Source organism: Pinus tabuliformis, chromosome Q (assembly GCF_031772625.1).
Source record: "Pinus tabuliformis cultivar Carrire ecotype Pingquan chromosome Q, CPIR1, whole genome shotgun sequence".
In the NCBI taxonomy this organism is placed as follows: domain Eukaryota; kingdom Viridiplantae; phylum Streptophyta; class Pinopsida; order Pinales; family Pinaceae; genus Pinus; species Pinus tabuliformis.
The window spans coordinates 541,476,693-541,548,781 of record NC_142296.1 but is presented as its reverse complement, the minus strand read 5'-3'; the positions used below and the strand labels follow the sequence as shown (position 1 = coordinate 541,548,781).

General features: G+C 36.7%; 2 protein-coding genes and 1 pseudogene across 3 annotated transcripts; all 3 read right to left on the bottom strand.

Moving 5' to 3' along the window:
* Positions 1-19,996: 19,996 nt before the first annotated feature.
* On the bottom strand, positions 19,997-22,074 carry LOC149220584 (uncharacterized). Its single transcript, XM_089387142.1, has 3 exons — positions 20,852-22,074; positions 20,518-20,786; positions 19,997-20,436 (listed from the first exon to the last, which is right to left on the bottom strand). Exons 1-3 carry the CDS (start codon positions 22,072-22,074, stop codon positions 19,997-19,999), a joined length of 1,932 nt encoding a protein of 643 aa, XP_089243268.1.
* A 6,882-nt stretch (positions 22,075-28,956) lies between these two features.
* Positions 28,957-30,098, bottom strand: LOC149220583 (G-type lectin S-receptor-like serine/threonine-protein kinase SD2-2 pseudogene; annotated as a pseudogene). The gene is made up of 2 exons (XR_016248755.1): positions 29,215-30,098; positions 28,957-29,062 (listed from the first exon to the last, which is right to left on the bottom strand). The product of XR_016248755.1 is annotated as a G-type lectin S-receptor-like serine/threonine-protein kinase SD2-2 pseudogene (transcript).
* Positions 30,099-54,844: 24,746 nt separating this feature from the next.
* LOC149220582 (uncharacterized) lies at positions 54,845-56,524 on the bottom strand. Its single transcript, XM_089387140.1, has 5 exons — positions 56,515-56,524; positions 55,760-56,071; positions 55,583-55,645; positions 55,411-55,445; positions 54,845-55,318 (listed from the first exon to the last, which is right to left on the bottom strand). Exons 1-5 carry the CDS (start codon positions 56,522-56,524, stop codon positions 55,235-55,237), a joined length of 504 nt encoding a protein of 167 aa, XP_089243266.1. The 3' UTR covers positions 54,845-55,234.
* Between the last annotated feature and the right edge of the window lie 15,565 nt (positions 56,525-72,089).

Here is a 72,089-nt window from a genome sequence, read left to right as displayed (position 1 = left end):
GGCCCATTTTAGACCTCAAAATTCCCCTAATGAACTCTCTTTCTAGATCACAACAATGAGGCAAATCAACAAGAGGCATTAGAATCCAAGAAAGACTCCAACCAAGTTCATGGAAAGTTAGCAACAAGCCAAGTTGAGGTGGAATGTATAAAAGAGACCTATGAAAATCCTGAGAACTTTGGTTCCCCAAATGTTTCTCTTGAAAATAATAATGAAAGATACTCCTTGGGCTAATCTTCCAAAAGTGGCCAAGGATAAGACAAATATTTTTGGTGATTCCTCTCTCTCTTCATAAAATAAGACAAATAAACTAACTTCTTGGGAAGATCAGACAAAAGAGGAATAACCGCATAGGAATCATGAAGGTGTAGTCAGAACTCGAGATAACAAATAGAAGAATGTTCCTCTAGTTATAGTAGATAACATAGGTTGGATCCAAGTGAGGAAAAAGGAAGATATACTTCAACAAGGAAAAAAATTGTAACACCTTCCTCCCACATTTACCCAAGCTAATCGGTCCACTGGGGTAAAAATGTGACGAGAGGCCATTATGATGTGATTCAACTCCCCATGTATAGTTAAGGAAGTGGAACTGACAGAACTAAAATAAATTGACCTTCCACACATGCTACAAAACTTCGAGGAGCCAACCAACCCTTCCAGGTGCTTAACCCCTAAGGCAACTTTCCTTTTCATTAACCTAACACCCAGTCACTCCCATGACAAGGAAACGAGGCAACTGAGACCCTTTTGTTGCTCCCACAACAAGGCCTCCCAATGATTGTAGACTTTTTCAAGTAGTTTAGTGCCATTGAACCTAGACTCTGTGCCACGTTTTTAGGGCCACGACTCAGGCCAATGCCCAGAACTCCATGAGAGTTATAGAAATGATAAATAACACTGAAAAAAATGTACCAATGCAAACGTTTTATCAGTGACTTAACTGGACCCCCATGACAGACATTTCGTCGAATATGTCACAAATATGCATTCTACAGGTCATAACAAAAGATCGGAGCATATGGTCTCATACTTATCTGAGAATCATTAAGAAACATTGGTGCCTTATCACAATAGTTGTATTATCAACTATTAGGTGATATATTCATTTCTCATTCATTTACTAATCAAAACATGATGAGAGCCATACATCAAGTCTATCATAAAACATATTCATAACCAACATATAACCAATAGAAATAACAAGGATATAACAACCTTTTAAGCCACATAAATACAAGTACATTTACCCATCAAATATAAGAGGAAAATAGCTCTTATTGACAAATGCAAAATACAACCAGGTCTAGGACTTCCACGTACCACCCGACCATAGACTAAGTTGAACCAAAACTCTCTTTCAGGCAGTCACCTCTATGCCATATTCCAAGCATGAATGTGAGATCTCATGGAATAATCCAAACAAAATTGAATGAGGGATTCAAGAGGCTAAACCACCTCAACGTTCAACCAGTGATTCCACCTCATGGTTGGACATCACTAACCATCACCAGATTGGTCTCTACCCAAGTTGTCTAGGGCACCAGAGCGCTTGTTCCAACCAAGGCTTCGAAGACTAGTAACTCAACCCAGATCTGTTGTTAGGCTTCCAGAGCGTTTGTCCAACTAAGGCTTTTAGGGCTAGTAACTCAACCCACCAAGGGCTTCTAGAGAATTTTTCCAACCAAACTCTAGGACTAGTAACTCAACCCAAGTTGTTACCCGGCTTCCAGAGCATTTGTCCAACCAAGGCTTCCAGGAACTAGTAACTCAACCCATAGCCAAAGGAATATGAGAACCAACTAGAAAACAAAAGGAATAAACCCACAACACCATGGTTATCCAGGAAATGGAAAGGTTAAGAAAATCCACCATCAATCCATGCAATCCTCCAGGCTAATGACATATCATAACCAAGAGACCACATGCATGTTCCATGCATGCAAAAACTAGAAGAGAAATCATACATTTAACTCTGTACCTGCAAGAAAAACCTGTTGTAGCTGTTGATCTCTAGGTCCTCTTGCGCTTTCCTGCTCTTCTCTTTCCTTTTTTCTCCAAATCCCAAGTATGTCACACTCCTCCATGAGTGCTCCAAGAAAACTCTAAGTGTCCAAGAGTATGAGAGAGAGAGAGAATAGAATGAGAGCTCCAAAACTGAACTAACAAAAGGTACCAACTAATCCTTAGAAGCCTTTTTATTAATAAGGCCTCTATTTTATGCATTTTTCATTATTTTCCTTCATTTTCCTCCTCACATGCAACCTGCGACCTTTCACCTTCATTTTCTCCTATTTTCCATTATTTTCATAAATAAATGCCACTTTTCCTTTCCAAAGCCTTTGTCATTGCCTTTGTCAATTTCCATAGCCATTTATTTACCACAAGTCATCCCCATCACTATGTTTTTTCCCAACATTCAACTTGGAATATGTGTCCCATGACCTTGGTTATTATTTTTCCTTTATTAATTTTATTACATGGATTTTTTACCAGAGCTATTATATAACCCTCCCCCTTGGGGAAACATCATCCTCGGTGTTTAATGACACCTACAACCAACAAGACTGCTGAAAAGCAGAACATACTGCCCATGGAACTTTATAACTTAGCTTGTTGTAGTATTTACAATGATCATCCTACTGAGAAGCAAACCAACATGAGAAACATACTAACATGACAATGATAACGACATGACACCCATACCGCTTATTAGAGCTTTATAGCACATCTCATGGCGGTATTTACATCCATATACACATATACACATTTACCAAAACATCACACCAAACATATTCCAAAAACATTCGCTAAATCAATGAATAGAGTAGGATACATAGCCAACATTTGATCAACCATCTCCCATGTAGCTTCCTCAGGCTCAAAGTGCTTCCATTGCACTTTAACCTACTCGACTTCTTGGTTCGTAGCATGAGCATCTTTGTTTGCAAAATGCACTGAGGTTCAAGCTGGAATTCTCCTTTTGGCTCCACCTACAATACAGACTAGTTAATCACATGATCAACATATTTAACATACTTCTTACATGAAATTTCACTATCGGGGGCAATGTAATTCGTTAGGCTACTGGTCTAATCCTTTCAATAATCTTGAAAGGTCCACAAAACTGAGTTTCCAGCTTGGCACATGATCCAATCCTCAAGGAGCTCTTCTTGGGTTTGATGTGAAAATACACATGTTCCCCAATCTGAAACTCCTTAAACAACGTGTTATGATATGCATAGATTTTATTCTTGTCTTATGATGCCTTTAGATTCTTCTTGATTACTTGCATTTCCTATTCTATCTCTGCTAACATGTCTGGCCCTATAAACACTATATTCACTGGATCACTCCAACTGATGGGAGTATTATAACTTCGTCCATACAGTGCCTCGAATGGACTCATCCTGAGAGACTCTTGATACCCATTGTTGTAAGTGAACTCAACTAGTGGAAGATACTCTTCTCACCTCCGCTACTAATGCATCACATAGATCCTCAATATGTCCTCCAATATCCTGTTGACCCTCTCTATCTGTGCATATGTCTGTGGATGACAAGTTGTATTGAAGGCCAACTTTATACCCACACCTGCAAATAATTCTTTCCTAAATCTAGAAATGAGCTTGGCGTCCCTTTCTGACATAATCTTCTTCGAAACACCATGTAACCTCATTACATCCCTGATGAAGACCTATGCTACATCATTAGCTAAGTATGTAGACTTCACTGGAATGAAGTGCACTACTTTTGTCAACTTATCCACCACAACCACGATGGAATCATGTTGTCTAGATGTCCTCAGAAAACATGTGATAAAGTCCATGGAAATGACCTCCCATTTCCACTTTGGAATCGGAATAGGTTGAAGTAATCCACCTGGATGCTTACACTCTACTTTCACCTACTGACAGTCCAAGAACCTAGCCACAAACTCTGCCACTTCCCTCTTCAGATTTAGCCTATAATAAAAATTGTTCACTACTGTCTTTTGATATCTCGGGTGACTTTAATATGGTTTTGCATGAAACTCTCTCAAGATAGTCTTCTTGAGCTGACTATTGTCTGGAACATATATATTGTCTTTGAATCTGACAAAACCACTTACCATGAGACAATAGTCCACATCCTAATCACCTATGCCCCGTTGGAACTTGTGCATAAGCTCCATGTACCTGTCATCTTGCTAACCTGCCTACAAGATACGGTCCTGTAAATCTTTCCCATAAGAGATCATAGCTGCTATATGATTCACATGTATCCTCCTTCTAAGAGCATCTCCAACCCCATTCTCTTTACCTTTAATGTACTTGATCTCAAATTTGAATTCACTGATCATGGCCAACCATCTAACTTGTCTGACATTCAAATTCGGTTGGTCAAATAGATACCTCAATCCAGTGTGATCACTCATTAGTACAAACCGACTTCCAAGAAAATAGTGTCTCCACATCTTCAATGCATGAATGATCGCTGCCAACTCAAGATCATGTGTTAGATAATTTTGATCATCCTCAGTTAGTTTCCTTGATTCATAGCATACCACCTGTCCTTCTTGCATAAGGAATCCACCAAGTCCTCTCTTGCAAGCATCTGTGCATACCACAAACTCTTTGTCCAGATCCGCAATATTTAGAATTGGATTATTTGTGAATAATTTCTTTAACTGCTCAAAACTAGCTACACATTCCTCTGTCCATTCAAACTTATTACTTTTCCTTTGCAATGACGTAATACGATAAGCAATATGTGAGAAGTTCCCTATGAACCTCCTATAATAACCTACTAACCCCCTGAATGATCTTACCTCATCCAAATTCCTAAGGGTTGCCCACTCCATGATAGCCCTTATCTTCTCTGGATCCACTGCTATGCCTTCCTTGGAAACCACATGCCCCAAGTAGTGTACCTTTGTCCAAAAGAAACTGCATTTTCTAAGCTTGGCATACAATTGATGCTCTCTTAGCAATTTCAATACCGTTGCTAAGTGTTCGACGTGATCTTCCTCATTTTTAGAATATACCAATATATCATCAATGAATATAATAACAAAGTTGTCCAAATAAGGATGCAACACACTATTCATCAAGAACATAAAAATAGTTGGAGCATTAGTCAATCCAAATGGAAATACAACAAACTCATAATTCCGATACCTAGTTCAGAAAGCAGTCTTGTAGATTTATTCTTCCTTAATGTGTACTTAATGATATCTTGATATCAGATGAATCTTTGGAAACATTGTTGCTCCCTTCAACTGATCAAACAAGTCATAAATCCTCGACAATGGATGCTCGTTCTTGATGGTCACCTTGTTCAACTACTTGTAATCAATGCATAACCTGAGAGTACCATCATTCTTCTTCACAAACAACACTTTTTGCACCCCAAGGTGACACGCTTGGCCTAATATATCCCTTGTCAAACATCTCCTTCAACTGCAACTTCAACTCCACCAACTCTAGTGTGCTCATCCTGTAAGGTGCCTTTGATGTTGGTGCTTCCCCTGGTACCAACTCAATAGAAAAGTGAGAAATATATGCTGGAAACACATCCTGAAAGTGTTGTAGAACTGGGTACCTACTCAAGACTCTTTGTTCTCCATTGTCATCCAAGCACTCAATGGCATTTTCATAACAATCCACTTTGGTCCATTGAAGATACAACTTGTCACTACCCAAAAGCATACTATATTATCCCAATGGAAATACATTCAAATGTGTTGATGTAGGCATACCATTTATATCAAATGCACAAGATCTTACCCAATGATGAACTCTTTTCTTCATACCTATAGCCAAATTCACTAACTAAGAATCTGCATGCAGTTTTTTTATTTAAATGACACTTATTCACCAGGTCAGGATTAACATAACTATAATTAGTTCCAGGGTAAATCAAAATAGAAACAAATTGATCACAAAACTTACCATCCATCTTGATAATAAACGCTTGGTGATTTTTTTGCCTATTATCCAAAGTTGCATAGATCCTAGGAATACCTACCATGTCCAACATCCCCAATGTCTATGCCTCATGAGTGTTAGTATCATATAGTCATAGTAGTCAAAAATAAATTTTGTCTTTCAAATTTTGTCAAAAGTATAAAAGTATGGTTATGATCTTGTGGAAGATCAAGCTCTAGGTCTTAGGATGGAAACAAAATTGTTATTATTCATTGTAAATATTTCAAATTGTGTCAAGAGTTACAAAGATGATCTTTTATATCCCAAGGGGTCAAGTTAAGTAGGTCTAGGGTCAAGTTGCATCAAGAAATCATGAGAAAGTTTGTGTTTCCGTGCTTTATCATCATGGGCACAAAATTGCGTTGGGTGTGGAGCTTGATTATCTTCTTTATTCATAGGTATCACCACGTTGGACCCTAGTTTGTAATGGGGTGGAAACATAGCCCATTTAGTCATCAGTAGGTGGGGCAACGATGATTTTATGAACCTCCCCGAGGAAGGGTTCGGGGGCAGTGCTCCTGAAGTTAAAAATAGATGTAAAATTGCATTGTAAAATATTGTAATTTCATAGTCAATCTGAGTCGTTCATTAGGCAGGTGACCTGACGGTAGAATTTATGTTTAATTTAGGATTTTTTCCCTAAAAGGAAACCTCTTGCTATATATGAGGGAATTGTATTGCGACTATGCATATGTGTATTCTGAGCAAGAAAGAGAGAGGATATTGTGTGAGAGGGAAGAGGAAATTACAACAAATTTATTATAGGTTGTATCTCTTCATTTTGCCGGATAATATAAAGGAAGGATTGGTTGTTTCTCTGTGGACGTAGCCCAAATTGGGTGAACCACATATATTTATGTCTCTCTTATTTTATGTGTTTTCTTTGTTTGTATTTCTGTAATATTTTATGTGTTCCATTGCTCTGTAATATATAATTTTCTAACAACTGGTATCAGAGCCGAAGGTCTATGTGGATGATAAATTTGCAGGAGAGAAGGGTTCCTGGTTCGAGTGGGAGAAATGGCGGAAGATGGTAGGTTTAGATTCAAGAAATTTAACAACCAAAACTAACAGTTGTGGAAGATGCAAATGGAAGATTATTTGTATCAGAAAGATCTATACCTACCATCAAGCGGAAAAACAAAGAAGCCGACAAGTATGACAGACACAAAATGAGAGATTCTCGACAGAAAGGCACTTGGAACAATACGGTTGTGCCTAGTGATATCGATAGCCTTTAATATTTCAAAGGAAACAACAACATAGGGTTTAATGTCAGCATTGGACAAACTATACGAAAAACCCTCAACATCAAATAAGGTTTTTCTTATGAATAGTTTATTTAATATGAAGATGTTAGAAGGTGGATCTATTGCTGATCATTTAAATGAATTTAATATGGTTACAAGTTAGTTAAGTTTTGTAGGGGTAAATTTTGATGATGAAGTTAGGGCTCTATTATTTCTGTGCTCATTGCTAGAAAGATGGAATGGTTTAGTTATGGTAATTAGTAACTCTATCTCTAAATCTAGTACTTTAAAGTTTGATGATGTTGTCGGTGCAATCCTTAGCGAGGAAATGTGGCAGAAAAGCTCCGGTGAGACATCAGGTAATGCTTTGACAGCAGAGCCTAGGGGAAGAAAAATGGAAAGAGGAAAGAGCCCAAGATATCGCAATAAGTCAAGGAAAGGAAAATCCAAGTCCATATCAGGGATAGTGTGTTAGAAATGTGGGAAGAAATGAAACCTGAAGAAAGATTGTAAGTCTCAGAGGGGAAAAGAAGGAGACACACAATAAGAAAACAATCATGAAGCAAATGTGACAGGTGATATGTTGCAAGATGATTTAATTCTTTCATTAGAAAATATTATTGATGCTTGGATGGTGGATTCAGGGGCATCATTCCATGCCACACCTGATAGGAAACATTTTCATGATTATGTTCAAGAAGATTTTCGACAGGTTCATTTAGGTGATGATAAATTTTGTAAAATCATTGGAACGAATAAAGTTTTCATAAAACAGCATAATGGAAACCAATGGATATTGAAGGAGGTAAGACATGTTCTAGATCTAAAGAAAAATCTAACTTCAACAGGGCAGGTGGGAGGTGAAGGTTGTGTAACTACTTTCACAGATAAAACCTGGAAAGTCACTAAAGGAAGCCTTGATAATAGAAAAAAGGAAAAAAGGTTGGTACATTGTATTTATGCAATGGTTTTTTTAATTTTTTTAATGCTTTAACCTCCACAGGAGCAGATACACCACTATGGCATCATAGGTTTGGGTACATGATTGAGAAGGGAGAATTGTGTTTATGAAAAACAAAAGAGAGTCAGATTCCTTAGAGCTGGGAAAGAAAAGAAGAGCGAAAAATTAGAGTTTGTGCATAGATATGTATGGGGACCAACTAAGTTATCATATCTCAGTGGCTCTCGTTATTATGTTACTTTTATTGATGATGCAACTAGAAAAACCTAGATTTATTGTATTTGAAATAAATATAATGTATTTGATACTTTCAAGAAATGGAAAGCTTTGGTTGAGAATGAGATAGAAAAGAAGTTGAAGTGTCTCAAATCAGAAAATGGAGGTGGATATTACAACAAAGAGTTTGATAAGTACATTTCAAAGCACAAAATTCGTAGCGAGAAAACAATTCCAAAAACACCAAAGGAAAATGGTGTGTCAAAAAGGATGAACATGACAAACATGGAGCATGCAAGGTGCATGAGATTGCATGAAGGATTGCCTTTAAAATTCTGGGCAGATGTTGTAGATACTGTTGTTTATCTAATAAACAAAGGGCCTTCAAGTTCCTTGGATGGTGGTATTCTAGAGGAGGCATGGACAGGTAAAAGGGTAAACTAATTTTTAAATACTTTCGGTTATGAAGCCTTTGTCCACATTAATAAAGAAAATAGAACGAATCTTGAGGCAAAATCAAAGAAATGTATCTTTATTGGATATGGTGTTAATGATTTTGGTTATATCTTTTATGATTATGAAAATCAAATCATTAGGAGTAGAGATGTCATATTCAATGAAAGGATCTTGTATAAGGATCAAATGCAGGAAAATGAATAGGAAAAGGAAAATAGAGAATACACAGTGCTTTATGAGACCATAGAAAAAGTAAAAGTGTTTGAAAATAATAATGATAAACAACCACAACAACAACATGCACCTCAAACACCTAAAAGTGGTGTTAGAATATCTACCAGGATAAGTAGACCCCCTGAACGATACTCTCCTTCATTATATTATGTATTGTTGACCAATTTTGGTGAACCAGAATGTTATGAAGAAGCAATGAAGGTAGAAATGAGGAAGAAGTGGTAGCTGACCATGCAAGAAGAGATGGACTTGTTGGTACATAACCAGACTTGGGACTTAGTCAGGTTGCCTGCAGGTAAAACAACATTATAGAATAAATGGGTTTACAGGTTGAAGGAAGAAGATGGAGGTAGAAAAAGGTATAAAGCTAGACTTGTGGTGAAGTGGGTTGCACAGAAGAAAGGTATAGAATTTGATGAAATATTTTATCCTCTTGTTAACATGACTTCAATCGGAACTATTTTAAGCCTAGTAGTAGTAGAAGATTTGCATCTTGAGAAGTTAAATGTAAAGACGACTTTTCTCCATGGGGATTTGGAGGAAGGGATCTATATGCAGTAACCACAAGGATATGAGGTCAAAGGGAAGGAGAAACTAGTGTGCAGGTTGAAGAAAACTTTGTATGGCTTAAAACAGGCTCCAAGGTAGTGGTATCTAAAATTTGACAGGGTTATGTCTGAACAAGGTTATACAAGATGTCACTCTAATCATTATTTTTATCTCAAAAGGAAAAATGATGGAAACTATATTATATTGTTATTATACGTAGATGACATGCTTGTTGCAGGGTCTAACATGTAGGAAATAAATGTGCTCAAAAGAAAATTGGCAAATTCATTTGCAATGAAGGATTTGGGTGTTGCGAAACAAATCCTTGGTATGAGAGTAACTAGAGATGAAAAAAATAGCACATTAACATTGTCTCAAAGTGAGTACATACAAAAGGCGCTGGAAATATTTAATATGCAGAATGAAAAACCATTTAGTACACTTTTTGCTAGCCATTTCAAACTATGTAAGGAGATGTGTCCCAAGACTCAGGAAAAGATAGATTATATGTCTAAAGTTCCATATGCATCAGCAGTTGGAAGCTTAATGTATGCAATGGTATACACAAGGCCTGATATTGCACATGCAGTGGGAGTTGTAATAAGGTACACGAACAATCCAAGAAAAGAACATTGGATGGTTCAAGCATTATGCTTTGGTGGTTCAAACATTGCTTTATAGGTATTTGAGAGGTGTAACCACAAATCATTGTTTTTTCAAAGATATTTGTAGAGTCCCTCTAGAATCATCATAGAACGCATCACTCACACTTTTAGGAACGCTTTTTAATTTTAATTAAATGATTGCTTTTTCAAAGATATCTTTTACGGATCCATAATTTGTAGAGTCCCTCTAGAATCATCCTAGAACACATTACTCACGCTTTTAGGAATGCTTTTGAATTTTAATTAAATCATTGCTTTTTCAAAGATATCTCTTGAAGTATTTTTTATTTCAAATTAATATATGCCTTCACTCGTGGCAGAGGCTCTAAGTCTCTTTTATATATTTTTTAAATATTTTTTATTATCAAAATATATTTTAATTTAATGTTTTATCTAGTAATTTGTATTAACATAAATAATGTTTTTTTATGTTTGTTTTTTCTTTTATTTATATGTGAATTTTTATTTTTTTTTAAAATATTTTTTATTATCAAAATGTATTTTAATTTAATGTTTTATCCAGTAATTTGTATAAACACTATTATTTTTGTATGTTTGTTTTTTCTTTTCTTTATATTTATATGTGAAAAAAGTTAAATTTTCAAGTAAGTATTTCATTTTAATTAAAAGTTGTATGTGTAAATATATTTTGTAGTTAAGAATATGGAAAAAAAATAGTTTATATAAACCATAAATAAAATATTTGGAAAAAATAAGTTAATTAATAATGTCATAATTTTAGTGAAACATATTTAATTTTTTTTTGAAAAACACACACATATTTCTCATAGCTTTTTACTCACAATGCTACTAAAATCTTAAACCAATCTTTTAATTGTCATTCCTTAAACCAATATTTTAATTACCATTTAACATGAGCCAATGATTTGAAAGAAACACTTCGGCGTAAATCACATGTAGACATACATTTGTCGACGCGTTTCGAACCAACTAGTGTGGTTCATCGTCAGGACAAGTTGAAGAAACAGATACAACTTAGCATGTTAAATAGTCCGAGCAGAGTCTCCAACGGCTAAATGGCAGTTATAAAAAACTGGCCAAGAACCCTCTGAAGAAGATTTCTAGGACTGTGGCTCTCGCCATTAAATCTAATAATTCAGTGAGTTCCCTGTGCCACAAGCTCATTGAAAGTAATCCCATTACTCCTAGGATCTATGGGTTACCGAAGATTCACAAGGAAGGGGCCCCTCTGAGGCCTATCGTCAACACCATTGGCAGTCCGACCTATCTTCTGGCTAAGTTCCTTGCCCTTAAGCTTAAGCCCTTGGTTGGCCGCACTGAGTCCTTCGTGAAAGACTCTGCTTCCTTCATTAATGAGCTGAAGGATATTAAGCTTAGCCCTGAGGACATTCTCGTCAGCTTTGATGTGGTCTCCCTTTATACTTGCATCCCTATTAAGGAGGCCTTGGAAGTGATCTATCGCCTAACAGATCCTGACACCGCACATTTGGTGGAGATCTGTCTCACTTCCACGTTCTTCTGTTTCGAAGGTGAATTCTTTGAGCAGACTTGTGGTGTTGCCATGGGTTCCCCTCTTTCCCCTATTGTGGCAAATCTTTTTATGGAAGATTTCGAAGCCAAAGCTTTATCCTCAGCTCGTCTTCTTCCTAAGCTTTGGAAAAGGTATGTGGATGACACTAATGTCATCTGGCCCCATGGCCCTGAGGAGCTGGATCGTTTCTTTAATCACCTCAACAGCCGATCCTCGGCCATCAAGTTCACCATGGAAAAAGAGGTCAATGGTTGCCTCCCTTTCCTGGATATTCTTTTATCTCGGAATAAGGATGGCTTTCTCTCCCATTCTGTGTTCTGTAAGAAAACACATACTGAGCAGTATCTTCATGTCGATTCCCATCATTTCCCTGCTCAAAAGATGGGTGTTCTTAACACCCTCGCTACTCGTGCCCTTAGGATCTCCGATTGTGAGAGCTTTGATAAGGAGAGATCCCATCTCCTTAATGTCTTTGTGGAGAATGGATATAGCAGGCGCCTGGGTCAGAAGGCTTTCCAGAGAGCCTCAAAAAACGCATTAATTAAGAAGGAGCCAAAAGAGCGTCGTCCAGGTGTCCATCTTCCCTATGTTCAAGGAACCACGGACAAGATTGCTCGGATCCTTAAAAGGTATGATATTCCCTCAACCTTTAGGCCCCTCAACACCATTCGCAATTCCCTTCGATCGGTGAAAGATCCCGTTAACCCTAAGGACATGAAGGGTGTCTACTTGATCCCTTGTTCTTGTGGGACCCCCTATATTGGGGAAACAAGATGCTCCATCCATCAAAGGATCTGCGAGCATGCAGCCGACCTAAGACATGGGAGATCCAGGTCTTCAGTGTTAGCAGAGCATGTGGAAAAGACCAAGCATCAGGTGTGTATTGAGGAGGCCAAGGTTGTTGCCAAAGTCGCTCAGTTTCACCATCGTAAATTGAGGTAAGCTATTGAGATTGAGAAGAGGCTGAGCAATCTCAATAGAGATGATGGTTGGAAAATCAGTAGGTGCTGGATTCCAGCACTCTCTTCTTAGTTGTTTTTTTTGCCCCCTCCAATTTTATTTTTATTATTTATTTATTATTATTCTTATTCTTATTATTATTATTATTTTTTATTTTTATTATTATTATTATTATTATTATTTTTTTTAAGCATCCTAATATTTTAATATATATAATATTAGCAATAAATAATTAAATAAATTACCTTTTTAAACTAACCTTATTTTATTTATTTTAACTTAAGTTATTAATTAATTAATTAATATATTATTTATTTATTTATTTATTTTTATTTTTTTTTAACTGTAACGGATATGGTTTTTTTTATTGATTCCAGAGAAAAAAGAGTGGGGCTTTGCCGAAGCAGCCCTGATTACATCCTGCTTGTGCTTCTAAAACAGCAGCTATATCTAAACATTTATGGAGGAGTTTCTACAAATCTGTCCTCATTGATGAACAACCACCCTCTGTCCAGAGCGCTCCCTTTGTTAGCCATCAAGTCCGCTTCGGTGTTTGAAGTTCTGAGTATATGATAGAATTTGTAAGATGCAAAGGATGAGAGCACTCTTTTCAGTCTTTCCAGTGTTCTATTGAGACCTGCATTTCTGAATAACTCTCCAGCGTTCAGCTTCTTTATGAGGATCTCCGAATCTCCAAAAATCTGAATGTCCCTGATCCCTTTTTCTCTGGCAATTTGACAAGCTTTAAGAAGGCTGAGCAGTTCTGCTTGATTGTTAGTCTTCAAACCAAGACCCCAGTAGAAAGAATCGCTGGAGCGCCCTTCAGGGGAGAAGATGATCCCACCGGCGCCCGAGGGACCGGGGTTTCCTTTAGAAGCCCCGTCAAAGAAGATTGTATGAGAGTTTTGAGCTCTCCACCAGATCTGGAATGTTTCATCTGCGTCTCTCTTCTTCCAGGATGGGAGCTCTAGATTAGGAGAAAAGAGGATTTTTCTGTTTTGTAATTCAAGCTTTCCAATCCACCGCTTCTCTATCTGCTGAAGAGATGCATCCTCTTTATAATACTGTTGCTGCACCGTTTCTAGAAGAAGGGATCTAGCCTTAGCTGCTACTTGCAAGGGAGTTAGATGGTAATCTTTAAAGACCTTCTGGTTACGGGCCAACCAGATCTTCCAGCAGACAAATTTGGGCAAAGCGTTTCAGATTTTATACCAAATCGATTTTTGAGGGATATGCCGAGTGTAACGGTGGCTCCATTCGGCAAAGAGGTCTAGAACTGATATCTGAGCGGGAGAGCTTATAAGCAAATCTTGGAGCGTAAAATTCCATACTTCCTTTGCGTATTGGCAGTCGATGAAGAGGTGTTGAGCTGTCTCGGCGTTGCTTCTACAAAGGGTGCACCAGTGAGGGCCAGCGAAGCTTCTTTTTACTAGATTGTCACCTGTTAGAATCTTATTGTGTATCAGTGTCCAGACAAAGAAGTTGACTTTCGGGAGAGCTGTGGGATCCCAAACGTATTTCCAGAACGCCGGACTGTGTTTGCTATTTCCCGATGTCTGAAATGCTTTATAGCCTTCAGCTGCTGTGTAATCTCCAGAATGGCCCCAGCCCCATCGGTCTTGCATCGATCTATGTATCGGTGCGGCCTCTTCGATCAGGTCCAGAAATAAATTCAGTTGCTGTTGCAGATGTGCTGGTGGAGCAGGGATTGCCCAACCTGCCCAATCGCCTCTCTGATCCCAATCGGATATGTCAAACAGACTTAACTTCCCACCTGTAATTAACCAGTCCCTTAGTCCTGCGATTTCCTCATTTTCGCTTAGAGGATTTCGCCCCATTATCCTGTCCTGCCAGAGTCGAATTTTCTTGCCATTCCCTGGGATTCTGTAGATGTTTCGATTGAAGATTTTGCTGCTTTTGTAACAGAGCTTCCACAGCAGAGTACTGTTTGCTGTGTAGTCCAGATGGAGGTTTCTCAAATCAGTTCTGTTTGTATACTTTGATCGCAGAATGACACTTACAGGAAGACTTGGCTCTTTAAACATTTTCCACAGGATTTTGCTGCCTAAGGCGAGATTGACCAGAGAAGGATCTCGGATTTGCAATCCTCCTTCCTCGATGGGTTTCTTGACTGTTTCCCAATTTACAAGATGGAGTTTCTTATCATTGCCCCTGCCTCCTTGCCAGAGGAAATTTCTAAGGAGAGAGGAGATTTGGTCCATGATATTTCTGGGGGCGAGCAGAAAGGCTGCTTGATAAATTATTAAAGAAGAGAGCTGAGATTTGATTAAAATGACCTTACCTCCTTTTGTCAACCAGTATCCTCCCCATTTCAAGATCTTGGATTTGAATTTGCAGATTATGTCGCTCCAAAGCGATCTCTTATTCACTCCTGAGATTATGGGTAGGCCGAGATATCTGATTCTCTCCCATTGTGAATGCCCTTTGAATCCAAGAGAGTTAGCTATGTTGTTGAGCTCCTGTTGATCTGTATTCCAGCTGTAGACTTCGCTTTTGCTTTCGTTTACCAGTGCTCCTGAGACTTTGCAGTAGTTCCTAATGACCGTGCCGAAGGCCTTTGCAATTCTGATTGAGGCGCCCCCCAGAAGGATCGAGTCATCTGCAAATAATGCATGGTTCAGGGAGCTTGCTCTGTTGGAGGGTTTGAGGCCCGGAATGGATCCTGACAGTCTTTCAGCTTCAAGTTTTCGACTTAATGCTTCAGCCAATATGATGTAAAGATAGGGAGAGAGCGGGCATCCCTGCCTGATGCCTCTCTTGGCTTTAAAGAAGTTTGCAGGTCTGCCGTTTATGAGGGGAGCTATCCATGGGTTGTTCATGCAGGCTTTTAGAAGGTTGACAAACTGAATGGAGAAGCCAAAGGAGAGCAAGACTTTACTTAGAAATGTTCTATTGACTCTGTCGAACGCATTCGCCATATCTAACTTTATGAGCATACCTTTCTCTTTTCTCTGCTTGCTTGAGTGTATGGTCTCCTGAACTTGAATGACGTTGTCCAGGATGTGTCTACCTTTCACAAAGCCTCCTTGAGATTTAGAGATGATTCTAGGGAGCAAGGGCTTCATTCTGTTGGCCAACAACTTTGCCAAGATCTTATAGGAAGCATTACATAATGAAATTGGCCTGAATCTGGCAAAAGTTTCCGGATTAGAGTCTTTGGGAATCAGAGCTAAGTAGGTTGAGTTAGTGCTGCCGCCTACTTTGGCTTTAGACATGAATCCCCTTATCATCTTTTGTAGATCATTTTTTATGATGTCCCAGCATACTTTGTAGAAGTGAATGGTAAATCCGTCCGGCCCGGGGGCCTTGTCGGAATCCATGGACCAGATAGTTTTGATTATTTCTTCCTCTGTAACAGGTTTGCATAAATCTGCGTTGTCCTCCAGAGAGATTAAGGAGGGGATATGGTTGAGAAATTCTGTTTCCTCCATTTCTTCACCTTGGTCATCCGAGCTGTAGAGATTCTGAAAGTGTAGTTCTGCAGCTTCTTTGACTTGCTGATTGCCCTTGCAGATTTGGCCCGCCATAGTCTTTATTTCTGCTATATGGTTCCTTGACAATCTAGCTCTGTACTGCCGGTGGAAGAAAGAGGTATTGCGGTCCCCTCCTTTCAGCCACAGGCTCCTAGACTTTAATCTCCAGTATTCTTCCTCATTTCTAAAAGATTGGTAGGCTGCTCTCTGCGCTTTTATTTCCTTGTCCAAGAGGTTTTCATTAATGTTTTTACATTCCATGTCATTTTGAAGGGAATGCAAAGCCTGGACTGCTGCAACTCTAAGAGAGGTGGGGTTGGGAGTTGGTTTCTTGATCCACTCCTTCAATGCTTTTTTGGTGAGTTTCAATTTTTGCTCCCAAACAAAGCTTGGGGAACCTGAAATGGAGATGTGATCCAGGTGGATGTTGGTGGCCACCCACCAGCCCATTTGGACCCCCACAACTGTCTCTTTCAGTCTTTTCAGTTTCCTAAATTGTAGCACAGTTTACTATTTTTAGCAGTTTTTTCGGGTCCCGAACTTCCGGAGCCGTTTTGAGGCCCTAAACGACGTTTTTTTGGGATTCTGGGGCAACATGGGTCGTAGACCAATGTTGCCTCCCAAAGTGGTAGTACTCGGATAGATCTTTCTAACGAGCTATCGTACGCGTCAAACGGAGATCGTATGCCAAAGTTACGACCCCGGGAAATTGATGTACCAATTTACCCAAACGGGGCCCACAATTTGGCGTTTCATCTTCTAGGGTTAGGTTTCGGGATGTGAAGGGTTTTCCATTGTTTCTCAACAATAAATAGGCCTTCGAGCCTCATTGTAATACAGTTCGGAACAGTTCAGAGGCATGTAGCCGCCACATCTCTTCTCAGAGATAAGCTACCATCGCCCTAGCTGGTTTCTTTCCATTTCTGTTTGTAAACATATTTCAGTATTTTACAGTAATGAAATGAAGTATTATTTCCGCTGCATCTCTGTTTTTATGGTTATCTCTGTAATCTATTGCGTTCCTGTTTAAATCCGGATCAGTGGTATCAGAGCGGTCTGCTTTTTTCTCTGTTTTTCTTTGCATGTCCCCAACGAGGTCGGGATATAAGGAGTTAGGGCTTGAACTGGTCGAACCTTTGCAAGACCAGCCTCGAAAATCCCGACGGCCTCCCATGGCGGATGAGAAGAAAGACGAGGGGGCAGGAGATCCTATCAAAATCTTGCTCGAAGAAGCGCTCGAGCGGCAAAGGAACGCGATGATGGATAGCTTTGCGCAGATCCTTCAGCGGCTACCCAGAGGCGACGCATCGGCTTCCAACAGCGACTCTGGAAATGCCACACCCTTCAAGGTACAAGTTAATTTTGAAATCCCCATCTTCGAGGGTAAAATAAACGCAGATGCCGTAGATAAATGGTTAAATCTGCTAGATGGGTATTTTTCTGTTCATGAATTTTCAAGTCGGGAAAAGATTGTTTTCGCTCTTCTCAAAGCAGCCCCCCACGTCAAGGACTGGTGGGAAACCTACTGCGAGCAGAAGGATGAAAGTACAGGCTCACTATTTTCAGCCGCACCCACTTGGAATGACTTCCGGGATGCCATCAAGGAGCAGTATTACCCTGTCGGAAGCTATGAGGACAAATACATCAAATGGACCACATTGCGGCAGGGACGAGACCAAGATGTGCCGGAGTTCACAAACATTTTTCATACCCTTCGCACACAGTTGGGTATCAAAGATTCTGAGCTGCATCTGGTACTCAAATACCGTGGCTGCCTGCACAGATACATCCAGGAAGAGATGGTGTTCTTGAACATCTCCTCACTCGGCACAGCATACCGATACGCTGTCAAAATCGAGCAAAAGTTCAAACAGAAGAAGCGAGACTTTGGATCTGCAAATCCGAAGCCCAAAGGACAAAGCCAAGGCGGGGCAGCCCAAGACAACCTGCCGAAGTTGCAAGAAAAGAACAATACCACAAAGCCGAAGAAGGACACAGGAAAGTGGTGTGAGTTCCACAAGAGTCCCACTCATAACACAAGTGAGTGTCGAACCAAGCAGTCGCTGGTGGCTGAGTTGAAGGCTTCCGAATCAGATGCATGTTCTGATCCTGAGCCAGAACCCGACAAGGGGAATGGCAAAGGGAAGCAGATCATTGATGCGGATCCCAGCGCCACTGTTGCCACCGCCAAGATCAAGAAAAATGAGCCCGAAGATCCAGAGGAGGGGGAGCGTCTTTTCCACTCACAGATGTGGGTGAAGGGTTCACCACTACGATTCATTGTCGACAGTGGTAGCCAAAAGAACCTCATTTCAGCAGAGGTCGTGAAGCGGTTGGGCCTACCGACTACACCACACCCACAGCCGTACAGTATCGGGTGGCTTCACGAAGGACGAGATCTGAAAGTTCGCCAGCAGTGCCGCCTTCCCTACAGCATCAAACCCTTCACAGACGAGGTATTGTGTGATGTTACACCTCTGGATGTTTGCGATGTATTATTAGGCCAACCATACTTGTGGAGGCGACATGCTATGTATGAGTCAAGGCCTCGTGCTGTCATTATTTCTTTGAATGATTCATTATACAGGATACCGGAGGTAGCCCCACCTACCGCCACATCTTTGATCACTACCAAAAAAGGCAGCAAGCTCATATCACAGACCAGGAAATTCATCTGTCTGGTTCACTCCCAAAATAAGGGGAAGATCGTTGCTACATCCATGACCCCTGCAAAGGGTTCCTACACGCAGCAGCAGCAGCAAAGGGATACGGTCATGACAAAACACAGGAACAACTTCTCCTCACCCACATGGGTACCACACAAGTTTCAGGTGGGCAACAAAGTTTGGTTACATCTGCAGAAAGAACGCCTTACAAGAACCCATCAGAAGCTCAGACCACTCCGACATGGTCCTTACAGCAGTACCAAGGCTGTGGGGAACAATGCTTTGGAGCACAGCATTCCTCCATTCCTTCTCTTGCACCGAGTATTCAATGTGGACCATCATCGACCATGCTTCCCACCATCACTGGACACATCACAGATTGCAGGACAAGTTCAGCAGATGGAGGAACTCAACGCAATGGGGACCATTGCTTCCTAAGGGGGGAGGAATGATCCAGGTGGATGTTGGTGGCCACCCACCAGCCCATTTGGACCCCCACAACTGTCTCTTTCAGTCTTTTCAGTTTCCTAAATTGTAGCACAGTTTACTATTTTTAGCAGTTTTTTCGGGTCCCGAACTTCCGGAGCCGTTTTGAGGCCCTAAACGACGTTTTTTTGGGATTCTGGGGCAACATGGGTCGTAGACCAATGTTGCCTCCCAAAGTGGTAGTACTCGGATAGATCTTTCTAACGAGCTATCGTACGCGTCAAACGGAGATCGTATGCCAAAGTTACGACCCCGGGAAATTGATGTACCAATTTACCCAAACGGGGCCCACAATTTGGCGTTTCATCTTCTAGGGTTAGGTTTCGGGATGTGAAGGGTTTTCCATTGTTTCTCAACAATAAATAGGCCTTCGAGCCTCATTGTAATACAGTTCGGAACAGTTCAGAGGCATGTAGCCGCCACATCTCTTCTCAGAGATAAGCTACCATCGCCCTAGCTGGTTTCTTTCCATTTCTGTTTGTAAACATATTTCAGTATTTTACAGTAATGAAATGAAGTATTATTTCCGCTGCATCTCTGTTTTTATGGTTATCTCTGTAATCTATTGCGTTCCTGTTTAAATCCGGATCAAGATGTTCCAAGATGCTTTCACCGTGTCCATAAAGCCTTCTCTTTCAATCCATTGAGGAGAAAAACGAAATGGGATGGGACCCAAATCCTCTTCGTCTTCTAAACAGAGCTGTATTGGCTTGTGATCCGAGGACAACTTGGGCAGAATTTTTGTTGTTATGATTTTCTTATTCATGAGGAGGGATTGCACTAGAAAACGATCAAGCCGAGCAGAGATATGATCTGTTCCATTTCTGTTATTTGACCAGGTGAATAAGCCTTGGATTGGATTAAAATCTTGGAGATCCCAGAGCTGAGCAAGTTCCTCCACTACACCCACCATAGGGTCCTTGGAGTCAGAACCAACTCTTTTTTCTTTTGCTTTCAAAACAATATTAAGATCTCCAGCGAGAATGATGTTGTTAGGGGTTTCCTGTTCAAGAAATTCTGCCAAAGATTTCCAGCAGTCTCTTTTTTCTGAATAATTGACAGGTACATATAGATTGACTAGAGAGATAGATAACTTACTTGAAATGTGGGTTATTTCTGTATATATCCAGTGCAAGGTCTCATGAGTGCTGATGAGTTGGAATTGTTCTTCGTTCCAGAGCGTTGCCAGACCTCCCGAGGATCCCCGAGCGCTGACAGCTATGCCTGAGTTTTTCTTCCATTTTGATTTGCTGGTTTCTAGCAGGGCTTGTCCTGCTATCTTAGTCTCTTGGAGCATGAGGATATCAGTAGGTTCCGATTTTAAGAGGTCCTTAACTGCTTCTATTTTGGCGGGGTTCCCCAGTCCTCTGCAATTCCAAGAGACTAACTTCATTATTTACCTATGCTTGGGGTGGAGCCGCCCTTGGATGACCTGGGCCTGTTACTTCTTCCGATTGTCATTTCTATCGTGGATTGGCTCCCTTGTGTTTTGAGCCTTTCTGCTTCTTCTTCTCTTTTTTCCTTGCGGGATTTCCTTCCGGGTCTTTTTAAAGGTCTCTCAAAGAGTTCTTCCTCTGAGGACTCAGAGCTTTCAGCTGGCTTTTTCTTCGTGATTTCTGCATAAGTGGGGCTTGAGGGGCTGCCTTGGGTGACTTCGATGTGAATGTCTCCCCCTCCCTCATTGCTTTCAGGAGGGGTTTCCTCATGGTTCTCTTTTGCCTGGTCTTTGATCGGTGGATCTGGTTGCGCCTCCTCGGTTCCTTTTACATTTTCTCCTGTCTCCTGAGTTGGGATGACATTGTTCCTGTCTCTTGTTGCTGCGCTTTTTCCTATGACCTTCTTTGCTTGGGTTGTTCTCTGGACTAGGGTCCATTTCTCTCCATTCTGCTTTTCAGCCTGGTCCTCTGCTTTCTTCTTACAATTCTTGGCGAAGTGGCCGTAGCTGTGACAGTGTCTGCATTTAAAGGGGAGCTGCTCATAATCGAGCTCTTGGATGTGCGTCCATCCTGCCACCGTAAGCTTTTTCGCTTCAGGCAATCCTTCTTCAAGGTCCACTTCGACGCAGATACGCGCACAAGAATATTGGTCTCTTCTTACAGCCTGGTCTATATACTTGCCTAATGCGTTCCCAATAGTCTGAAACGATTTTTGGTTCCAGCAGTGAAGGGGCAGATGGGGGAGTCTTACCCACACCGGCACAGCAGATGGGACGTCTTGAGAGGGATCAAAGTCTGGGTTCCATTGATTTAAATACAGTCCCTGCGGCCCCATGAAATAGGGGCCATTTCTGAAGATTAAGCTTCTGTCTTCCGAGCTTTCAAAAACAAAAACGAAGTACCCTTTGCCCACGAAGTAACTCTTCACTCCGTTTTTTATCAGAGGTTGCCAGTTTCTTTGGGTCCAATCCTCCACGGATTTGGGGGAGGGCCATAGGCCTGTAAACTGGCCTATGAGGCCTTTTTCTGCCAAGTTCAGAGCAGCTTTGCAGGTGTCCTCCTCTGGCAGGGCAACAGAGGGTATCGAATCCATCCTTTTGATGAATTTTTGCTGAGTCGCAGAAGGAGACCGATTTGTTCCATTCGCTATCAAGTTTCTGAACGCTTTAACTTCGGGGGGCGGATCCGCAGGGGGGGCAGAGCTCTCAGGAGCCTCCATCTGGCTGCAGAGGGAGGGGCGAGGCTGTGCGCAGAGGCGCAGCAGCCTGAGCGACGCCGCAGACACTCAGAACCCTAGCTTGAGAGCGAAGGGTCGGGCCGCGCACAAAAAAACTTCTTTTATTTTTATTTATTATTATTATTATTATTAATTTTTTTTTTTTAAATAAATATATTATTAAATTACTTTTTAAAATTATATATATATATATATATATATATTTTATTATTAATAAATAAATTATTTAATTACTTTCTCAACCTATGATTAGTTTATATATATATATATATATATATAGATAGTTTTAATAATAATTATTAACTAATTTAAATAAATAAATAAATTATCTTTTTAATCTAACCATTAATCCTAACTTTTACCTTAATAACCTAATATTATATATATATATATATATATATATATATTAATAAATAAATATATTCCCTTTTAAACCAACCATTTTACCTAATTTAACTTATTTCCTTAAGAAAAATAATAATAATTATAATTATAATAATATTAAATTAATAAATAAGAATTTGACCTGGGTCCTAAGGTCTAAATGAGCCGTTAGTCCATTTAGCCGTTGGAGACTCTGCTCGGACTATTTAACATGCTAAGCTGGATCTGTTTCTTCAACTTGTCCTGACGATGAACCACACTAGTTGGTTCGAAACGCGTCGACAAATGTATGTCTACATGTGATTTACGCCGAAGTTTTTCTTTCAAATATTATGGATCACAGAAGCCTCAATTCAACTATGAGCCAATGATATTAGAAATTGCACTTCCATGTGTTTTTAAGTTTATTTGTTTGTTTTTTTCATAAATGAAAAGCATTCTTTCAAATTTGTAGATATAGGATAAATATATCAAATATCAAATATTTTTTTCATTTTAAAATAATAATTATAAAATCTAGAATATAATGATAAATTAATAAAAACAATGATAATGGTAGCCTACATAACAAAAATAATGAAGATTTGTAATAATGATACTAAGAATATAATAATGATAATTATTATATTAAATAATAATAATTAAAATAAGAATATAATAATGATAATAAAATAGTTATTATTCTAATTATTGTATTTTACTATTTTTATTTTTATTATTATTTAGAATATAATAATAAATTTATAAAAATAATGATAATTGTAGTTTATATGGAAAATTATCTAATACTATACAACTATAGTAATAACATAAAAATTTCCAAATAATTTTAATTTTTCCAATAGATTTAAAAGAGTGTGTATGCTTAAGATGTTGAATGCCTTAGAAGACAATAGTAGTGACCTTGTTCTTTATGGAGATTGAAAACACATATGGGGTTGGGATGGATTAGAATAGGAGGTATTAGAAAAATCTCTCATTCCAAACTAATCAATTTCTAAAACCAAAGTGATTGTACATAAATTCTAGCAATAACAATGTTATACACTTATATTATTCATGTAGTTCTCCTTCATCTCACATTTGTACATGTATGAACACGCTCACACCATAATCTTCTCCAAACCATTCTTGCCTACAAGTAAGGTTGAAATAATATCCATTTCATCAAGTAAATATAACCCACCTTTCCATGTGTATCTTGCTAGCTTGCTTGATTACATTGTAAACCATCTTCCCTAAGCAAAGTGTATGTCTTGATGTGAGTGGTCATAAGCAAGATAGCTAATTTGTATTGGATGAATTCCACTTCGTACTTGGTTACCCATCCATTCTTGGTAGCTATAATCTTGCCTCATGCATTAGTTTGTGATGGTTTACAACTACCTATCCATTTTTACTAGTTGTCATCGTGGCCCATGCGTTAGCGTAGGATTGTTTTGTAACTATTGATACTTATAAATGTCACCGTGAAACTAGCTTGCTTAAAACAAACACTTTATTTCCAACCAACCAAGTTCATTTTCACTCGACAAATATGCAAGGTAACACCAACTACCCTTATATTGCTAGAAACACAACAATCCACGTTGCACATAGAGTTAAAAGCACAAAATCATAAGTCTCTTCATAACCACTTAATGCTAAGAGTTTTTAAAAATGATGAGAGAAGTAGGATTCACTATACATACCGAAGTGGGGGTTTCTTATATTGGATAAAAAAAACCATATTCTCCTATTATATATCCCTATAGTGTATCTCTTTAGAGACAATTCATTCTTTGTTGTGGCACATTATGGATGCATCTGCATTGTAGAAATAGCATGATGAAAATAGAGTGCAATCCTCCATCACTAGAAGTAAGTTGGATAGTCACTTGCGAGGAAGGATGTTTCTCTATTTTTGTACCATGTCTACTATATGAAATTTCTCTGACTCAAATGAAGTCTATGCAATAGAGATATCCAATGTAAAAAATTATCTCTTAACCCGAATGATGGATTTTGAATCTATTGAAAAATACAAATAAATACATATTGGCACTCAAGTTTAAATGTTGTTTTACATGAAAGGCATTGTGGGCCATTTTGAAGAAATGTGATCAGTTTAAGAATATAGGATCCCAAGGTCAAGTGGCATGGGAAAGAAATATAGTGAAAAGCTTAAGTAAAATATGTAATTGTAGTGGTGCATATAGGTCACCCTAATTAGTCAACATTTTCTTAAATAATTGGTGTTGAATTGGCATTGGTAATGGAACATGTGCCATATTGACAAACTATTAAAACAATGATATGGGCAATGGGCATGCTAGCCATATTGATTGAACATTATTTAGTGATATGTGACCTATGTAATGGAGGGTCTCAAACATTGGAACAAGTATTCAATTGGCCAAAATTATGAGGGGGTATGGCCCGAGGTAGATGCACATGAATCCCAAAACAAACAAAAAGAAATTTTACACACTTTACATCACATAGCATAAATTTTATGAGGAGTGAAAAAATAATGTGCTAATGGTGGAGAGGGGCTTCTTTATTGCAGAAGATAGGGTTCACCCTCGTCAGCCACTTCTCATCCTTCTCTCTTAGAGATTTGTGGATGGTGGAAACCTCTTCTGTTATTGTATCGTCTCATAACTCTTTATCCGTCAAAGAGGCTGGTCTACACACAGATTTTCTGCTTCCATGGAAACTAGAAACTTGAACTCTTCTACTATAGCTCGATTATGAAAATATTTCTTTCCATTGTAGAGCTTGTTACAAAACAAGGAATTCCTTTAAAAATTGTCCCATATCTTGGAAGATCAAAGCTAGGAAAAATAGTTGCAAACCAAAATAGTGGGAAGGCGTCAAGTCAAAACATTATATGATATTTAAAGTTGAACTTCCTTTCTAGATCACAACAATGAGACAAATGAGAAAGAGACATTAGAATCCAAGAAAGACTCTAACTAAGTTCATGGAAACTCAGCAACAAGCCAAGTTGAGGTGGAATGTATAAAGGAGACCTATGACAATCCTAAGAAATTTGGTGCCCCAAATGTTTTTCTTAAAAATAATTATGAAAAAATACTCCTTGGGCTAATCTTCCAAAAGTGGCCAAGGGTAAGACATATATTTTTGGTGATTCCTCTGTCTCTTCATAAAATAAGACAAATAAACTAACTTCTTGGGGAGATCAGACAAAAGAGGAAGAACGACATAGGAATCCTAAAGGTGCAGACAAATTATGAGATTACAAATAGAAGAATGTTTCTCTAGTTACCACAAGGTCAAGAAGGAATTTTAGAAAACATAGGAGGACACTGAGGATTTTTAAAAACTTACCACAGGGTCAAGAAGGAATTTTTTTGGAATGGACTTAAATATGATATTCAGAAGTCTATGGAAAAATGTTTGGTTTTCCAACAAAATAAAGTTGAGCCAATTAAGACCCAGGTTTTGTTACAACCTTTAGCCATTTCAAGTCATCGTTGGGAGGAGGTCTCAATAGATTTTATCATAGGTCTACCCATGTCTGAAGGAAAGAGTGTCATAATGGTGGTAGTTGATAGACTTACCAAGTATGCACACTTTTGTGCATTATCTCATCCTTTTAAATCCAATACAATTGTTACTGCATTTATGGAAATAATTCAAAAGCTACATGGAAACCAAAAAATTATTGTAAGTGACAGAGATCCCATTTTCATTGGAAATTTTTGGATGGAATTATTTTCTTGTCTTGGTATGAAATTAACACATATCTCATCTTATCATCGTCAATCTGACGGGAAAAATGAGATAGTGAACAAATGTTTGAAATGATATCTTCATTTCTTTGTATCTGATAAACAAATGCAATGGGTCAAGTGGTTACCTCCAGCAGAATGATGGTATAACACTTCCTTCCATACTGCAGCAAAAATGACCCCATTTATGGCACTTTATGGATATCATCCACCATCCATCACATCATATTTAAGAGAAAATTCTAAGGTTCAAGCAGTGGAAGATCACGTTGAGAAACAACAACATGTTCTCCAACTCTTAAAGGATAACCTCACTTTGGTGCAGAATTGAATGAAACAATAGGAAAATCAACATCATAGTGAAAGAAGTTTTGATGTGGGTGACTGGGTATTTTTATGGCTACAACCATACAAACAAATGTCCCTCAAGAAAGCTAAGAAGGATAATAAATTATCGCCCAAGTACTATGGTCCTTACAAGGTGTTGCAAAAGATTCGTACTATGGCATACAAATTGGAGTTGTCTGTATCTTCCTGAGTACACCCAGTTTTCCATTTTTCATTTAAAGAATGTTATCAGTGACAAGATCTCAACTCAAACAGTGTTTCCAGAACTTGAAGAAGAAGGAAAAATCATATTTGAGCCTGAAGTAGTCACAAAAACAAGAACCTGACAACTATGGAATCAATTAATTTCAGAGTATCTCATTAAGTGGAAGAACTTACCCATTGAAGATTCCACATGGGAGGATGAGAATTTTATACAGAAGCATCTAGAACTACTCAAGTGTTGAGGACAACACTTTTTTGAAGGAGAGGGGAATGTTAAGTCCCTATAATATTAGTGCATTCCCCTTATTATTATTGTTAGTATATCCCCATACTGTTATTATTGTGTTCATGTATTCCCCATGTTGTTATTGTTGTACCCCATAGCAGCCCACTATTGTTATTATTGTGCCCTTAAATCATTATTGCTATGTAGGCTCTGATTATATTGTGACCCCTTAGACTCCTATATATTCCAAGGAGGTCTTATTATTTGTATTATCCAAAAACTGTTCATTTATGTGATATAAAGGAGGTTTCCCCCTCGAAGAGGCTATTTCTCAAGTCGTTGATCTATCGTTTCTTCTATTTTGTGATCTGGTTGCATAATAGTAGAAAATCATAAAGGCCAATGTTAGAGAATCTCAAGTCATGGAGTGGATGTAACACTCTCTAAGATGCTCCAACATAACAATGTTGCTAAGAAGTCTTTCAACTTCCTCTACAGACTAGATTCAAGGATGAAAATTAGCATTTGTAACTTGTATTAGAAGATTTGTTGATATATTTAGAGATTTGTGCATGTATTTTCAAGCATAATGGTGGTTTTCTATTCAAATTTTTTGTTGGAATGTGACTGTAAAATGCCAATTTCAAGTGTTTGTTGACATGACATTCTCACGACAATTTAAGTTAATTGTTTCCTTTATATGTATTGAATCTTATTGTTTATGATACATATTCTATCCATTTTACATTATAGAAAGGCATATGTAGAAAAAAAATATCATAGCCTATTTTATATCATAATATGTTTCTCAAGAAAAGGCTCAAGTTATGCCTTTGAATCAATTATTTCATTTTCATTTTCATTTTCATATAGTATCATTTGAAATATATAGTTATGGTTTAAAATTGATCTCTATGGATAACATATAAATCCATCTCTTCACTTTATTAGTGATACTGATTTGTACTCAAAGCCCTCACAAACCCTATAGTGATTTTTTATATGCATAGTATGCCAATATCTTATAGGAGAAACAATAAAAACACGAACACAAAATGTGAAAGAAAATTGCATAAATGATTTAATGAATGGAAGCTAACAAAGAATGTTCACGTGGAGAGTATATTAAGAAAATAAATCCATGTAAAATGAGAATGATTTATAACCTCTCAAGGAGAAGTGGATATATCAAATCTCTTGCCAGTAGAATGTATAACATAATCTTTCAATAAATGGAATTGGCTAAGTGGCTTTATCTAGATTTAGTGAATCGTGATTTCTCATCTTCACAGGCCTCCTTCACTAATCATGCTATCAATTTTGAAATTGCACTATCTCATACAATAGATGTATTTATTAGGATGATACAATAAAATATAGGTAGGAGTGGGATATTTTCTCATCCTATCCAATCTTGGAACCTCTATATACACAACAAAGAGGGAAGTTTTACACTAGAACTACTTCCCTGTCCATATACACTTTATGAAACTAAGTGTTAGAAAGTGATATCTCTATAACTTTCTAATTATCTTGAGAGAAAAAATTTTAACATGATAAAGAAAAATAGTCACAACAAATTGTGGTTTAAAATGAAGTTCCAAAATGAAGAGAAGTATGAAAGTATCTTCCATCCATTTTCAAAAATTTCAAATAAATTTCCATGCAGAAAGTTTGGCTACAAAAGAATACCAAGGTGTTGTATATCATTGATATTTATTCTTCAAACCAAATTTAATATTTTACTTTAAACAATGTTCAACATTATATGGCTATATAGCTTTGTATTTATTGATGTTTTCTATATTGGTATATATTCATTTGGATCTTGGACCATACCCACGTACTCCCATTTACATTTATTAAATCTACACGTTTTCAAGATTTTGAAAGGCTTTTCAAAACAAAGGCACACACAATCACAACTGTCCTTTGCTGAGTCAAACTTTCCATAACCTTTTTTGGCAAGCCTGCAACTGACATTCTTCTTGTATTGGCTGCAGGTGCGTGTACCACATATGCCAGAGAAGGTGATCCCATGATAGACAACGTCCCACGTCTCTGTAGACAACTTACCAAACTTGTAAAATCTGATGTCAGTCATGCTGGAAAATCGAATTGGGTTGTAACCACCTAAATCTGTATAGTGACAATAAGAAAGTTAGAGAAGTAAAATATAAGTACCAATACAGTCATGAAAGCCACCACCGAAAAGAGCCTTACATGGAGCAACAATCCATGACTGGGATGAAGTAAATATCGGACAACTAGGCATGATTGTGAGAGGTTGTAAGCAACACCGTTTCACTCTTTGCTTCTTGAAGACCTGCAAAACAAAGACCTGTATCAATTTAAGGAGACTAAGCCTGCAAATCCATGCTAAACAAAATAAATTTTCTCATCATTGTTCATGCAAATACCTTACCACCAATACTTAAGTCACACACCCAATTCAGCCACTCTTGAACATTCGTAGCCTCTTGTGCAACCACTGTATGAAGTCCTGAATACACCATCCTGCCACGATGGCAGCCCTTTTCACATGTTCAGCATCTGCATTGTTCAAAAATTTCTTGTCAAGCAGATCCATGGCGTTTCCGCTGTTGATTTGTGTTGCAGCCCAGGTGGGAAAGAAGAGCTCGCTGGATTTGGAGTCCTCGTCCATGTTTCTCTGCCCGACAATTATTTCCAGCAATGTCATACCGAAGCTGTAGACGTCGGCCTTGGCAGTGATGGGTAGCCCCGATAGCGACTCGGGAACCAAGTACCCTCTGGTTCCTCTCATGGTCGTCAAAACATGACTATACTCTTTGCCTAGGAGTTTTGCCAGACCGAAATGTTCTCCGGCTTGATGTCGTAGTGGATGATGCAATTTCGGCACTTCTCGTGGAGATAAGCGATTCCTTGGGCATTCCCCACCGTGATGCCGAATCGTGTTTTCCAGTCCAGCACCTTGAGTTGCTGTTCATCACTCTAGGTTCTGTGGAACAAGAAGGAATTGAGGGATCCATTGATCATGTTTGGGAAAATTCGAATTGAAATGAGAATTAACTCTGTCAGACGAAAATTCGAATTGAAATGAGCATTAACTCTGTCAGACAATTTAATATGGAATGGTGGCGGGTGGAAGGGTGGTGGAGGGTGGCGGAGCTAGAGAAAGGTGGCGGAGCTAGAGGAATTGCCAGTGACCGGAGCCAGACGTTTTTCTGGGCGGTGATGGAAACCGAGCAATTCCTCAGCCTTGTTAGACTACTCCTCTACAATCATCCTACAACGCTTTTGAATTTTAATTAAATCACTGCTTTTTCAAAGATATCTCCTGATGTCTTTTTTTATTTCAAATTAATAGATGCCTTCACTCGTGGCAGAGGCTCTAAGTCTCTTTTATTTACTTCACTTTTCAAATATTTTTTATTATCAAAATACATTTTAATTTAATGTTTTATCTAGTAATTTGTATTAACATAAATAATGTTTATGTAAGTTTGTTTTTTCTTTTATTTATCTGTGAAAAAATTAAATTCTTAAGTATGTATTTCACTTTAATTAAAAATTTGTATTTGTAGATATATTTTGTACTTAAAAATATGGAAAAAAAATAGTTTATATAATTTATAAATAAAATATTTGGAAAAAATAAGTTAATTTATAATGTCATGATTCTAGTGAAACATATTTAATTTATTTTTATGAATTTTTTATTCACAGTGATTTTTTTAATGAAAAGTATTCTTTCAAATTTATAGATATATAACAAATATATCAAATATCAAATATTTTTTTAAAATTATTTTAAAATAGTAATTATAAAATCTAGAGTATAATGATAAATTAATAAAAACAATGATAATGGTAATTTACATAACAAAATAATGAAGAATTGTAATAATGATACTAAAAATATAATAATGATAATTATTATATTAAATAATAATAATTAAAATAAGAATATAATAATGATAATAAAAATAGTTATTATTCTAATTATTGTATTCTATTATTTTTATTTTTATTATTATTTAGAATATAATAATAAATTAATAAAAATAATGATAATTGTAGTTTACATGAAAAACTATCTAATACTATATAGCTATAGTAATAACATAAAAACTTCCAAATAATTATAATTTTCCGATAGATTTAAAAGAGTGTGTATGCTTATGATGTTGAATGCCTTAGAAGACCACAGTAGTGACCTTGTTCTTTATGGAGATATAAAACACATGTGGGGTTGGGATGGATTAGAATAGGAGGTATTAGAAAAATCTCTCATTGCAAACTAATCAATTTTTAAAACCAAAGTGATTGTACATAAATTCTAGCAATAACAATGTTATACTCTTATAATATTCATGTAGTTCTCCTTCATCTCACATTTGTACATGTATGAACATGCTCACACCATAATATTATCCAAACCATTCTTGCCTACAAGGTTGAAATAATATCTATTTCATCAAAGTAAATACAACCCACCTTTCCATGTGTATCTTGCTAGCTTGCTTGATTACATTTTAAACCATTCCCCCTATGCAGAGTTTACGTCTTGATGTGACTTGTCATAAGCAAGATAGCTAATTTGTATTAGATGACATCCACTTAATACTTGGTCACCCATCCATTATTGGTAGTTATAATATTGCTTCATGCATTGGCTTGTGACGATTTATAACTACTTATCCATTTTTACTAGTTTTCATCTTGGCCCATGCATTAGCTTAAGATTGTTTTGTAGCTATTGATACTTGTAAATGGCACCCTAAAACTAGATTTCTTAAAAAAACACTTTGTTTCCAATCAACCAAGTTCATTTTCACTTAACAAAAATTCTAGGGAACATCAACTACCCTTATATTGCTAGAAACACAACAATCCACGTTGCACATAGAGTTAAAAGCACAAAATCACAAGTCTCTTCACAACCACTTAATATTGAGAGTTTTTAAAAATAAGAAGAGAAGTAGGATTCACTTTACATACCTAAGTGGGGGTTTCTTATATTGGATCAAAAAACCATATTCCCCTATTATATATTCCTATAGTGTATCTCTTTAGAGACAATTGATTCTTTGTTGTGGCACATTATGGATGCATGTGCATTGCAAAAATAACATGATGAAAAGTATAGTGCGATCCTCCATGACTAGAAGTAAGTTTGATAGTCACTTGTGACGAAGGATGTTTCTCTATTTTTGTACCACGTCTACTATATGGAATTTTTGTGGATCAAATGAAGTCTATGCAATAGAGATATCCAATGTAAAAAATGATCTCTCAACCTGAATGATGGACTTTGAATCTACTGAAAAATACAAATTAATACATAATGACACTCAAGTTCAATCATTGTTTTACATTAAAGGCATTGTGGGCCATTTTGAAGAAAAGTGATCAGTTTAAGAATACAGGATCCAAGGGTCAAGTGGCATGGAAAAGAAATATAGTGACAAGCTTAAGTAAAATATGTAATCATAGTGGTGCACATAGGTCACCCTAATTAGTCAACATTTTCTTAAATAATTGGTGTTGAATTAGCATTGATAATGGAACATGTGTCATATTGACAAAATAATAAAACAATAATATGGGCAATGGGCATGCTAGCCATATTGATTGAATGCTTGGGAAAATGGATCTACACATGCCTTTCACCGTATTAATGGTTTTGGGCTTTGTTGCTTTTAACTTTTTGATTCTGGATCTACCCATGTCAGGTGTAACTCACCTTGTTCCAGGTTTGTTGCTTTTAACTATTTGATTCTGGATTTAAGTATTATTATTATTTTAAAGATTGAAAAGAATATATTTTAGTTTGCTAATTATATTGTGATTGTAATTGCTAATAAATAAGAAATTCCAAATTCATCTCACACCATCATATGCATTAATTATATATTTTCAAGGATATATTAACTCTCCTATTCCATCTTTATGGAATTTTGTTTTTGTTTTTCACTCATTAATCCTGGATCACTATAGGAGCCTGCATATAATGTGATGCCTTAGCTTCTAGTCTTTTAATCCTGGATCACTATAGAAACCTTCAGGTTATATCCAATAAGATTCCAAAGGATAGGTTGACTTTCGTTGTTTTTATAGCGGCCATTCCTATAGTGAAAACAATGTAAACTTTGAAACGGGAACTATAAACTCAAAACGGGAACTCTGGCCAAAAAACCCCGAAAAAACATAAAAAGCAGTGCTAAAAACTAAAAGTGTGTATACTGGAACGATGATTTATTTTTTAGGGGTCAATTTTGAACATGTTTTAAAAATGGCAGTGACTACAAAATTTACTACGAAATTTTCGTGCAAAATATAGCTTCAAAATGAAAGTGATGATACTGGAACAATGATTTTTTTTTTTTTAGGGTCAATTCTCAAACTTTTTAAAAAATGCTAGTAAAACCAAATTTTTATGTGCCAAACAAAGTTGTTTATGAGGAAAAAAACACATTAATGTTTTTGGTAGAATATCATTTTTCTTTCCTAAGTATAAATTCAACATGTTTTCAACCATAACATGCTAGATACAAAAGAAATTGAAAATTTTCAACTATAAAATCAAAAAACCATGACATTATGAACAAATTACATCACTAAATGAATTCAAAAGTCATTATTTTTATATTGAATAAAACATACATTATATCTCTAATTTAATATTGCATTGTAGATATTTTAAACAACAAAAATTATCATAATTAAGACATATAATCCAACAATATAAAAATGCTTCATAACTTCTCATTTAACACCATATGGAAATCATTAATTTTATTTCAAGATACGATGCATACATCAATTATATAAACTGTCTTAATCAGTTATTCAAAATCACTCATATTTTCTTGCACACCATCAGAATTCACATCTTCAGATGAGTGACTGGATGCTGACGAAGATGTTCCATATTCTTCTCTTTCATCAACTAGTGCCCCATCTGAGTCCACTTTCATGCCCAACATTTCAGGTTTCAAAATTCTTCTAGATCTACGACTGGTTTCAGTAGACTCCCATCTCAACACTGTTCCTTCTGGTAACAACCTTTTCAGAATCTCTATCGTCTTGAAGCGAAGAGTTCCTCTCTTTGTTAAATTGAAGTCATAAACAAGTATGTCAACATCCTCTAATTTTAATATGTCTGTGCAACGTCGATTTATATTTGTACCCTTTCTTGTCCTCTTTCTGCCATTTTTTTTTGTCAACTACCATCTCTAGCTTATACACACCATTGAATGGGTGTGTATTTGTGCATACCAATGTACTTCAACACTTGTAACATCCTCATTCTCTGTAAATACCTTTATAACTTTAGCAACCCAGAATGGATAGCCATTGGGATTTCCATCTGCTAGCACTGCAATCATGCAACCCTCCTTAATATCCTGTACTGAACACCTATAAAGGTCTTCCATGGCTTCATGTTGTGCACGAGATCTTCTGGAACCAATATACATCTCTCTTTCCTCTGCCTGTGAAGAATTAATAATACCTTTAGATTGTTGTTGTTCAACAATGTTTATTTCCTCATGTTCATTTGACACATTTTGTGGCCAAATAAATGGATTTTTCAAAGGTATATCTTCATTTGTTGTTGTTGAAATGAAATCACTTTGATTATTGAAAAATGACTCCCACCAAACTGAATCAGCAATGTCAAAGTACTCATATGTATATTTAATACATTTTTTTTTAATTTCTTCCACGCAATCAGAATAATTTATATCTCTATTTTGTCTGCCTGCATTCTAAACTTCACCAACTGATTGTAATAACAATATTTTTGATGCAAATATTGGATGATCTGGAATGAACTTCAAAAATTTCAAACCTGATGATGGTGCCCATTTTGCAGTAGTTGAATACTTCTTGCCCCATATTAGTGTTTTCCCATCAATTTTTTTGATACGAAATTGATGTTGGAAGCTAATGTCATTAAGTTGTTCAATGCATTTCCCCTCACCATATGATCCCAGAATAAACCTTCGCATGTCAACAGTTTCTTCCAGCACATCAAAAGTAGGCTCTGGCATGTATGATTTCTTAATACATTCAATTAGTGATGGAAAGCTCCCAACTTCCTTCCTCCTCAATGTGACTGAAAAACGATTGAACATCTGATCAAAATGGTCATGAATGTGCCCAACAAGAAGGAAACCAATCTTTACCTTTTGAAAAATTCTCAATTCAACAAGCATGTTTAGATATCCAAAAACAACCTGATTTTTGTTTTCACGGCAAGTGTTGTCCAATTGTAGATACAAAACTTCAGGAATATTACCAGACCAATGAGAAATCACATCATGAATTATGGTTATGGTCAGATTTTCATCATTATGAATATTTGGAGCTATGAAGTACACCCTTGGCAACATTTTCCCATTGAAGACCATACAAATGACCAAGTGAAACTAAATAAAATTTTCCTCCTGTAAATTTTTGGGTGTGCGAACAAAATGTGGTAAAAGTGTTTTCTTCTGGTCCATACCATCAATTATCAAACCCAAATATTTATTCGGATTATCATAACACTTCTTTCGATGCTTGTACAACTTCTTCCTTTCGTTTGTTTGTTGTTTGTGATGCTCCTGAAGTTCTTTGACAATTAAATCTACACAACATAAAAGAAATTCATTAAGAAATATGTTTTCATAGTTGATGACTATACAATTTTAAAAGTTAAAGTTATGAATGCTTACCTCTTTCTGACCCTTCACATTTGTCCCTTTTTTATTTAAGAGAAGCACATGTACTGTAAATCCCCATCCTTGTCTTCTTAGGAATACGGACATTGTTGAATTCTTTCTTCCATACCTTCACAAAATATTGATATGTAATAAACCGACCATGTCCCTCAGCACCTTCTGCATATTCTTTGTATAAGTTGTAGATTTCTCATCTTGAAAAATTATCTGGAATATGTATTGTCTCTCTATTTGGCATACACTCTCCATGCTTTGAAAAGAAATCTTTCATCCATGACATTGCAATATTTGATAATGGCCCAAATTGTCTTTTATGACGTACTTCTGAATAAAATGTGGGATCCTTTTCCAAATTTTCTTGAATTCTAGAGAGATGAAAATTCCTAATCGAATGAAACATTTTGAAAGCTTTTCTATAGATAAATAAAGTCCTAATATGATAATCATAACCTGACAATGTAGATTGCATGCAAATAACTAAATATGAATTTTGCATGCTTTTATTCATTGAAAAATATCTCTTCCTGCTTTCTAATGCAAATTTGAAATCCATATGTTTCAAGCAATCTTTTTGGCAACATTCACTTGAAATGAGAGCGCTGATAGAACTTCTTCTCATCAGATATTCTACTCTACCCCTTGTATAACTAGAACAACTTGCATTGATACGAAAAGGTCTGCTCCTACTCCTCGATACAATATTTCTTGGCAACATCTCCATCATTGGATCATCATTTGTATAAGGATTTTCATCATCATTAAGAGGAATGTTATCCACACTATGATCAACTTTGCTTTTCAAATATTGACTTGGAGGATATTCTTCATCTTCCCCTTCTTCAGTGCTACTGTCATAGTCCTTAGAATTCAGACTGAATGGAAAATTTGACTCGATGTTTAATGGATATTCTTCCTCATGTGCATTGTCAGTGCTACTCTCATAGTCCATAGAATTAGGACTATGTCGAAAATGTGACTGTTTACTTATTGAAGATGCTACATCCTGTCCTTTGTCACTGCTACCTTTATACTCATTAGAATTAGGACTAAGTGCATCATCCTGTCCTTCATCACTGCTGCTCTCATAGTCCTTAGAATTAGGACTAAGAGGACATTGTGACACTCCATTCTTTTTAAATTCATCATCACACTCTTCATGACTGTTTCTCTCATAGTCCTTAGAATTAGGAATAAGTGGACACCATGACACTCCAATATTTTGAAATTCATCATCTCGCTCTTCATCACTGCTACTCTCATAGTCCTTAGAATTAGGACTAACTGAACACCATGACACTCCATACTTTTGAAATTCATCATCATGCTCTTCATCACTATTGCTCTCATAGTCCTTAGAATTAGGACTAGGTGGACACTTTGACACTCCATTCTCTTGAAATTCGTTATCACGCTCTTCATCATTGCTGCTCTTATAGTCCTTAGAATTAGGACTAACTGGACACCGTGACACTCCATTTTTTTGAAATTCACCATCATGCTCTTCAAAACTGCTGCTCTCATAGTCCTCAGAATTAGGACTAAGTGGACACCGTGACACTCCATTCTTTTGAACTTCACCATCATGCTTTTCATCAGTGTTGCTCTCATAGTCCTTAGAATTAGGACTAAAGAGACACCGTGACAATCCATTCTTTTGAAATTTGTCATCAAGCTCATCATCACTGCTGCTTTCATAGTCCTTAGAATTAGGACTAAGTGGAACCTGTGACTATTTATTTATTTGAAATTCTCCATCCCCTCTTTCATCAGTGTTGCTCTCATAGTCCTTAGAATCAGGACTAAGTGGAAGAATTGACTTTCTATTCATAGTGGAAGAATTCCCGCTATATTCATCAATATGAATAGATTTGTTACGCAATGAAGATGTTGATGGTGTATAAATCGCAACTTCACTATCAGAACAATCCATACCTTTCAAATAGAAGATGTTGAATGATATAAATGGAGAGTCTCCTAAAGATATTATATAGCTTAGAGAATAAAATTTTCCCTCCAAAAAGTTTGTTAGACTTATTTACCTTCATTAATTTATTCTACAATTTATTGAAAAATGTAAACTAATTTTTTTTATGAAATAAATCATTAAAATTAAAATTGTAAACTACAACTTCTACATTAATTATTTTAATAGTTAAAGTATATAATATTTACTAAACAATTGAATATTTTTTTATATAATATATTCTAAAACAAATTAATCCCATATTCAACCCATTGTAAAACAATTCTAAAATATTCGCTTTATAATATTTTAAAACAAATTATCCCACATTAACTGTACAGTAAAACATCTCCGTAATTTCACTTATATACTAAATTTCATTATCACTATTGCTCACATTACATCCAGGTTTTTTGAAGTTCGTTGAAAGACTTGTGAATTTGTGGAGCAACTACATTGCTATCAACAACATATTCAACGAAGAATTCTCGTAATTGAAAGGTAAGTTAATTTTTTTTCCTTGAAAATTTTCATATTAAATTAGTTTAATGAAGGTTTTTTTTTTCTTTCTTTTTTGTAAATTAATAATTTTTCTGAGCCAAAATAACAATTACATCCGTCATGAGCATGGTGGGCCCAACCAAACTCAATCGCCCAACAGCCGTGGGCGAGCCACCATGGTGTCGCGGGGTGGGCGGACGGGCGGGGTGTGAGGGCGCTGGTGGGGCGGTAGGGGGTGTGGGGGCGAGTGGGGTTGCGGCGCCCACCCCAGCGGCCCGCCCGCCTGTCGTAGGGGTTGGGCGATTCTTAGAATCACCCAACCCCCACCACCGGTGGGCGGGCCACCGGGGTGGGCGCCACAGCCCCACCCGCCCCCACACCCCCAACCCCCGTGACAAGCGGGCGGGCCGCTGGGGTGGGCGCCACAGCCCCACCCGCCCCCACACCCCCTACCGCCCCCCCACACCCTCACCCCTCCACCCACACCCCGCCCCCTCGCCCCCCTACCCCCTCTCCCCACATCTCGCCCCCTCAATGACACCCTCACCCCCTAATCCCACAAGACCCCCCAACCCTCCCATCCCCACCCGCACCTACCCCCCTTCCACCCCCACGCGCCCACGTCGCCCCTCCCCCCTCACACCCACCTGCCTCTCCCCCCTCACCCACATCGACTCGCGCCCCCCACCCACCCACTCGACCTCTCCGCCCTCACACCCACCCGACCTCCCGCCCCTCACACCCACCCGACCTCCCCCCCATCACACCCACCCGACCCCCTGCCTCCCTCACCCCTCCCGCCCCCTCACACACCCAGCCACCCCTCCCGCCCCTCACACACTGCCCTCACACCGCCGCCCACCCTTCCACCCGCCCTCTCGCCCTCCTACATCCTACCCCCACCCACACCCACCCTACCCCCGCCCACCCTTCCACCCACCCTTCCACCCACCATGCCCACACTCGCTGCCCACGCCCGCCCCCTCACCCGCCCTCCTCGCCCACGGCCTCCGCTCACCTGCCCTCCAGCTCCCCGCCCACCCTTTCACCCGCCCTCCCTCGACCATGCCCGTCCCCTCACCCACCCTCCGGCATACGCCCGCCCCCTCACCCGCGCCCCCCCGTGTACGCCCTCCCCCTCACTCACCCTCCTCCGCCCTCCTCACCCACGCCCATCCACACTCGCCCCCTCACCCGCACGCCCTCCCCGCCCACGCCCGCCCCCTCACTCGTCTTCCCCGCCCACGCTCGCCCCCTCACTCGTCGTCCCCGCCCACACCCGCCGTCCCCGCCCACGCTCGCCCCCTCACTCGCCCTCCCTACCCACGCCTGCCCCTCGCCCATGCTTGTCCCCTCACCTGACCCCTCACCTGCCCTCACCTGCCCTCCCTGCCCACGCCCGCCCCCTCACCCACCCGCCCTCACACCCCGCACGCCCCACTCGCCCCTGCCCACCCCACCCACCATGCCCGCCCCACCCGCCCCACGCCCACCCCTCCCGCCCCACCCACCCCATGCCTTGCACGCCCTGCCCTCCCCACCCACCCTCGCCCACGCCCGCCCCACCCCCTCACCCACCCTCCTCGCCCACGCCCACACCTGGGCCGCACCACCTCGGTGGCCTGCCCGCCCGCCTGCCTAGTGGTTGGGTGATTTCGGGAATCGCCCAGCGACCAGCCGGGTCGGCGGGCGGGCCGTCTGGGTGGCGCCGGCCTGGGAATCGCCCAGCCACTAGCCGGGTGGGTAGGCGGGCTGCCGGGGTGGCGTCGGCCTAGCCGCGCCACCCCTAAGGCCCGCCTGCCATCCCGGCCTCCCCCTCCCCACCCGCCCACCCACCCACCCCACCCTGCCTCCCCTTCCCCGCCTGCCCACCCACTCCGCCCTCCCTCCCCCTCCTCGCCTACCCACCCACTCTGCCCTCCCCACTCGGCCTCCCACTCCCCGCCCTCCTTGCCCGCCTACCCACCCCAGCGGCCCGCCCAGCCGACCTTCCCCTCCCCGTTCGGCCACCCACCCACCCTGCCCTGCCTCCCCTCCTCGCTTGCCCACGCACTCTGCCCTCCCTCCCTCTCCTCGCCCGCCCACCCACTCCACCCTCCCCACTCGGCCTCCCCCTCCTCGCCCTCCTTGCCGGCCTACTCTCCCCACCCGCCCGGCCTCCCCCTCCCCGCCCGCCCATGCCCGCGCACCTCCCTCACCCGTCCGCCCACCCGTCCACGCCCGCTCAGCTCGCTACGCCCACCCACCCTCACTCGGCCCGCCGTCCCACCTACCCGCCCGCCCACCCACCATCGCCCAGTCGACCTGCCTCGCACCCACCTACCCTCACCCAGCACACCCCGACCACCCACCCGCCCTCACTCGGCCCACCCCGCCCACCCACCCCCCCTCACCCTCGCCCACCGCTCATGCCCGCCCGGCCCACCCCGCTCGCCCATCCTCACCCGACTCACCCTCGCCCGCCCCACCCGCCCTGCCCTCGCCCACCCTCGCCTGGCCCGCCACCCTCGCCCGGCTCACCTTGCCCTCACCACCCCCGCCCTTGCCTGGTTCGCCTTGCCCTCGCCACCCTCGCCCTCGCTCGCCTGCCCGCCCACGCACGCCTACTCACCCGAGCCTGCCCGCCCACCACCCTCGCCTGGCTTTCCTTGCCCTCGCCACCCCCACCTTCGCCCGCCTGCCCGCCCGCCCGTGCCTACCCGCCCGTCCACGCACGCCCGCCTCGCCCGAACTCGCCCTCGCCCTCGCCCGCCCGACCTCGCCCTCACCCTCGCCCGCCCAACCCAACCCGTCCTCACCCACCTGCCCACACACACCTGCCCTCATCTGGCTTGCCCCACCCACCCACCCACCCTCGCCTGCCCGACCCGCCCACACCCTCCCTTGCCCGCCCGCCCACCCACCTGGCCCGCCCCACCCGCCCATCCTCATCCAGACCGCCCTCGCCCGCCCCACCCACCCCGCCCTGGCCCACCCCGCCCTGCTCGCCCCACTCACCCGGCCTGGCCCGCCCGCCCTCACCCGGCCCCCGCCTGCGCACCTGCACCCCCCCCTCCGCACACTCGCTCCCACCCATCGCCCACCCGCCCACACCGTGCACCTCGACCACCCACACCCGCCCGGCCCGCCCTTTTACCCTCACCTGCCCAGCCCGCCCTCTCATCCTCACCCACCCACCCACTCCCACTGACCTCGCCTGCCCTCACCCATCCGACTGCCCACCTCGCCCAGCTGTCCCTCACCCGACCTCCCGCCCACCCACCGACCCAGCACTGACCCGCCCGCCCACCCGTCAATGGTGGCTAGGCGATTCTGATTATACAAATAAAAAATTTATGATATATTTTCATTGTTAATTTGAGTTAATATGTTTTTGTTATTTACTTATTTATGTGTTTCTATTTTTCAGGAAAATGGCATTAAAGAACATTTATGTGAATCTTTCTGGACCAAAGACTGTTAAAGGTGCATCTTCAAGAAACATTGGTGAACGAACTCTACCTGAGCTCATGGCTACAAATTTTTCAAGTGCCTCAGGTGATAAGAAGATGATTTCAGACTGAAAGAATTCAAAAGAAGTGAAATTTCCATCAAGAATCTAGTATGTGAAAGAAAGAGAAAGCAAAAATGTGAATATATATCTATATATTGATATACCAAATGATAATGGAATTTTTGAGGTGATGAGAAGAGTCATAGGTATGTGTATGGTACCAGACACTGAAGTTGTTTACATACTTACAAAAGTTCCTAAGTCACATGAAAGGATTAAATATCGACTATCATATTCATTGTATGACACGAGAGAGGTATCTACAAATGTGTGTAAACAAATCATAAATGAGATGACACAAAACATCGTAAGTATTGTTATTTATATTTGTATTTTGCGTTCTTGAAAGTGTCTCGCTATATTTTTTTAACTTTGTTTTTATTGACATATGGTATTTTGTTTGGCAGAATTTTGTTGAAAGTTGTTCAATTAGGTTGGGAGGCATTCATTTCATAGAGCATGATATCATGAAAGTTGACAACAGTTTTTACTCAGTGTCAGAAGAAGATATGGAAAACAAGCAAAATGTAGTAATTGATGATGCTACAAAACTACATCCAAAGAATAAAAAAAGAAAAAAAAAGAAAAAAAAAGCCTATGGTGGATAAATCTAGCAAGGGTAAGCAAGTTACTTTTGAGGATGATGAAGTTGAAACTGACAATGAAGCATATGTTGCCATTACTGAAGATGACATTGGAACTAAGAAGAGCCGTAAAAGACTAAAAGTAACAATGCCCAAGAATAAATCTGTTGAGAATGTTATGACGAAGAAAAGTAAAGTTGAAGATTTTGAAGTAGTCATTACCAACAGTCAAGAACCTAGTGAAATTTCAAAAGAAAGTAGAGAAATCATTACACCAGGAGCTGATTTAGAGGATGGCATTATCAAAACAAAACAAAATGCCATTCGACAGAATTTGACAAAGAGAAACTTAATTGATGGTGGTCATACATTTCAGCTTAATGTCAGACAAACCTATAAGGCAAGTGAAAGACAATGTCAATATCAAGTCAGAAAGCCACATCATCTGCATGTTCACAACTTGAAGACATTGATGAGGTACAATTCATATGCTCATGTGGTTAGTTATGTGCTTCTTGTTGATCCACTTCAAGTTCCTAACAAAGAAGCATTTGATAAGTCAAAATGTTTTGAATACAATTATTATGTGCTTGGGGGGAACCATTCTGTAGAAGCTCAAAGACAATTGATGGAGGAATATCCTAATAACCCACGTTTTGAAACAATGAAATGTATCATTTATGCTGGTTTATCAAATACAGAAGCAAAGTTAGTGGCATGGGATCATAATTTAGATAATCAATATAGGATGTCTATGACTTTCATCCAAAGGGTTAGATTTATTCATAGTGAATTTCAAGAAAAATGTGGTGGGGATAGGATAAATGTTACTGTAGATTTCCGAAAGGAATGTTGTATGGAAATAGGCTATCAAATTGAAGAGAAAACCAATTCAAAAGGTGGAAAAGGAAACAAAAATAGTGATTTATTCAGAGGTGTTGATAACATTTTCCAATTGGCATTTAGAACTGGAGATGTTTGGAAGTTGATTGATGAGATTTTTAGCATGTGGAAAGACATTGGCATTAAAAACCAGAGGGTCAAAAAGTCTAAGCCATTGATATGTAGCAATAGTAAATCAGCTCCTGAAATGAAGCAACTTCCAAACGATATGACTATCACATCTTGGAGGGTAATGCAAGGAGTGAAAGATGAAAAAATTGTCAAAACAATATTATCTTGTGTGAAGTCAGGGGAATTATCATTGGAAGAAATGTCTGAAGAATTTCAAAAGTAAGTTTGTTGAATTATTTTTATTTATTTCTAGATTATAATTATATTTTAAATAAAACATGTTGTTCTTAGTAGTATTTGTTATACATATCATTATATTAACTTTTTGTTACTTTATCTATGCAGTCACAAAGTTTACATGAAAATTCAAGAACAAATGGTTAGATTGTTGAATGAAGATAGTTGGGATGATGTTGTACGCAACTATCCAGATTCAAGTTCTACATCAACATTAAAAGCTTTTTATCTTTCATTTAAAAACGTATCTTGATTTATACATTTATTTTTGTTCATCTGTGTACTATTTTTAATTTATAAGTTACACATATATTTGTTTATTTTATAAAAGATGAGGAAGGATGATAATGGAGCACCAGATAGTTTCAAAACCTTTATTGAAAAAATAAAGATCGAAAGACTGAGGAAGCAACATATTAAGAATGTTGAACTTGATCCAACTCTTAATCATTTCATTTGGAATGGGCTAGACACTATTCAATATCAATTAATACAAGGCGATTGTGAAGACATTGCTAAACTCATACCTAAAAGGATTATGCCCTAGTTATTGGAGATATTCCACATGGTTTCAATATTCCAACCATTGACTATGATAATGACCCTTATACTTATCAATCTCTTAGTAAAGTGGTTGCGGTATTTGTAGAAGTCACGTCATCACCATTATGGAGATTTGTGACATTTCATTCAGACACACAATTGGCAATGATATTGTCAAGCTTCAAGGGGAAAACAAATTCAAGGATGCAGCTTACATGGTAAGACGTTTAAAATGTATATTTGATTAATGTTGAAAAATTCATTTATGTAGAAGTTAATTAAACTTTACTATTTCATGTTACAGGCAAAAGTCAAATCTTCTTAACAATGAAGATCAACAATTTATAAATGATTGTGAGTTCATTCATATTGATAGTTGGGAAAAATATGATAGCCATATGTCTATGATTTTTAATCAGGTAGACAGAAAGAGTCATAACCAAATACTGACTTATGATGTTGTTGTGAGAAAACTAACATATGAAGATAAAGAAGCAAAAGGAGAGATAGTTAACATTTATAAAAAACCACAATTATTGATTAACTATCTTATAGACATATGTTCAAATGAAGGAGATTGGATTCTGGATTTACTTTCTGGCTCAGGTAAGTTTTATTATATGGAATTGAATTTCAATATGCTATTTTTTAATTAATATGTCATTGTACTAATTTAGTTCATTATTTCTTTTGTGCTTGATAATTAGGTACAACACTAGCATGTTGCCTTCAAAAAGGAAGAAATTGCATTGCAATTGAAAAAGATCCAATACAGTGCAATTTCATTCAGCAAAGAATTAATGCTCTTCAATTTCTTCCAGATGCAATGCAAGAAATTGGGTTGAAAAAAGGGGACTTTAGTGAATCACATGTGGCAGAAAAGGCAAAGGAACCCCAACCACCATTACATGGAATGTTTGGAAAGATATACATTGGGAGATTTGCAGACATTAAATATCCATTAGAAGAGGAAAATGAGCAAAATGAAGCAGAAAATATTGTGGAAGAAGACAATAATGAAACTCTAGAGGACGAAGAGTTTGGATTATGTGACATTGTTGATTAAATTTAAGTTATGCTTGGAAATCAAGCTTTGCGATGTTTTGACTTTGACATTTTATGAGAAGAATAACACTCAATTAAGGTTGTTATGCATTCAATATTTATAATATGTGATTTTCGCATTGATTTTTAAGTTAATCATTATTTTTAGAAAAAAAATGATTATTATTATTTTTTTGACATGAAATTCATAAAAAAAAATATTATTTAACCATTTTTAGTTAAAATTTTCGTATAAAAATTGTGATTTTGACATGTCAATTCTAGAAAAAAATTACCAAAACTTGTAGTTTTTTAGTTATATTTATGTTAAAAAATGGTTATTTTTATGTCCATTGTTAAAAAATATTGTTTTTCAGAAACAATTATTTCATGTGGATTGAAAAATTAATTAAGGATGTATAAATATGTAGAATATCGAAAATTCAAAATATCGACCTTCTAATTTACAAAAATTAAAATAAAAAACAAGAAAATATGAAGAAAACGACCACTTCAAAAATGATCAAATTTACAAAATAATTATTTACATTTCATACATTAGACAATTTAAAGTGAAAAAATAGGTCTTTTAAAAAAAGGGTCTGATGTAGAATACCCACTTTTTTAAATCAGCATGAAAATCACTACCATTCTAAAACGTAATGTACATAAAAAATATTAAAGTGCCAAAAACTATGCTCTAAAAAAAACATGTGTGTTCTGCATCACCCCTTTTCAAAATCAGGTCACTTTTTTGCTATCTCTACGAAACGGGTAACAGTATCAGTTCCCTTTTCAAAGTTTACATTGTTTGAAGCCTAACAGCATTGTAAATGGAATAGTGGAATTGGAATTAAAAATTAAAGAAGCACAACCATGTTTTGTTTGGTTTTGACGCCATATCTTTCTTTTTTATGTTGTAATTTCTTATTATTTCTCGTTTCTAGCTCTCCATTTTTTAGAAGCTCCCCATTTATGAGAAGCTTTTAAGTTTTCAATTTTTCCTATTTAATATTGCTAATTGTAACACCCCAAAATTGCATTAAAATTACTGAGATTACTAAGTGAATCTTCACTAGATGTTAATTTAAGTTTTAATTCATTTTGATGTTTAACATTAACTGACTGAGGTTGGAAGGCCAAGAAACATTTATTGTGGTTACCTAAATTATTGGTAATACTACTTTAACAAGAATAAAACTGTTTTTTTTTAGTTAAAAGAAATGGTTACCAAGAAACAATTACCCTCTGCCTGAAAAGGGAAATATAGGGAGGGGAAATGGAGCAAGAAATCTATCCTAGAGCTAGGTGGAATAAACCAGTTGGAAGGTTGCTCAATACAGTAAAAAAGATAGTACTGAGATTGAGGCTGGACAGGAGTCCAGAGGCCCATGGTACTGACTGTAACTAGATATAATCCAGCGTGAAAGGTAGAAAGTGCTCGAGGGAGAGTCTGGACGTGATTGCTAGACTCGTGGCTAGAAGGAGAGACTTTCCAAAAAGTATTATTATTATTATTGTTTTGCAGGATAACATGTAAGTAAAATAAAGAACCTTAAAGATTTAGTACTAGTCTATATATTTTGCTATAGACTTACAGGATAATAAATAAGTAATATAGAATGCTTTTAAAGATTCTAGACTGCAGATGCTATCATTAAATTGCAGGTTAAACAATTAAACAAAAGAGAGGGCTCACTTTTGTGTGAAAACCCTGGAATATATGATGGACAAATTGAAAAGACATAGCGGAGTTAATTGTTTTATAAATCTGAAACAGGAGATAACTCCTAGACATTATTACTATAAATATAACCTAACAGTAAAACAGAGGAATTGCAAATACCTTCATGACAAACTTCGGAGCAAACATAAATATTATTAGAATAGCAGATTGAAAGGTTGATTAAATGTTAAACAATTCTCCTACTCTGAGTTAAGCAAATAACATTTCAATATATCATGACAGTAAAACCCTCAGAACAATGTTACCCCATAAGATTCTATGTAAGAAATAAACGCAAGTATACACAGTAGATCACTACAAATAATTTGATCGGAACCTTCATATTCGAATATACACTATATACATGTAAACAAGGTTGCAGGACTTTAAATCACATAGGACTAAGAACAAAATAAGTATATCATATTAACACTGTATTAAATAGAGAGTACGCATAACTTAAAGGTACAGACAAATGAAGAAGTAATAAACGCTATCCGAGAGGCCATCTAGAGGCACTGTCGACTCTCGTGTATAATTAAGAAGGAAATCATCCATCCATTCTCCAAAACAAAACCCAAAACACAGAACTAGGTAACACTACCAATACACTTAGTTTTACAAACAAATAGAAGAGCATTCGAAAACCAGAGCTTGTTGTATGACTGACTTAAGCAAAAATGAGCAGTTTATACATCCATATCTTAATCTAGATCATAAGGAGAAAAACCCTCCATGAAACCCCTGTAATGACAAGCCAAAACAGAATATCAAAGGTCTTAGTGCTAACCTGTAAAACCACCAGGAGGCTGTAAGCCCTTATGAAATTAATCGCTGCGAACTCAAGTGTCAAGTTTCCCATAAGATTGCTTACTTGTCACAAATGCCATGATTTAGTAAAATCAGTGCAGACTAAGACCCTTCCGGTGTAATAATAAATTTACTAATGATAAGAGGGATTCTTACCTAGAGTTGAGGCATCCTCTTGCCGAAACGATTATCTGTAGAACAGCGAATGGTTTTAGTGACAAATCCAGAAGCTGAGGGTAAGAATGCATAAACTAGTAGTAAAACTATAATGAGAAGGAAATTGCAATAAGAACTATGGATGTGGAAATCCGCTATGGGCAAAAATTACCTTCTTCCGGTGTCTCAGAGTGTTGGTTGCTTTCCGCCACTTCTGCAACCTCTAAAGCCATGCCTGTAATAGGATATCAGACCTTAGGACAGGTATGAGGTTGAAACCCCGGAATCGGCGTTAAACGCTCAAAGCCAAGCAGATAAAACCCTCTGTATATCAAGGTTAATGACGTACCTACACCGGGAGGTTCCACCTTCATCATTGTTTCAAACCAGAGAACATAATGCATAGCGTTGAGTGTTGTAGAGAACCCCAACCATATGAGAGTAGCACAGGAGACCAGAGCAGCCATAACACTGAAGCAACAGAGGCTCAGATGTGAGAGTTCAGTTAGAGAAACGAACTCTAGCCATTTCCCACCGTTAGATCGACAGAAGAAGATCAACGATGCCAAAGTAAGCCAAATGGCGGGATAAAGCACCAGTACCACACCTTGGTCAGGTTGCTTGCCGCGTGTTACCGCATACGAGTGCCAACCAAGCAAGCCTTGCCATGGATAAATGTGTTCATTAAATTCAGATGATTCCCTCTCGGATTTCCCCACTTGATCATTAAAGACCAACTTGCAGTCACATACAAACTGTTAAACTTCCATAAATGCCTTGAATATATATATATATATATATATATATATATATATATATATATATATATATATATATATATATATATATATATATATATATATATATATATATATATATAATATATATATATATATATATATATATATATATATATGCATGCTCAAGGGTCATTGTGGGCTAATGTTTATAATCTTTATGATTGCAGGTGTACAACATTAAAAAAAAATTGTATTTATTTTCATTTCAATATAATTTATAAGTTTTATGTGAAAAATTGTCGTTTAGCTATTACAAATGGTATCAGAGCTCAGGTTCGTACACTGAGACTCTTTGGGAACAGACATGTACAAGAAATAATTTTTCTTCAATTTTTAACTAAATAAACTTATGTGTGAAACAGTTAATAAATAAATATCACACCAACAAAAGAGACAGGGAAAAATGCAAGGGAGCCCTAGGCCAACTGGTTCACTCGGAACCACATAAGTAAACGCTAATCCTGACATATGGATATAGCTGGGCGAAGAATCACGATAGGCTAATGCAACATTATTAGAAACTGTTCAACAGTTGCGTGCTGAAATGATGAATTTAAGATCAGATAATGAAAGATTACGTGAAGAACAAGAGAAGATACTTAGAAGTATGTCCAATAGATAGAATCAACGACATCTAGATCCTAGTGTTGAGGACCAGGAGAAGACCCCAATAGTGCAACATGGAGAGGAAAACGTTGAATCAGCTGAGAAACATGGGGAAGATGAAGAAGGGCGCTCAGACAATGTATCCGACCAGTAAAAAACCAAAAGACAAAAAACTGAATTGCAAGGTGAATTTAAAAAGATTAAGCCATCACTCTTTGAAGGGGAATCGGAAGAGGCAGTAGAAGCTTGGCTCATTGACATGGGAAAATATTTCTAGATTTATGAGTACACAGATAAACTGAAAGCAAGATTGGTAGTTTATCAGTTAAGAGGAAATACCACCTTATGGTGGGAATAAATCAAAACAGTAAGGAAAATCAATGAAGAGGAAGTTACCTGGCATGAATTCCAAAAGAATTTCAAAGATAAGTATTTAACGGAGTGTTATTACGATGAGAAGGCAAAGGAATTTCATGAGTTAAGGTTGGGAACCTTAACCATGGATGAGTACGTGACATGATTTACCTCCCTGCTACGTTATGTGCCTTACATGCAAGAAGAAAAGGCCAAAATTCAACGCTTCATCAACAGTTTGCCCAATTTTATGAAAGAGAAATTAGAGTTTGACTACCCCAAGACAATGGATGACACTATGCGGAAAGCCCACATCTGCTATCAACAAATGAAACAAAAGAATGAAGGATCCAAGGGAAATTTAAACAGAAAATTCAGAAGTATACTTCCAAACAAACATCCGAAATTTGTAGGTAGCAGAAACGTACACCCAAATCCCCTCAGCAGATTTCCAGCCAGGAATCAACCCAAGATGGCTTATTCAGAAAACAGACATTTGGAAGGAGCTACTAAATCTATAAATGACCCGCAAACCAAACCGCCACTACAGTGTTGGGGATGTGGAGAATCACACTATTATAAAAATTGTCTGCATAAAGCAAGAACAGAAAAGTTATCAAACATGCAAGAAGCATCCATGGTTGGAGACGTGGCAAGGAACATGCCCAAAATTAACGTTGCCCTGGATGATCTTCAAGGAGAATTTCAGCCCACCATGATCGAATGTGAAGGTATGATTGCTAAGCGACATGTCTCTGTTTTATTTGACCCAGGTGGTAGATAAATGTCAACTTCCGAGCATCAAATTTTCAAAACCATGGTTAGTTCAACTAGCCATGGGAACAAAAAGAAGGGTAACCACAAAGACAAAACGTTGTCCCATAATGATTTCAGGACAACCTATTTACGTAGACCTTAATATACTGCCTTTGGGTTCTTATGACATACTAATCGGGATGGACTAGTTAGAAAAGTGTTGGTCCTTAGTGGATTGCAAACAGAAAACTATCAGTTTTATTGTTGAATCGGGCAAAAGGGAGGAACTCCAAGGCATTAAAACTAATACCAAGTTACGTCCCATTACTGCTAGTCAGTTAGGAAGATGTATTAGAAAAGGTTGCCAAATATATGTTGTTCAGGTGGGGCTTACAAACACTAAAAATAAGATGACCTCTCTGGAAAATATTCCTGTTATTCAGGAATTCGTTGATGTGTTTCCGGAATCCATTCTAGGTCTACCACCAAAGCGTGACATTGACTTCACCATTGAGTTAATTCTGGGTGCAGCCCCTATATCCAGAGCCCCTTATCGCATGAGCATACCTGAATTAACAGAACTCAAAATGCAACTTCAGGAGCTTTTAGATAAAAAGTATATCTGGCCCAGTGTGTCCCCTTGGGGAGCCCTCGTATTATTCATACGAAAAAAGGATGGGACCTTGAGATTATGCATCGATTATCGACAACTAAACAAACTAACCATCAAGAATAAGTATCCGTTACCATGTATTGATGATCTTTTTGACTAGGTACAAGGAGCTAAGGTATTTTCAAAAATTGATTTAAGATCCGGTTATCATCAAATAAGAATAAAGGAAGAAGATATTTACAAGACAACATTCCGCACTCGCTATGGTCATTACGAGTTCATGGTATTGTCGTTTGGCCTTACCAATGCCCCAGCCACATTCATGAGTTTGATGCATGGTATTTTCCAGCCCTACCTTGACAAATTTGTGCTGATTTTCATAGATGATATCTTAATATATTCTAAGAATCAGGAGGAGCATAAAGAACATCTGAAAATAGTATTGCAAACATTAAGGGAAAATCAGTTATATGCCAAATTCAGCAAATGTGACTTTTTCAAAGATCAGATCCAGTACTTGGGTCACGTTATATCAGCAGATGGCATTGCAGTGGATCTGGAAAAGATCAAAACAATCATGGAATGGACAACTCCAAAGAATGTCGCTGATATTTGATCATTCTTGGGATTAGCCGGGTACTACTGTAGATTCATTGAGGGATTTTCAAAAATCGCCTTTCCAATGACCTCCTTACAGAAAAAGGGGTGCACTTTCCACTGGACAACAGAGTGTCAGCAAAGTTTTGAAAAACTAAAACACCTGCTCACCACTGCACCAGTGTTAAAAGTGGTAGATCCGGAAAAGTCTTTCGTGGTTTGCACAAATGCAAGAAAAGAGGGTGTTGGTGGGGTGCTGACACAAGAAGGAAAGGTGATTGCTTACGAATCTCGAAATTTGAAGGAATATGAACAACGATATTCAACCTATGATCTTGAGTTGACAGTAGTAGTTCATGCACTTAAAATGTGGCGACATTACCTGTTGGGGAAGAAATTTTTGCTGCTAACAGATCATAGCAGCCTTACAATTTTTTTTAACCAGTCTAGCTTGAACGCTCGACAAGCTAAATGGACAACCTTTTTAAGTGAATTCGATTTTGAAATGAAACATTTAAAAGGGAAGGAAAATTGTGTTGTTGATGCACTAAGCAGGAAGTTACATTGTATCTATGAGGTCCAGATGAGCCAAGTAAGTTCAAATATTCCTAAAATCATAAAAGAAGTAGCTAACAGAGATCTGGAGTATACCTTCCTTTGGAAACAAACAAAAGAAGCTCTACTAAAAAATGAAAATTCAGAATTTGAAATAAATTCTGATAATCTCCTTACTTTTAAGAATAGAATTTATGTTCCTAATCAAAGTTCGGTTAAAATTTTTGTGTTGGATGAGTTTCATAGGAAGCTTTGTGCTGGCCACCTTGGTTATTAGAAAATGTTTTTTGCCATCAAGAAAGGGTACTTTTGGCCCGGATTGAGGAAGGATATTACAATATATTTTTCCAAATGTTTGGAGTGTCAGTCGGCAAAGGTAGAGCACCAGCATCCCGTCGGGTTGTTACAACCATTGCCCATTCCGGAATGGAAATGGGAGACTATATCCTTAGATTTCATCATCGGCTTACCCCGCACAAGGAAGCAACATGATTCAATTATGGTGGTAGTAGACAAATTGAGTAAAACAACTCACTTCATACCGCTGAAATCCACATACAAAACCGTGGAAATCGCGGACATATTTATGAAGGAAATTTTTCGCCTACATGGGATACCCAAAGTGGTGATTTCGGATAGGGACGTGAAATTTACTTCCACCTTCTGGAAAACTCTCTTTTCGGGTTTAGGTACTCAGGTCCAATTTAGTACCGCTTACCATCCCCAAATGGATGGACAGACCGAATGAGTAAACCAGGTATTGGAAGACATGCTATGCATGTTCGTGATGCAGCAACCATACAAGTTAGAGGATTCAATCCATTTTGTAGAATTTGCATATAATAATGGACATCATGAATCGCTAGGCATGAGCCCCTTCGAGGTGTTGTATGGGAGAAAGTGCAGAGTGCCAATAAACTGGAATAATCTAGTTAATAAGTTCGCACTGGGTCCTGACATGCTAGCAGAAATGGAGGAGACCATGAAGAAGATTCGACAAAATTTGAGGGCAGCCCAAGATAGGCAGAAAATGTATGCAGATAAAAAAAGGACCTACAAAGAATTTCAACCAGGAGATCACGTTTATCTAAGAGTGAAGCCTTGGAAAATTTCATTACAATGATAGGGTTGTGCTAAATTAGCACCTTGACACTGCGGCCCCTTTCAAGTCTTGGAACGAGTTGGACCGGTGGCTTATAAGTTTGCACTACCAAGCCACAGTCGGGTCCACAATTTATTTCACGTATCTTTATTAAAAAACTGTGTATAACCCTCAACACATTATTGACTGGGAAAATATTTAGGTAAATGGTTAAGTAGATTTAAGGTCGGATATATTGTTTTGGTTTTAAAGAAAACGAAATATAACCGACAGTTGTTTTGTGGTGCAGGTCGAATCGGAAGGAGAGTTCCTGGCAAAACCTCTTTGTATTCTCGATCAGAGAGAAACCAACTTCTGGAAGTGAGCCATCACCCAGGTTAAAGTGCAATGGAAGCACTTTGGCCCGGAAGAGGCCACTTGGGAAGAGGAGGAATTTATGCGAAAATCTTATCCGGCATTGTTTTTTGAAGGAAGAGAGAACACCAGGGACGATGTTCCTCATATGGGGGGTGGAGATGTAACACCCCAAAATTCCATTAAATTTACTGAGATTACTAATTGAATCTTCACTAGATGTTAATTTAAGTTTTAATTCATTTGATGTTTAACATTAACTAACCGAGGCTGGAAGACCAAGAAACATTTATTGTGGTTACGTTGTGGTTACCTAAATTATTGGTAATACTAATTTAACAAGAATAAAAGTGTTTTGTTTTAGTTAAAAGATATGGTTACAAAGAAATAGTTACCCTCTGCCTGAAAAGGGAAATATAGGGAGGGGAAATGGAGCAAGAAACCTATCCTAGAGCTGGGTGGAATAAACCAGTTGGAAGGTTGTTCAATACAGTCAAAAAGATAGTACTGAGATTGAGGTTGGGCAAGAGTCCAGAGGCCCATGGTGACTATAACTGGATATAATCCAACGTGAAAGGTAGAAAGTGCTCGGGGGAGAGTTTGGACGTGATTTCCAGACTCGTGGTTGGGAGGAGAGACTTTCCGAAAAGTATTATTATTATTATTGTTTTGCAGGATAACAGGTAAGTAAGATAAAGAACCTTAAATATTTAGTATTGGTCTGTATATTTTTCTATGGACTTACAGGATAATAAATAAGTAATATAGAATGCTTTTAAAGATTCTAGACTGTAGATGCTATCATTAACTTGTAGGTTAAACAATTAAACAAAATAGAGGGCTCACTTCTATGTGAAAACCCTAGAATATATGATGGACAAATTGAAAGGACATAGTGGAGTTAATTGTTTTATAAATCCGAAATAGGAGATAATTCCTAGACAATATTACTATAAATATAACCTAACAGTAAAATAGAGGAATTGCAAATACCTTTCTGACAGACTTCAGAGCAAACATAAATATTATTAGAACAACAAGTTGAAAGGTTGATTAAATGTTAAACAATTCTCCTACTCTAAGTTAAGCAAAGAACATTTCAATATATCATGACAGTAAAACCCTCGGAACAACATCACCCCATAAGATTCTATGTAATAAATAAACACAGGTATACACAATAGATCACTATAAATAATTTGCCCAGAACCTTCATATCCGAATATACACTATATACATGTAAACAAGGTCGCGAGACTTTAAATCACACAGGATTGAGAACAAAATAAGTATATCATATTAACATTGTATTAAATAGAGAGTACACATAACTTAAAGGTTCAGAACAAATGAAGAAGTCATAAACACTATCCGAGAGGCCATCTAGAGGCCCTGTCGACTCTCGCGTATAATTAAGAAGGAAATCATCCGGCCATTCTTCAAAACAAAACCCAAAACACGGAACGAGGTAACAATACCAATACACTTAGTTTTACAACCAAATAGAAGAGCATTCGACAGCCAGAGCTTGTCGTGTGACTGAATTAAGAAAAAAATAGCAGTTGATACATCCATATCTTAATCTAGATCATAAGGAGAAAGAACCCTCATGAAACCCCTGTAATTGCAGGCTGAAATAGAATATCAAAGGTCTTAGAGCCAACCTATAAAACCACCGGGAGGGTGTAAGCCCTTATGAAATTAATGGTCGCAGAATCAAGCATAAAGTTTCCCATAAGATTGCTTACCTGTCACAAACGCCATGATTTAGTAAAATTAGTGCAGACTAAGATCCTTCCAGTGTAATAATAAATTTACTAATGATAAGAAGGATTATTACTTGGAGTTGAGGCATCCTCTTGCAAAAACGATTATCTGCTGAACGACGAATGGTTTTAGTGACAAATTCGGAAGCCGAGGGTAAGAATGCATAAACCAGTAGTAAAACTATAATAAGAAGGAAATTTCAATGAGAATTGTGGCCGTGGAAATCCGCTATGGGAAAAAATTACCTTCTTCCAGTGTCTCAGAGTGTTGGTTGCCTTCTGCCACTTCTGCAACCTCTGAAGCCATGCCTGTAATAGGACAATGGACCTTAGGTCAGGTATGAGGTTGAAACCCCCGAATCAATGTTAAACCCTCAAAGCCGAGCAGATAAAACCCTCTATATATCAAGGTTAATGACATACCTGCACCGGGAGGTTCCACCTTCATCACCGTTTCAAACCAGAGAACACAATGCATAGCGTTGAGTGCTGTAGAGAACCCCAGCCATAACAGAGAAATGCAAGAGACCGGAGCAGCCGTAACACTGAAGCAACAAAGGCTTGGATGCGAGAGGCCGGTTAGAGAAATGAACTCTAGCCATTTCTCACCGTTAGATCGACAGAAGAAGATCAACGATGCCAGAGTAAGCCAAATGGAAGGATAGAGCACCAGTACCACACCTCGGTCAAGCTTCTCGCCGCGTGTTACCACGTACGAGTGCCAACCAAGCAAGCCTCACCATGGATAAATGTGTTCATTAAATTCAGAGGATCCCCTCTCAGATTTCCCCACCTGATCATTAAAGACCAACTTGCAGCCACATACGAACTGTTAAACTTACATAAATTCCTTGAATATATATATATATATATATATGCTCAAGGGTCACTGTGGACTAATGTTTATAATCTTTATGATTGCAGGTGTATAACATTAATTTTTTTTGTATTGATTTTTATTTCAATATAATTTATAAGTTTTATGTGAAAAAATTGTCGTTTAGCTATTACAATAATATATTTATAAGATTAATAATACTTATGATTAAAAATATACTTATAATATTAATAATATTTATGATTAAAAATACATAAAATTTTTCTGTACAATATTAATTTTACGTGTAGCCCTATGTACCAAAAATACAGAAATTTATTTTGTACAATATTAATTTTACGTGCAGCCATGTGTACCAAAAAAGTAATGCCTATAATCTGGTAGAGTAGAGTATTTCATGCTTTTGAATTAATGTCAAGTCAGCATGTGCCATCAAAGATGAGGTAATGAATGTTTTTTCACAAAGCCTCTCTTAAATATTTATAGCATTTTAAAAGTAACCGTGGCATTTTATTTCAGTATAGTGTTTAGTCAATAGATTTATTGGTGTGTCTACTCTACCTAGGGAGCTTGATGACTTCTAATATAACATAAATGCTCCCATCTTGATGGACTTCTAATATAACATAAACCTACATCTAATATGTTTTTATTTTTTTTCCCTTCAATTTAGTAGAAAATTTTATCATAGTTAAAATTATGAATTTAGCAGAAAGTTTTATCATATTTAAAATTATGAATTTAGTTATTGTTTATATGAATGAGGAAAAAAGTTTACTATTCTCGTTCTCATTCCGTTGGAAATTATACTTGCCATACTTGTTTTTCTCACCATATTTACACTCAAGTGCAAATTGTTCTTGTTCTTGTCACTACTTTCACACATCATTGCAAATAGCTCTCACACTTCATTTCTTATGTAGATACTCTTTGTAGTGCACTTCTTGTGAATCAGCTTCACTTCACACTCTACACTAAACTTGCATCTCTTCAATTTGTAGATGCTCTTTCATTTTGACTACTTCAATTTGTAGATGCTCCTTCATCTTGACTACCGCATTTTCTCTGATGAAACTATTTAATTATTATTTCAAACATCCTTTTAGTCAAACAACTTTCAAATGGTTGAACAAGTTTTATGCAAGTCATCTTCCCTCTTCCTTAAATTTCATTTTTATTATATTAAATTGGTAAATTATATCATACTTCTATGGCTTTGCATAATAATATTGTATTAATGTTTTTTCCTTAATGTATTATGTGTTTATGATAATATATTTACCTTCTTATGAATTTTCTTTATGAATTGTGTATTTTATTATATTACAAGTTGTTATGAAGGGTTTGTATACTAACAATATCATTTCAATGTTGATTGCAGAAAATTTATCAATACCAAGTTGCTACGAGTGGAAGACATTATCTATTTGGTGTTTTGTAATGTTGTAGTTAGAACAATTTGTATATTTTTTTTTTTTGTTTAGGTGGGCTCATCAAAGAATGTACATGAACACAAACTATCATTAATAAAAAGAGTAGGCTTTATTTTTTGTGGAGGGGAATTCAACCCCTCCAAAAAGCTCTTAGGAAGGTTAAATTGTAACCCTCCTTTGAGTTGTGTTCCTTGTGCTCATGGTTTTCATTATTTTTAGTTTATAGTAACTCCAATATGCACAAACTCAAATATATTATTTTATTATAACATAAATTATATTATTTTATTCACATAAATTATTTAACAATTTTTCAATGTTTTAAACATATTCCCCACATACACATAAATGGAAAAATCACTCTTATTCACATAAATTATTTAACATTTTTTCAATGTTTTAAACATCTTCACATACACACAAATGGAAAAATCACTCTTATTCACATAAATTATATAACAATTGTAACCTTATTCATTTTTTTATAAATTCAAATTAAATATAAATATATTATTTAAATTGTTTGTAAATATTTAAATATTTTTATCATTTATTTGTATCTAAATGTTTGTGTATTGGTTTTATTATTTATATATTATCATTATATCCTTGAATATATATATATATGTATTTGGATTATCATGTATGCTTTGGATTCTTTATTTTGTATATATAAGAATGTATTCTTTTGAGAAATGAAATAGTGTTTTTCTTAGTTGGATTTAGATAGTTAGAAATTTTTTGTTGAGATTTTTATTTTAGTATGTATCAATGAATAAAATATTTACTTGTGTGTATATTATTTACTTGTATTCTTTATGTGTATGAATCTATTCTCTGCTACATTTGTATGTGTCTAGTTTACTTGTATTTCTTTGTATGTCTATGGATGTATTCTTTTTGTGTGTATGGATATATTCTTTGCTACATTTGTATGTGTTTGGTTTACTTGTATTCTTTGTATGTGTATTATGGATGTATTCTTTATGTGTGTATGGATATATTCTTTGCTACATTCGTATGTGTATTGTTCACTTGTATTCATTGTATTTGTAGGAATGTATTCTTTATGTGTGTATGAATCTATTCTTTGCTATATTTGTATGTGTCTTGTTTAATTGTATTCTTTGTATGTGTATGGATGTATTCTTTATGTGTGTATGAATCTATTCTTTGCTACATTTGTATGTGTCTTGTTTAATTGTATTCTTTGTATGCGTATAAATGCATTCTTTATATGTGTATGGATGTATTCTTTATGTGTGTATGGATCTATTATTTGCTACATTTACATGTGTATTGTTTACTTGTATTCTTTGTATGTGTATGGGTGTAGTCTTTGTGTGTATGGATCTATTATTTGCTACTTTTGTATGTGCTTTGTTTACTTGTATTCTTTGTATGTGTAGGAAGGTATTCTTTATGTGTTTGAATCTATTCTTTGCCACATTTGTATATCTTGTTTACTTATATTCTTTGTATGTGTATTCTTTGTATTCTTTATGTGTGTATAAATCCTATTCTTTGCTACATTTGTACGCGTCTTGTTCACTTGTATTCTTTGTATGTGTATTGATGTACGTTTTTATGAGTATGGATCAATTCTTTGCTACATTTTTATGTCTCTTGTTTACTTGTATTCTTTGTATGTGTAGGAATATATTCTTTGTGTGTGTATGAATCTATCCTTTGCTATATTTGTATGTGTCTTGTTTACTTGTATTTTTTTGTATGTGTATGGATGTATTATTTATGTGTGTATGGATCTATTCTTTGCTACATTTGTATGTGTCTTGTTTACTTGTATTCTTTGTATGTGTATGAATGTATTTTTTGTATTTGTATGGATGTATTCTCTATGTGTGTATGGATCTATTCTTTGCTACATTTGCATGTGTCTCATTTACTTGTATTCTTTGTATGTGTATGGGTGTATTCTTTGTGTGTATTTATTGATCTGTTATGTGCTACATTTGTATGTGTCTTGTTTACTTGTATTCTTTGTATGTGCAGGAAAGTATTCTTTATGTGTGTATGAATCTATTCTTTGCTACATTTGTATATTTTGTTTATTTGTATTCTTTGTATGTGTATGAATATTTTCTTTATGTGCGTATAAATATATTCTTTGCTACATTTGTATGTGTCTTGTTTAATTGTATTCTTTGTATGTGTATGAATTTATTCTTTATGTGCGTATAAATATATTCTTTGCTACATTTGTATGTGTCTTGTTCAATTCAATTCTTTATATCTGTATGAATATATTCTTTGTACATTTGTATGTGCCCTGCTTAATTTTATTCTTTGTATGAATCTTTTTTTGTTATATTTGTAAGTAATTTGTGTGAATATATCTTTTTTTAATATTTATTTATATGATTATAAATATGTTATAAATATTTCTATATATAAATACATTATTTAGAATATTAACTCACAAATGAATTAATTTAAATATTAAATTGTAAATACATTAGTTGAAATATTTATGTAAAAAATATTATTATTATTTTCATTTTTTACTATTTTTTTTCTTTTATTTTATTTTTATCTATTTTTATTATTTTGTTTTTTATTTTTTATTTTTTTTAATCAAAATTTTAAATATTGATAATATTAATTTATCATTTTAATATATATATATATATGCATGCATACCCATTGGGTATAACTCAATTAAACTCAACCATGAAACCATGAAACTCAAAGTTCCAATCCCTTAAAAAGAAAAATTAACGTAATATTTATAATAGCATCAATCTGTAATAACACATATTAATTAATTATTTAATACTAAAATCCATACAACAAATAAATTTTATTTTAAAAATAATAATTAATTTTAATAATTTATAATTTTATTTTTCATAATACTATAATTTAATAAATATATGGAAAAAATATCAATCTAAACTTGTGTTAATGATAACCATTGTTTTAAATAAAGAAAGAAAATAAATACTTACTAATTTTAATATTATATCAATTAACTTATAAAATAAATGTAATTATGAGCATCATAATTTAATACTCAATTTTAATTACATGCATAAAATAATCTTAATTCTAAAGTTCATAGTAAGTGTCATGTGTGTGAACATGTCACTTTGTGAGTCAATGTGTAATGTTTGTGGATATGTGTATGTTTGTGTGCACCCTATATTTGTTGTGTGCACATATGCATGTGAGTGATTGTGCCTCATTGGAAATGGATTGTGTGGGTGCACCTCAGTGGTTAGTCCCATGCCAATGAAGAGACTTTACATCTCCAAACCAAGAAGAATTTTCTATATAATGTTTTCTAGTTTATTTAAAAGATAACATTAACTTCAATATATTAAAATAGTTTTTTAATAATATTTAAATATTATTATTATTATTTTAAAAACATATAAATATATCAACTTAATAGACGTATAACCCAATAAAATAAATTAAAATATTCATTTATATATATTGAAAAATATTTAAAATTAATTATTAATTATTATTTTAAATTGATAATAAAATAAATATATATAAGTCGACTTTACAACATTTTTTTCTATATTAATTATAAAAATAAACCAATATAACTATGTTTTATGTTTTATTATAAAATACATATTTTTATTATATTTATTATTCAAATTTAATTATTAAGTCATAATAATAAAATAAATTTGAATTTGGATATTAGTTTTATGTGTTTTTACACACAGTGTTCCCATATATATATATATATATTTGGTAGAGATGTAACATAATGTTTAAATAAACTAAATAAAAAAATTAAATTAAATTTAAATGAAAATATTAATATAAAGTAATGTAAACATAAAATAAAATAACAAAATAAAAATAGATTTACAAAAAAACAAATATAGTATTGAGAACCAGTTCATGTGGAATGTAGCTTATTTAAGGGACGAAATTAAATAGGACTAGATCCATATTAACTATGGGACTACAAAGCATCGAGAGATCAAATATTTTTACTGCATTAAGATGAAATCTAGGTTGGTTATATATAACCAACCTAGTATGGTAGAGATGTTGTAACATAATATCTAAATAAATAAAATAAAAAATGAAATGAAAAGATTAATATATTGTAATGTGAGCATTGTAACCGAGTCAAAATAAAATAAAATAAATGAAAGTACAAATAACAAAATAAAACAAATCTATAAATAATAAAAACATGGTATTGAGAACCAATTCATGTGGACTATATAGTCTATTTAAAGGGTGAAATTAAAGGGTGAAATTAAGAACCAATTCAGACTATTATAGTCTATGGTATTGAGAACCAATTCATGTGGACTATATAGTCTATTTAAAGGGTGAAATTAACCAACCTAGATACATCTTAACTCCAACTACAAAGTATCGAGACATTAAATTTCTTTTCTCTCTAAAAAAAAGTTTCCATTTCAAAAAATTTAATCTATCTCTGAGTTTGGTAAATCTCGTATTAAAATAAAAACTAGATTAATTATATTAGTTTCATACTTATTCATTTTATTACTTATTTTACAATTATAAAATACATTACTATAATTTTAACAAATTTATAAAATATGTATTTAATAAAAAATATAAATTATATTAAATGAAAAAAATATTAATAATATTATTTTTATATTATTTATAAAACACATTTTATTATTAAAACATAATTATAATAACATATACTAAAATTAATAAATAAATAATATTTATTTAACTTAAATTTCAAATATAATTAAACATAAACCAATGTTTAAAAGTATATCATTTAAAAAAAAATAAAAAATCATTTCAAAATCTATTTAAAGAAAAATTTAAATAATAATAAACACATTATTTTATTTAAAACATATTATTATGAAATATAACTTTAACATTAACATTAATATATATATATATATATATATATATATATATATATATATATATATATATATATATATATAAATATATATATTTAATGACATGAATAATAAGCTTATAAAATTGTAATTAAATGAGTAATAGAATATTTATTTTAAATTAAAAATCATTTCAAAATCTATTTTAAGAAAAATTTAAATAATAATAAACGCATATTATTTTATTTAAAACATATTATTATAAAACATAACTTTATCATTAAAATATTTGTATATATATATATATATATATATATATACATGAATAATAAGCTTAGAAAATTGTAATTAAATAAAATTATAATAAAATATTTATTTTATTCAAATTTAAAATATATAAAATGTATATATAAAATATTTTTCAGATAGAGATGAGGATGAGTCATACTTAGTTGGCTCTAAACATCAACCATAAATATTTTTGATGTGTGTAATTCAGGAATGCCAAAACTAGATTACTCCTCGCAATCCTCAACTCTCAAACTATATAAAATATAATAGAATATAAAATGTAATAAATGTAAACGTATTTCGGTTATAATGTATGCTTTGGATTCTTTATTATGTAAGTATAAGAATGCATTATTTTGAGAAATGAAATAGTGATTTTATTAGTTGTATTTAGACGGTCAGAAGTTATTTGTTGAGGTTTTTATTTTGATATGTATTAATGAATAAGATATTTACTTCTATATGATGTGTGTGAATGTATTATTGAAAGTGTTTACATTACTTGTATGTAATTTTTTGGAGTGTTTACTATGTTAATGAATGTCTCATTTTGCATGCTTTTGGTGGTTTCATTGTTTTTGTGTATACAAATGTATTTTTTGAATAGTTGCTTATATTATTTTGAGTGTTTTTCAATATTCCTTCATTATTTGCTTGTGTGTGCATTTTTTAAGTATTATTGTGTATGGATATTGTTTACTTGTATGTGTATGAATGTATTATTTGGGGTATTTGTCTGTGTATTATTTACTTATTTTCTAGATATGTGTGAATGTATTATTTTCTATACTTGTGTGTATATTGTTTACTTGTATTATTTATGTGTATGAATCTATTCTTTGCTACATTTGTGTGTCTTGTTTATTTGTTGTAACATCCCTAAAATATCAATATAGCATTTACCATTTATTAGAATAATTTTATTCTAACTTGATTAATGATTTGCTTAATTTGTTGAAATGTTATAGCTAAATCAAGAAACAGTTAGGGTTAAATCAAGAAACAATTAGGGTTAATAGTTCTTGATCATGACCTTGTCATTTCTTATATATCAAAGATCTATTTTATGGAGGGGAATGAAATTTTCTCTATACTCTACCTCTAGCTTATTCATTCGCAACCCGATCTCTGTGAGAGAGGCTTTGTAACCCACATGAACCTTTTCCCATTCCAATAGTTTGACAGAGCGTCAATTTCTTGGAGTTTTCACTATCCATCGTCGATCATGTCAGTGTCTTGTATTTAACCTTTGACCCAAAAATTACATCATGTCTCCATTTTCCATGCATGAGGAATTTCCAGGTACCATTTATCGAGCCTGCCGACGAGTTCATTTTCCCACTCAAGTTTATCTCTATTTTCATCAGATTCCTTGTTACAGAATTGGTTTTCCCATGGCAGGTCATTAAAGGCTTGTAGAAGACATGGAAAGAGGAAAATACCATTCATGTTCTTTTCACATTCTTTTTTTCATGGTCATTTTTGGATGGGCTAATCGACTACGGTTAAGATAAGCAACACGTCTATTTTATTGAAGGAAATGTGTTTAGGATAAGTAATCTACTATTTTCTTGAAGGAAAATATATGTGTTTGATTGGGTGTCTTTGGAAAGATTTTTTTTAATATATATATATATATATATATATATATATATATCTATATATATATATATATATATATATATATATATATATATATATAATCGCATGCAGCGAGGAATGTGATAAAATATATAAGTATATGTGTGTCTTTTGAAAAGATAAGTTATTATATTTTCTTAAAAGGAGAAAATATAAGTTACTATATTTTCCTTGAAATGAGAGTTTATATATATCACTATATGTAGATAAAGATTGTTATTACTATATATAGAAAAAGATTGTTATTATATATGTGTGTGTGTGTGTGTTATATTCTTTCCACTACTAGCCCACGTAGTTAACCGGGGGGTTAGAAGGGGGGCGGAGCCCCCCCTACGTTGCAGCGATTACGTAGCGGGGGGGGGTCACAGGGGGTTTGAGGGGTGCAGGTAACCCCACTCTATGGGGTCCGAGGCAGCGCCCCAGAAAAATTTGTTTTTGGACCCTATATTAGGTTGGGAGGACCTACCTATGGTTTTGTGTATGATTTTTCGCACATGGTTTTGGACACGATGGTTTTCGGTCCATGGTTTTGGATGCGATGGTTTTTGGTTCATGGTATTGGATGCTTTAGCATGTATAAATATGTATTGTAACATTGAATGGAAAATAGTGAAAAATATAGCTAGTAGTCCCGGTTTTGGGATCCAAGGGAAAATCTTTGTGTATATGTGTTTTATGTGTTATGCTCTCGTATTGTTTATTTTCTGTGTTTTAGAATTCGTATTCAGGTAATTTCTATATGGGGTTAAAACCTACATTTGGTATCGGAGCTATTTTGGCTTCAAGGGGACGCCTTTGTTGTTGTTGAGAGGTTTCACTCGGGCCTGTTGTAGACCCTGTTTAGTGGGAGATCTGCGGGATCAATTCTGGTGGTGAAAGAAGATGGCGAGCAGTGGAAAGATAGAAATCGAGAAATTTAATGGTCAGAGTTTTAAGTTATGGAAACTCAAGATGGAGGATCTGTTGGTGGATAAAGATCAGTGGATCGCGGTAGATCCAGGTACTAAACCAACGTGAGTGTCCGATGAAGAATGAAAGAAGTTGAATCGAAAGGAAAAGAGCACAATACAATTGTGTGTCTCAGATTCAGTATTGCTGAATATATCAGGGGAAGATACGATGAAGGCTTTGTGGGACAAGTTAGGGACTTTGTACCAATCTAAGTCTCTGGTGAATAAACTGTTCCTACGAAAAAAGGTGTATAACGTAAGGATGAAAGACGGAGACTCGGTGACAGAGCATCTGAACGCATTTAATACTATGGTAAGTCAGGTAATATATGTTGATATTAAAATTTCAAATGAAAATAAGTGCATCAGTTTGTTGTGTTCCCTACCAGATTCGTGGGATAATCTGGTTATTACAATAGGTAGAAATGCAATTGCCTTGCAGTTTGATGAAATAGTCTCATCCTTTCTGACGGAGGAAATCAGACGAAAAAATATGGAGAGCCAGAATGGTGATGCCTTGTTTGTACGAGGACAGTCCCAAAACAGAAACAAAAATAAGTCATCGAGTGGGAGGTCTAAATCTAGAGGGAGATCTAAATCTCCAGGAAAACATGTAAAGGTGGTGTGTTGGAAATGTGGAAAGGAAGGGCACTACAAAATGGACTGTAAATCTAAAGCTCGTGATAAAGGAAAGGGATCTGATGACGCTCCTTCTGCAGAGGTGAAAACCATCTCAGATGAAGGTGGGGATGCGTACTTGGCTTCTTCAAGTACACATGTAGATCATGAGGCATGTTTGATTGACTCGGGTGCATCCTTTCACTTCACTCCCCATAAAGAGTGGTTCTGCGAGTATGAGAAATACGATGGTGGTGATGTCTTCTTAGGGGATGATAAGAAGGCCAGAATCATTGGTTGCAGAAAAGTAAAGTTGAAGTTTCAAGGTGGAAGGGTTAGAACACTTCCGGGTGTTCTGCATATTCCTGCATTGGCCAGAAATCTAATTTCTGTAAGCAAGCTAGATGATGCAGGTGTAAAAACAGTGTTCGAGAAGGATACCCGCAAGATGGTTTGGGGAGCACTGGTATTGATGCGGGGAGTTCGGATTGGAACTCTGTACAAACTACAAGGTAGCACTGTTGTTAATGGATGCAACAATTCTGTGGTTCCTGAAAGTGGAGCAGAAAATCTAGTGGTCTCTAGAGAGAAGACCATGTTGTGGCATCGAAGGCTTGGACATATTGGAGAGAAGGGCCTTTGAATACTTCATGATAAAGGTATGGTAGAAGGTATGAGTAATAGCTCTCTGGATTTTGATTTCTGTGAAAATTGTGTTTATGGGAAGCAGAATCGGGTGAATTTCCCCTCTAGTGGTAAGAGGGTGAAACATATATTAGAGCTTGTGCACAGTGATGTGTTTGGATTTGTGAAGGTTCCATCATTGGGTAAGTCTATGTACTATGTATCATTTATGGATGACTTATCAAGGAATACATGGATATATTTCCTTAAGAAGAAATCTGAAGTCTTTGACAGGTTTAAAGAATTTAAGGCTCTGGTGGAAAACCAAACAGAGAAGAAGATAAAGGTGCTAAGGATAGATAACGGTGGAGAGTTTTGTAGTAAGGAATTTGAAGAATTCTGTAAGAAGTGTGGTATAGCACGATAGAAGACTACTCCATATACACCTCAGCAAAATGGAGTTGCAGAAAGAATGAACAAGATGTTGATGGAAAGGGCAAGAAGCATGCTCAATGGTGTCGGGTTAGGACAAGAATTCTGGGTAGAGGCGGTGGAGACTGCATGTTACCTGGTCAATAGATCACCTTCATCAGCATTGGAATATAAGACTCCACAAGAGGTATGGATTGGTAAGAAACCTTCTCTTTCACATCTGAGGGTATTTGGATGTGATGCATATGTACATGTTCCAAAGTAGAAAAGAACCAAGTTGGATAGTAAATCTGAAAAGTGCATCTTTACTGGGTATAAGGATGGTTTAAAGGGTTATAAGCTTTGGAACCTAGTAACAAGGAAGGTTGTGTACAACCGAGATGTGGTGTTCAAAGAGGTGAAAGATGTTATTAAACTTGAAGTCCAACCAAAGGAACCTGAGAATATAGAGTTTGAGCTAGAGGAGGAAGAATCAGACTCTACAACAGAGGAGGAATTAGAAGATGAAGAGCCACAAACTCCGGGTGTGTGAAGATCAGTTCGAGAAAGAAGGCAGCCATAAAGGTATAGTCCATCTACTTTCTGTTCAAATTTTTCTTTATCTATTACTGATGATGATCCCAGAACTGTGAAGGAAGCAGTAGATTCAGAGGATGGAAAACTCTGGAAAGAGGCCATGGTTGATGAAATGACATCTTTGCTCAAAAATTAGGCATGGGATCTGGTGGAGTTGCTGACTAGAAGGAAACCCATTGGCAGCAAATGGGTGTTCAAGAAGAAGACAAATGCAAAAGGAAAGGTGGAGAGATACAAAGCTTGGTTGGTAGCAAAAGGTTATTCCCAGGTGTTGGGAATTGATTTTGGTGATATTTTTTCTCCTGCTGCCAAGGTAACTTCTATTAGATTACTTTTATCTGTTGTTGTTGCTTTTGATTTTGAGGTAGAACAGATGGATGTGAAGACATCATTTCTTCATGGGGATCTGGAAGAGGAGATCTACATGAAGCAACTGAAGATTTTGCGATGAAGGGTAAGAAAGAACTCGTATGCAAGTTAAAGAAGTCTTTGTATGGGTTAAACAGTCACCAAGGATGTGGTATCAGAAATTTGATACATTTATACGGGGACTTGGCTTCACCAGAAGCATAGCAGATCACTGTGTGTATTTTAAATTAATTGGTGACCGTGTTATTTATCTGGTCTTATATGTGGATTATATGCTATTGGTGGGAAATGCCAAAGAAATTATCCAGGATTTCAAGACCCATTTGTCCTCCAAATTCAACATGAAAGATCTTAGTGCTGCAAACTATATTTTGGGAATGGAAATTAAAAGAGATCAGACAAAGAGGAAGCTCTGGTTAAACCAAAGGAAGTATGTCAAGACAATATTGCAGAGGTTTAATATGCAAGATAGTAAACCGGTGAAGTTTCCTATTCCTGTAGGTGTAAAGTTATCTACTGAACAGTGTCCCAAGACACAAGAAGAGGAAGAGGACATGTCCTGTGTTCCATATGCAAATGCAATCGGTAGCCTGATGTATGTGATGGTATGTACTAGACCAGACATTGCACATGCAGTGGGAGTAATGAGCAGGTTTATTTCAAAAGCAGGGAAGGAGCACTAGACAACAGTGAAGCGGGTTTTCAAGTATTTGCATGGCACTAGTGATTATGGTTTGTGCTACCAAGGAAGACCAGAATTTGACAGAGTGTTGGATATTCGTGGCTTTGTTGATGCAGACTGGGCTGGAGATCTGGATCAGAGAAGATATACAAGTGGGTATGTGTTTAACCTATTTGGAGGTGCAGTCAGTTGGATGAGTAAGAAACAATCTGTAGTGGAACTCTCAAATACAGAGGTAGAATACATGGTAGCCACTCATGCAAGCAAGGAAGCAGTTTGGTTGTAGAGATTGTGTTCAAGTATGGGGTTAATACAGGGAGCTATAAGGATACTCTGTGATAGCCAAAGTGCAATATTCTTGGCAAAGAACCCTGCATATCATTCAAAGACAAAGCACATTGATGTCCAGTATCACTTTGTGAGGTATGATAGAAGACAAAAAGGTGTTGCTAGTAAAGGTGGACACTTTGAAGAATACTGCAAATGCATTGACAAAATCTGCAAGCTCTGAGAAGTTCTCTTGGTGTAGAGAAACAATGGGTGTTGCAGGGCTGGATAAATGACTAAGCTCCCTTGTGGCTCCCTATGGAAAGAAAACAACAAGTGGGAGAATGTTGGGTTGTGTTATATTCTTTCCACTACTAGCCCACGTAGTTAACGGGGAGTTAGAAGGGGGGCGGAGCCCCCCCTTCATTGCGGCGATTGCGTAGTGGGGGGGTCACAGGGGGTTTGAGGGGTGCAGGTAACCCCACTCTATGGGGTCCGGGGCAGCGCCCCAGAAAATTTTGTTTTTGGACCCTATATTAGGCTGGGTGGACCTACCTATGGTTTTTTGCATGATTTTTCGCACATGGTTTTGGACGTGATGGTTTTTGGTCCATGGTTTTGGATGCGATGGTTTTCGGTCCATGGTATTGGATGCTTTGACATGTATAAATATGTATTGTAACATTGAAAGGAAAATAATGAAAAATCAAGCTAGTAGTCCCAGTTTTGGGATTCAGGGGAAAATCTCTGTGTATATGTGTTTTATGTGTTATGCTCTCGCATTGTTTTTTTCTGTTTTAGAATTCGTATGCAGGTAATTTATGTACGCAGTTAAAACCTACAATATATATATATATCTATATCTATATCTATATCTATATATATATATATATATATATATATATATATATATATATATATATATATATATATATATATATATATATATATATATTTGCAGCATTAAAAGATAAGTAACATTTCTTATCTTTATATAACAATACATATGCCTTTTATGTAAGAAAATATAGGATGCATGTTATTTTTTCAAAAAGGGTGTAGGAAATGATAAAAATCGAAGTTATTTTCTTGGAAGTGAATATATATTAAAGGGGATAATTTCATAGGTGATGAAAAATAAAAGTGAAGTTCATTAGATTATTTTTCTTGGAAAGTGAAATTTCCTTTTGAAATGTGTAGTTTTAATAACTACCTTATGTGTTTATAAGACATAATTATTTGTTAAAGAAAAGATAAGTTAATTGTGCTAATTCCTTTGCAGGAGTTTGGAAAAGTTACATCTTTTGGTGCGTAAAAAGATAAATGACTTGTGTGTTGTAAATTGGATAGTTTGATTTAATTGCATGGTTTAATGCATAAAAAGTTAACATTATTATTATCTTAGTTCTTATGCCCAAAGGAAAGGTTGATTATGATACTTTCATGAAAACAAATGCATGGGAAATTTTTTATGATACTTTCTTGAAAACAAATGCATGAGAACTTGTACATACAGTAGAGAAACTATGTTCGGTTTTTGAAAATAACTATGTGAAAAGAACACATATGCAAAAGCTTAGAAACAATAGTTGATTACATGTATGAAGATATAACTATTGTGTTAGATATTTTAAAGAGAAACATGGATTTGCAGAACTATTGTGTTAGATCTTTCAAAGAGAAACAAGTAGTCACTTGGAATAAATGTGCTGGCTTTCCTTTGTAAAATACATATATTTGCATGCAAGAAATAATCACTAACACATTAGTTCTAGTTTAGAACATTGCATGTCTTTGTGCATACAATATATTTTGTAAATAGCTCTATCTTGGAAAACATGCTTTTTGAAAAGGGACTTACATTTTCATACATGATAATAATGTCTATCATGTTAGCTTCCCCTTAGAAGGGAACATCTATTGTATTGGAAAGATTACTTAGTTACATACACAAAGAAGAAGTTAAGGGGATAGGTCTATTCGAATACGTTTTTATCTAATTACATGCATGAAAAACAAAGATAAGTTTCTAGTATCCTTTAAGTGAAATGGATGGTTCTAGTGGTTTCCTTTGGATATGAACATGTGCTAGTACGAGAATGATCACAGTAACGGAGTAATTATTTTGACACGCTTGATAATTATTTGTTTATACATGCATAATGTTGTTAGAAGAAGCATGTTGTGATATTATATTTACATCTCATGTATGCACATGAATAGATGTTAAAAGATGATTTTAAAGGATGATTATTGATTGGTTAATACTTTATCTAATCATGTTACCCAAGAAACAATGACAGGAAAGCACGGTGATTTTTGCAAAAGAGAAATTATGTTTAACATTGTGGCAGTAAGAACTATTGGTCCATGCTGATGAGTATGAGTTGCAGGATGGTCCACTGATGGAACAATCATGCCACAAGGATGTAGAGAGTGGTGATATGTGGGTAAATGATTTTATGATAACTTTAATAGCTTTTAGCTAGGTATGTGGTATTTTAATGATATTTCATTGTAATATTTTATAACAATGGATAAGGTATGGACTCCCTTATAAGCCATTGAGTGAGGGGTGAACACCCTCACGAGTGTTTAATAATAAAATTAAATGTTTGTTGGTTTTCACCCTACGGGGTTTCTAGGGTATATCAGTGTTCAATGATGTGATTGCTTATTATGTCAGTTTGGTGATGTTGATTCTTGGCATAATGTGATGTTGATAATGTCAAGTATGTGACTAATTAATGTGGTTAAAGGAATCATGAAATGGATGCAAGGTTCATCATACAATTTATGTTAACATATTACAACAAAGGTTGTTAATGGTTACACAACTTACTGTTCCTCTACTAAAGTTACTTTATGTACTAATGAACATTTTATCTAATGATTAATGATGAATTTGGAATATTGATTTGGATAATTACCTGTGGTAATTTGTGTAAGAAAAAATTCTAACTTCTTGCATTTTCATGTGAAGTTATTGGGGTACGTTACAAGTGGTATCAGAGCTAAAAGTTGCAGCATTGGTGCCTTTGGGAATTGGTAAGAATAAAAGAAATCGAGATATGCCACCAGTGGGCATTAGCTCAGGTATGAGTCTAACAATCTACATATTGATATATATAGTAGACTACTTTTGACTTGAGATGTGTGATTCATGTTTATAACCACATTAAAGAGTAGTAAGT

Coding starts and splice junctions, on each gene's coding strand:
- LOC149220584 (XM_089387142.1), bottom strand. CDS start 22,074: ATGGAGGCTCCTGAGAGCTCTGCCCCCCCTGCGGATCCGCCCCCCGAA. Junction 20,787..20,851: donor GGAAGAAGTAACAGGCCCAG/GTCATCCAAGGG, acceptor TTGGAATTGCAG/AGGACTGGGGAACCCCGCCA. Junction 20,437..20,517: donor AGAAATAACCCACATTTCAA/GTAAGTTATCTA, acceptor AATCTTTGGCAG/AATTTCTTGAACAGGAAACC.
- LOC149220582 (XM_089387140.1), bottom strand. Junction 55,446..55,582: donor CTCTGAGACACTGGAAGAAG/GTAATTTTTTCC, acceptor GTCGTTCAGCAG/ATAATCGTTTTTGCAAGAGG. Junction 55,319..55,410: donor AGAGGATGCCTCAACTCCAA/GTAATAATCCTT, acceptor CGTTTGTGACAG/GTAAGCAATCTTATGGGAAA.